The following is a 72,089-nucleotide window of genomic DNA, read 5'->3' on the forward strand; positions in this document are numbered from 1 at the left end:
ACATGAATGTAAATGGACAGAGGGTACATTTCCAAGGAGGGAGTAAAAGTAGAACATCTAACTTGACAGGCAGTCAGTCGGCAATCCTAAACAATTGTCATGTCCTTCACGGTGGACCTGATTGACACAGGTGTGGGCCAGCATAAGTTCCAGGAGTGTCAAGGTATTAGACAGTGGATGGCTGAGGCTGACCCCAGGGTCAGTATTATACAAAAGTAAGCTAGGGTGGCAGCTTCACTTTTTCTTTCACTTAAAGTTCATGTTGAGTAATGGAATAGAAACTCTTTTTATTCGCAGAGTTGAGTCTTTCATCCTTGTAGCCAGTTTTTATCCCCTTTCTCCCAAACATTTAACTTTAAGAAACCCAAGTAGCTAATCTTTTTTTTTGTCAGGGAACTGAAATATTTGAAAGTTTATTTAAGTCCAACTATGAGTTCCTCAAGACAAGAGATCATGTCAAACTTATGGCTCCAATGCCCAGCACGTTGCTGGATACATGTCAGGTGTTCGGTCAATATTTGCCAAATGCATATGGCAGCAGAACAAAGTCTCCATGAAAATAGAAACACATACTATTGGCTGGTAGAGTTCAGTACCCAGAGGATTGTATTCATGAGATCATATCAACATATGTTAGAATGAGCCAGGTATAGGACTATAACATGCAATTAGCCCCATTGCCATAGCATGTTTTGATTTAAGAAACTTCAACTCTCAGTCATATAATATCTCCCCCATGAGGCAAATCTGTTGGTTAATTACTTAATTACTAGCTTCAAATGGAATTACTTAGCTCTGTTTTGTAACCATCATAATTTGGCTAATATTATTCTTTTAAAAATGAAGAAAATGGGGCGCCTGGGTGGCGCAGTCGGTTAAGCGTCCGACTTCAGCCAGGTCACGATCTCGCGGTCCGGGAGTTCGAGCCCCGCGTCAGGCTTTGGGCTGATGGCTCAGAGCCTGGAGCCTGTTTCCGAATCTGTGTCTCCCTCTCTCTCTGCCCCTCCCCCGTTCATGCTCTGTCTCTCTCTGTCCCAAAAATAAATAAACGTTGAAAAAAAAAATTTAAAAATGAAGAAAATGGACTTTACTTTTTTGGAGAAATTTCTTCTCCATTTCAATTGCACAACGGCAGCAAGTGGTTATAATAAAATTGTGCCATGGCATTGCAGAGGGTACATAAGTCTTTTATATTTGAATGAATGGAATAAGATTTCAAAATTTTCTTCAGAATATTTTAATATCTTTTTGAATAAAAAAATTACATTGACCTACTGCTTTCAGATGGTAAGCTGATGTCTGGACACCTATGACCTTTGACTCAGTAGGAACTCTACCACTGGATTAATTCAAATGAGTCCATGCATGAACTTCAGACCATGTCCTTCCGTACTGTTTAGCATCCAAGAATCTAGAATATCTAGAAAACTATGACTTACCGGCACTGCGGAACTCATTTCCAGGAGGCAAAAGATCAGTATTAGGTCCTTCATTTTGAAAGTGGGATCTGAAACAGATGGGTTGGAGAATTAAATCAGATGAATTTTTATTTCAGAATGGTTAAAAGGCAATATTTCAAATGAGCCACATCTCTGTTCTTCCAAAACAATCAGTTTCAAGAAAACAAAAATAAAAATAAAACACAATTAAATATTTCTAAACTTATTTATGCATACTAGTTTTTGGAATGAATTGACAATCAATTAAAAAAATATCTAAGTGATTTTTTTTTATGGAGTTACAACCTAAATGAACATATAGGAACAACCTTTGTGCTGTGTTCTTTAACTGCTGTGTTTCATTTCATAAAATGAATTATGAATTTGAAAATCCGTTCCATTATGTGAAATTTTGGTCTGTTAAGTATCATTCACAGGATGTTATACTTTCTCTCCAGAGTACATTTTGAAATACATTTGAAATATAATACAATGATTATTTTATAGCAAACCTTTATTTGCAGATATATTAGAATGTATCACTCTATGTTTCAGTTATCCAGATAAACATAACAAAACTTATCTTTTAAAAAACAAGAATGAGGGATGCCTGGGTGGCTTAGTTGGTTGAGTGTCTGACTTCGGCTCAGGTCATGATCTTCCAGGTGAAGCCCGACATCAGGCTCACTGCTGTCAGTGAAGAGTCTGCTTCAGATCCTCTGTCCCCCTTTTTCTCTGCCCCTCCCCCACTTGTGCTCTCCCCCCAAATAAATAAATATTAAAAAAGTAAGAATGAACTGAATATTTTAAATGCCTTTGATATTAGTGGGAAATATGTCTCAAAACTGAGTTTTCCTTTTTCTAAAATGAATTATCTCTTTAAGTTTATTCTAGAAGTTGAAAAGCCTCTTTACTCTTATATGAACAGAAATCTGCCTACCCAAGAAATTTGCTTGTCTTCTAATGCCTTTCTAAATTAGGCGCTGTCACTAATAATCACAAATAGTAAAAAAAAAAAAAAAAAAAGAAAAAAAAAAGAAAGAAAAAAAGAAAAAGAAAAAAGTCTATAGATTAGTCTTTTTTCTTAGCTGGTAAGATATTAGGCATGTCTTCTCTGGAACATGCTAATGGTTTACAATAAACTATTATTCAGCTTCTGGTGACAAACAAAAATCCTCTGTATAAAAGCTACTTGGAGATAGGAAAAAAGAACTTATAGGAATCACATGGAAATCATAAAATCACATTTTACCTTCAATGTTGACATGCACTGTGTTCTCAGGGCCTGGTGATGCCAACCAAGACAGTTCTAAGAAAAGAAGATTAAAATTTTTTCTGGTCTGTGCCTAGGACTCGCTCTGTATCTCTCATTCAGGGAAGACCAGAAACCTTTATTTAAAGCGCCAATCCACCAATCAAAGTGAGGCAAAACAGGGAAAAAAACCAAACTCTGCTCCTGTAATTTAGCCCACACCCTTTTATTGCATGCAAGGACATTGGCCCAGTAGAGTCTCATTATTTTTAATTGTAAACCAACCCTTGTATTTATTCAGAGAACTCAGTTGCAGGGAGGACAGTAAAGGAATAATGGACATAAGCTCTGAAGACAATCATTTTGGTGAGCTGAAGGAAATATATGTAAAATAGGTGCAAAATTAACCATTATCTATTTTGTTCAGGTTTTTATCTGCAGATAAAGCTAGTGACCCAGTGCCAACATTCTCAAGATTTTCACCCTCATACTTGTTATAGTAAATGTATCTCCCTTACCCCAACACTCTAGAAGGAAACATAACATAATGTTCTGAGACGGAAAGAGAAAATGAAAATATTAGATGGATAATGAGTACATTATAATGTTTTCCTCAGAATTTCCTAGATAGTTTTTTATCTGAAGATAATAGACTAGAGTTAGCCAAGCTTTTGTTAAGAAATTTTAATTGGACCCTCTGAGAGAATCACTTCAGGTAAACGTTTGGTGCATGTTCTTTGGGGAAAGAGGGACATAAGTCAAAACATTCTCCGTGAACCAATCAGGTCAATGGGCACTAGTTTCATTTCACTCTTTATTTTATTTTATTTTTTTAAGATTAAAAAGATGCTTATTTATTTTTGAGAGAGAGAGAGGAGGAAGGGGAGAGAGAGAGAGAGAGATTGAGAGAGAGGAGCACAGGATCTGTACTCTGTACAGTGGACTCTGTACTGACAGCAGAGAGCCTGATGCAGGGGTCAAACTCATGAACTGTGAGATCATGACCTGAGCTGGAGTCAGATGCTTAGCAGATTGAGTCACTCAGGCACCCTTATCTCAATCTTTAGATAGACTTATTTTCAGGCATTCAGTACCAAGCCAGGTTAGTCATATCTGTGTCACTTAAAAGGCTAATGTCAACATGGATGAGTTTTTCTCCAGGAACAGATAAAGATGTCTTGGATGTGGATTGGACTTTAACTGCTTTTGTTATTTCTCTGCCCCTCCTTATCTTTCCAAAGGTGTGATTTCAGATGTGGTAGGGGTAAGAATTTAAGATTGGTTTCCTAAGAAGGGATGAGTCAGTATACTCTTTAGGGGAATAGGGATCTTACCAATTACAGGGAACACCGAGGAAGCTGGTATTTTGGAGAAAAGATGTCTTCATACATAAGTGTAGGCTTAACATCTTCAAATAATGATATCCAAGAAATTGTTCCTGATAAAACCCATTTCCTATTGATAACAGAATTATTTTTAGGATGTAAAGAAATAAGGAATGTAAATATGTTTTGTAAATAGTAAAATGTTTTTGCAAAAAAAGTATTATTTTTGACCCCACCTTTCCCATTTGTCTCTATTCCAGCTCTGGTGCTTGATCAAGTCCTCTAATCTCTCTGAGCCCTAGTTCCTTCCTTTGTTATATAAGGATGATCATTTACCACCATAGGTTTGTTTTGAAGATTTGGTGAGATGATAAAGATACAGCGGCTGCCATATAGTGGGTGTTCAGTAAGTGGGTGATTTGTTCTTTGAGTGGAAGAAGCTACATGAAACACCACAGAGACACTGTGTGTGTGTGTGTGTGTGTGTGTGTGTGTGTGTGTGTGTGTTAAAAAAGAGGAGCAGTGGCAGTTAGGTGTATGAGTTCCAAAGAGGGTAGAGAAGGGACTTGATGGAAGGCATTTCGTCTGCATAGAAATTGATGCTGAATCCATGGGACTAAGCTTCCTAGTTGACTGTTAACCAGGAAAATGGGATGTGTGTGAATATGTCTTTTACAGTTTATGAGCATGATCATGATAGGCTAATGATGATGTTTTCATAGAATTCATATATTCTGCTTTTCTCTTAAGCTAAATACTTAACATACTATAAATGATGTTGCTTCTACCCTTTAAAAATGACCTTCACACTCAGTCCTGGATTACTGTCTTCCAGATGTTTGCATTAGTTTCTTTCTCCTCCACTTTCCTGCATACCCACATCAATTTATCTTCCTAAAATATTGGTTTCAGCATTTCACAGCTCTACGCAAAAACTTTTTAAGGACCCCTAAAGCTATAATGTAAATTTCACCCTCTATAACTAGACAGTCAAATTAACATGTCCATTCACCTTTCCAATTTCATCTCCCATTTTATGCAAGACTGTACATTGGGATAGTAATCATGATTGTTGTAATCAGTTGAAGTAAACATTTTGCATCTGGTCAACAGCTTTTTAAAAAAATCTTTTAATGTTTATTTTTGAGAGAGAAGAGAGAGACAGAATGAGAGCGGAGGGGGCGGGCAGAGAGAGAGGGAATCAGAATCAGAAGCAGGCTCCAGGCTCTGAGCTGTCAGCACAGCTGACATGCAGGGCTCAAACTCATGGACCGCGAGATCATGACCTGAGCCAAAGTCGGACCCTTAACCGACAGAGTCACCCAGGCGCCCCAAGTCAACAGCTTTTTATTTTTGATTTATGTTACTGGGAAAGTTAGCAAACATAATCCTAATACATCCTAATTAAAAGGAATTTAATTACAAAGAAATCTGTAAATTAGCCTGAGCATATCAATGTGTAGCAGTGATGATAGACATTAAGGAAGTACTACAGCTGATGGCTACTATGTCATGTTGATCAAGACCATACCTTTACCTAAAAAAAATGAGAGTAACAAGTTAAAAAAAATGCTGTGTCCGGAGTATAGCAAAAATAAAAAAGCTCAGAATGGCAGAAGATCTGAGATACATGAGGGGACATGTACAGAAAAACTTATAAAGAAAAAGCTAGATAAAGAAGATCCTGTGGAAAATGTCAGTACAGTAGCTGGAGCACAGCTTTTGAAAACCCTTCCACGACATTAATCATGTGATACTGGGTGAGCCACTCAACTTGAATATATACAGTATTTTTGTATAATTATTTAATCTGTGAAATGTGGCCTACCATAGGATGGCATTAATTTAATTTAATTTATTTAAGTTAAGCATATTAATGAATATTAAGTGCTCAGCACACTATTTGGTATGCAGAAAATATTCAGTGATCATGAGTTATTGTTCTTGTTGAAATAAAGAAATCTATGGTGCATATCTACTTCATATTGGACTATGGGCCTTGGCTGTGACTATTCTAGCCACCAAAGGCAGTTATGTTAGTTATAACAATGAACTAAAATATATCATTCTTATGATTTTAATTGCTAATGAGCATGTTGATTGCATGGGACAAAACATGGACTTTGATTTTTGCTTTGTTCTCACACATGGTCCCTTTCAACCTTCTACTCCAGCCAGACTTGTTTACTCAGTCTCTCCAGAATGTGCCATGGTTTGTCTCTTCTTGAGGCTTTTATTGAACCTTTCTCTCTGCCTAAACTCTTTTCTTATCTCTTCACAGCTTGTTTTCAAAGTTCCAGTCCATTTTTACCTCTTTGGTGACTCTTTCCCCCACCATTCCACTCCACTGTGATGTTCTCTTCTCTGACTCCAAATATTTGTCAGTCATTCGACAACCATTCATACACTACATTGTGGCAAATTGCTTGTTATAGATCTTCACGTTTTACTTTGCACATGATCTTTTAATTTTTTGGATAGATTATCATATTTTTTCAAACACATAAAATATTCTTGCAGGAACAGAAATCACTCATTCCACTAAGTTGTATCCTTTGACGTTATATTCACATTATAATTGGTAATATTTGGATAGTATTTACTGTGGGCAGGCATTATTTTAGTGTTCTACATATATTAATTTATTTAATCCTCCAAATGACTTTTTGAAGAAGATACTATTCTCCCCTTTTTATACAAAGAGAAAACTGATCTACAGAGAGGTGAACTAAATTACCCAAAATGACAGTTAGTGAGCGGTGGGACCAGAATTTAGACACAGGCATCTTGCTCTTATGAACCATGCCAGAATGAATGAGTCATTCAATAGTAGATGACACTGATCAATCAATCATTGCTAGATACAAAGGAGTATAATACAGTACACCTACTTGTCAGAAATTTATCAGCAAATAACTCAAGAGAAATACACAAAAATAGTTAATGAGACAGATAGCAAACCAACAATAATTTAATTAAAAAGCCTATATAATATCAAAAAGGATGGTCCCACATGGATTAACTGCTAAAATAATAATGCTATAGAACAGTGATTCTCAATTAGGGATGATTTTGCCCCAACATGGAACATGTCTGGGGGACAAGAGGCTACTTCTGGTGGTTACAGTTTGCTGGCAGGAAGAGGGGGTGGAATTTGTTAGTGGCATCTAGTGAGTAGAGACCAGAGATGCTGCTAAACATCCTAAAATGTACAGGAAAGCCCCTCACAAAAACAAGTATCCAGCTTGAGATGTCAATAGTTGTGAGGTTGGGAAACTGCTAATAGAAGAATGCTCTAAACTTTTTGAGGTTGGAGAAATCCTTTGAGGCTTTGGTGTCAGGTATGAGGAGGATAGGTTCATGCTGAGCCTTGAGGGAAGGTTATTTGTCAAAATGCCCAATCAGTAGCTGATGACTGAATCAATTGATAAGTATTAAGTTTTCCAGGGAAAGAATCTGATGGAGTGTCATGCATTAAGCTGGAATGGAAGAAGAGTGGAGAGTATGGTCATGTGAAGGAAGGCCAAGTTTTAAAGTTGATTTTGTATGTTGGCATAATAAAAGGAATAATAAAATTTTCATAGATCTTACACTAATGTCTACTGTATATAATATTAATAGGTTATTTTATTGACCACTTAACATGTACCACATGCTGTGCTTTACTTTTTCTTAGTTCATCTTCACGATGCACTTCATTTTATCCTGAGATAAATACTGTGATGACTGGGATTTAGAAAGGATAGAATGTCCTTCGGGAGTCAATCTCCAAAGACCATATTCTTGACTGCTAGGCCACCGCATTGACTGTTATTATTTAGGGTTTTATAGAGCCCATTATCATGTTGGTTTGGGATAATGTTTATATCTGATTTTTTTAATTTAATTTTTTATTTTTTAAAATTTACATACAAATTAGTTAGCATATAGTGCAACAATGATTTCAGGAGTAGATTGCTTAGTGCTCATGACCCATTTAGCTCATATCCCTTCCCACAACCCCTCTCATAACTCTCAGTTTGTTCTCCATATTTATGAGTCTCTTCTGTTTTGTCCCCCTCCCTGTGTTTATATGATTTTTGTTTCCCTTCCCTTATGTTCATCTGTTTTGTCTCTTAAAATCCTCATATAAGTGAAGTCATATGATTTTTGTCTTTCTCTGACTGACTAATTTCACTTAGCATAATATCCTCCAGTTCCATCCATGTAGTTGCAAATGGCAAGATTTCATTCTTTTTGATTGCCACGTAATACTCCATTGTGTGTGTATATATGTGTATATATATATATATATATATATATATATATATGCCACATCTTCTTTATCCATTCATCCATCGATGGACATTTGGGCTCTTTCCATACTTTGGCTATTGTTGATGGTGCTGCTATAAACGTTGGGGTGCATGTGTCCCTTCAAAAGAGCACACCTGTATCCCTTGGATAAATGCCTAGTAGTGCAATTGCTGGGTCGTAGGGTAGTTCTATTTTTAGTTTTTTGAGGAACCTCCATACTGTTTTCCAGAGTGGCTGCACCAGCTTGCATTCCCAGGTCTGATTTTTAATCTTACAAAATATGGAAAATAAATTTTTGTGAAATCTATTAATACTTGTTACCATATAGTCTTATAGCATTGGAATCAAATTTGAATTATTTTCCCTCTAATAATATAGTGAAAGTTATTTTGAAAACTGCAGACAATATCAGAAATTAGTATTTTTATTGGCTTCTATTTGTTTCATAATCAAGAGCAATAACCAGAAAAATAACATGGTGATGGTAATAATTATATGAATATAAAAGAAAGACATATTAGATAGGATTTTACTACCTTATCAAATGATTTCATTTTTTTCTCTGACAGTACTTACACATGTTAGATTCTGATGATAGTGTAGGTATAATTTTATATTAGGCTTTAGGCTCTATGAATATTAATTAGCTACAGGGATAAATCTTATATTTTAAATTATGTGAGTAATAGCTCCTCAGACTGATGCTCAAGACTCCTTTTTATTTTTTTAATTTTTTTCCATGTAAACTTCATGCCTAGCACAGAACCCAGACATGAATTCATAACCCTGAGATCAATACCTGAGCTGAGATCAAGAGTCAGATGCTTAACCTACTAAGCCACCCAGGTGTCTCAAGACTCTTATTTTTTTTTTTTTAAGATTTTTAAAAAATGTTTATTTTTGAGAGACAGAGAGGGAGAGCGAGTAAGTATGAGCAGGGGAGGGGCAGAGAGAGGGAGACACAGAATCTGAAGCAGGCTCCAGGCTCTGAGCTGTCAGCACAGAGCCCCGTGTGGGGCTTGAACTCATGAACCACAAGATCATGACCTGAGCTGAAGTCACACGCTTAACTGACTGAGCCACCCAGGTGCTCCAAGACTCTAATTTTTTGATCTTTGATTGTTTCTAATTTTTCACCATAGATATTTTGGTTAGTAAATATTTAAAAAAACTATATTTTGGATTATTTTCTTAGTATAATTTACCATGAATATGATTCCTTGTTCAAAGCATGCATAATTGTATGACTTTTTTTAAATTTTATTTTTAATGTTTATTTTTGAGAGAGAGAGAGAGAGAGAGAGAGACAGCATGAGTAGGGGAGGCACAGAGAGAGGGAGACACAGAATCCGAAGCAGTCTCCAGGCTCTGAGCTGTCAACACAGAGCCTGATGCGGGGCTTGAAACCACAGAGATGTGAGATCATGACCTGAGCCGAAGTCTGCCGCTTAACTGACTGAGCCACCCAGGCACCCCTTGACTCTTGATAAGTATTGCTGAATTATCTAAGTTGATATGTTACCAGCAACGTATGTATAGCAATTCACTTGTCAGAATTTGTTCACCTAATTAATATTTTCCCATCATTTAATAGGTGTAATACAGTGTTTTGTGGTGGGTTTTGTTGTTGTTTTTGCTTTATATTTTTATTGATTGAAGTATAATTGACATGAGACATTATATTAGTTTCAGGTGTACAATGTAATGATTTGACATTTGCATATATTGCAAATGATCACCATGAGAAATTTAGTTAATATCTGTCACCATAGTTACATTTTTTTCTTGTGATGATAACTTGGTGCTTTCTTTTTTTTAACAAAGAAGCTGAATGTTTTATTATTAAACTATTTATCTTCCTGCAAGACTGTTGCTTCACCATATAAAAATAGCACCAGCAAGCACAGTATATTGCACAGTCAAGATAGTATCATTCTTTATCTGATACTATACAACTAACAAACCTTTCTCCACTGCCAGTTACTTCCAATGGACTGGTCATTTAAGTATTTTGACCCTAATCCAAGGTTTGATGTAAGCAAGTTATAATATTCCCTAAGGCTTAAAAGTCATCCTTGAATTACAAAATTTTTATTCTTTTTATTTTTTGAATTACATAATTTTTATAACTAGTTTTTGACCACAGGCAATTTCAGGATTCTGAATATTGTAACTGGAGCCTAGCCTAAAAATCATAGGGTGTTGCAAAAAAGATGCATATTGTGTTTATCTGCAATCATAAGTTAAGGGGTGTTTCCTTTCATTAGCATTGTTGCAAGTAGTTTCTTTTTCCACTGGTACTGCTAAAAATTGCTATTTTAAATCCTCTATGCACCACTGATTTAAAACAACTATGCTAGATTAAGTTGTTTGATACTAGTTTATTTAGGGGTTCCATTTTCACTACTCAATAGATTTTACATGTGTCTCACCAGTTCTGAAGGATTACTGAGTGTTATCTTGATCAGTCAGACATCTTGATAGCAAAATTTGTTGACAAGTGCTGGATTTTCCTCAAGAGCTTCATTAATTTCAGTTACTTCTCCTGATGGAGGAGAATAGAGTTCACTAGCAGCTTTCACACATTCCAATGCACCACACTCATCTTGTTCGTTCAGTGTGGTCCCAGCTTCAGGCAGGCTACAGTAAACAACCTCTCCCAAAGCTTCCTGTGCAAAATTGCTGATTCCCACTGTTCTGATACCATTTTTCTGTTGTTATCCATTCATGTCTGTCTGTCAATTTACGCGGGGAGAGCAGAGCTTGCAGCGTCCTCAGGAAGCGCAGACCCTCAGCCCCCAGGGCCAGGGCAAGAAGGGGTGTGGTGGTGCGGAGGCTGCGCCCTGGAGGCAGGCTTGGGCCTGCACGCCCAGCACCGCTCCCCCGGTTTGTAGAGGTGTTTTAATTTACATTTCTTTGATCACTATCAACTTTAAATATTTTCCTCACCTATTTATTTACCACCATATTTCCACTTTTTGTATTCATGTTTTTGCTTATTAGCCACAGGAAATTGATGTTCTTATTAACTTGTATTTCTATATATCAAGAAACATTTATTTCTTTAATTATTTTTTAAATTTTGTAACAATTTATCGTCAAATTGGCTTCCATACAACACCCAGTGCAAGGAGCATTTATTATGCAACACTTTATATAGCATACAGATTAATTTCTTGCCATGTTTGATGTAAATTCTTTTGATAGACATTAAAAAATATGTAAGTTAAGATGTCTTTCATATAAAGGCTTTATATTTCACAGTGATTTCTTGCTGTTATACTTTGTATACACGTAGAATCACGCTGAGCTCATTTTCTATCCCTTTTGCCTTCTCTGCATGGTGGATTCCAAAGTCACATACCTGGACTGACTGTGAATAAATTTGCATTGATCCTTTGCAAACATGGGAGTTTATAGCAGAAGTATGTGCAACAGATACAGCAGTTCTTGGCAGCTTGCCAAGTAACACCTGCTTGCTTTGTATATGAAAATGATGATTCATTTGTTTCTCTTCTGGATTATTACCTGCCAGGTGGTAGCCATTATAAACCCACTTCACAAGGACTTTTGGAAGAATGGGAGAGTTGACCACAAGTCAATACAGAATGACTTCAGGTCTTCACACATTGACCTTATGTAATGACATCAGAGTCAGTTTTACTGTAGAAATGGCAATTTTTCCCCCTGCTCAGAAGAAGTCTCTGATGTATATAATTAGAAAGCAAGTCAGGAAACATATCCCGTGCTAGTCAGTTGCTCAGTTTGTTGAAGAAGATTTATTAAAGGCTTACTGCAAACAGAATATCATATTAAATTTAATGACAATAAAGAGATACCCAAGCTCCTGTTCCTCAAAAATGTCATAGTCTAGTTAAAGACACCATACTTGACACTGATACATGAATTAGCCTTATTATGAAAAGGCTTATCATGTAAAAGAAGATAAGGTACAGAGTGCTTAATTGCTAACAACGTGGGCTCTGGGGTCAGCATGGTCAGGCTGGGATAGAGATTCGTAATTCTCTAGCTGTGTGTCTTGGGCAATTCCAATAAAGGAATCTACATAGGAGTAAATGAACAGTGTCTGGTACATTGCAAGCATGCAAATAATGCAAATTATTGATGTAGCATAAATGTTAAAGGGATGTCATATAAGGAGGTTATTAGAATGGGAGAGAATTATAGAAGCAGTCTTGCAGAAAGTGAGTTTTAAAACTAGGATTGCAGGTGTACCTGGGTGGCTCAGTCTGTAAAGCGTCTGACTCTGGGTTTCAGCTCAGGTCATGATCTCACAGTTCATGTGTTGGGGGCTCTGCACTGACGGTGGGGAGCCTGCTTGGGCTTCTCTGTCTTCTTCTCTCTCTGCCCCTCCCCCCCTCAAAAATAAATAAACATTAAAAAACCTCTAAGATTGCAGATAAAGAATACAGACTGACAGTAATAAGGTGAAAGACCTTTCCATATTGAAGGAATGACCAGTGAAAAGAAATGAACTGGTTGCATTGAAGGTGAGAGACAAGCAGATTGGCAGAAGTTAAGTGATACTTGGGAATCTAGTGAAAAATGTATCCAATTGATAGGATGTGATATGATCATGATGCCAAACATACTGAACCTTGGTTTTTCCTTTAAGAAAATGAATAAGGTAATAACTGCCTAGGAGAACAGTGAGGCAAATTAGCTCCTTTTCTTTTCTTTTTCTTTTTTCTTTCTTTCTTTCTTTTTTTTTTGTTTGCATATAAGTTACTTGTAGCCAAAGGCTGATACCATGAAAATGAAAACTTTTATCCTACCTTTTGAATCTTTTTTGTTCTCGAAGGTATAAAAATCCTATACTTGGATACATACGTTAAAAAACTAATGTATATGAGAAGAATAGATTGTATTTATTAAGTCTTTTCTATGTTCAAGGCCCTGGACGTTTATTTCGTTTTTACTTATAACAACTCCATAAGGCAGATACTATTATTGTCAACATTTTATAGATGAAGAAACTGAGTTCAGTGGGATTGAGTAATTTGCCCAAAGTCACACAGCTAGTAAGTGGCAATCTGGATTTAATGCTGATCTGTCTGAAGCTGGAGCCAAATTGTACCAAACATTTAACATTTCTCAATGAAAAGGAGCTGAACATAAAAAATGAATTATTATTAACTGGATGTTTGAATTTCATTGCAGCGTAAATGAGAGGTTGAAATTGCTCATGCATTCAACAATTGAGCATCTAATGTGTACCAGGCACTGTTCTAGGCACTGAGGTACCAAAGTGACCAAATCTGACAAAACCCCCTCATGGAGCTCACCTACTAGTGGGGGAGAGAGTCAGTAAACAAGGTGGATAGGTAACATGTGTAGTCTGGTAAGTGCCAAGGAGAAAGAATTAAGCAGGAAAGGGGCATAGAAATTGTTAGGAGTGTGTGTTGAAACTTTAGGTAGGGTGGCCATGGAAGGACTCATTGTGAAGAGACCACATGAGAAAGAAATGAGGGAGAAGTCCATTCTAGGCAGAGGAACAGCCTGTGCACAGACAGAATGTTCCAGATGTGTGTAAAGATTGGTGAATGAACCCAGTGAGGGCTGAATGACAGAGTTGTGAGAGATGAAATCAGGTAGGATCTCATAGGTCACGGTCAGGGCTTTGGCTTTTACTCCAAGTGAAGTAGGAAACCAGGGAGAGGTTTTGAGCAGAGGAGGGACGTGATCTGATCTTGTAATGGGACAATTCTGGCCAGGTTCAAGAGACTGAAAGGGGCCAAAGGCAGGAGCACAGAGACAAGTTAGGAGAGACTGCAGTAATCCAGGCAAGAGATGGTGGTGTCTTGGATCATAATAGTAGCAGTGAAAGCGGTGAAATATGGCTAGACTCTGGATATTTTTCGAGGTAAACCTTATAGAATTTACAGAGTAGATGTAGGATGTGAGAGAATTAAAGGGATCAAGCAAAGGGTAGCATAATATTTATCCAGTGGATTTATACCTCACTAGTTCAAGTGTCATTTATCTTTATTTATTTCTTAAAAACTTTTTTTTAGCGTTTATTTAATTTTGAGAGAGTGTGAGCAGGGGAGGGGCAGAGAGAGAGGGAGACACAGAATCTGAAGCAGACTCCAGGCTCTGAGCAGTCAGTGCAAGGCCCGATGTGGGGCTCCAACTCATGAGCCGTGATATCATGACCCGAGCTGAAGTCAGACGCTTAATCGCTTAACTGACTTAGCCACCCAGGCACCCTAAGTGTCATTATCTTTAAATGCAGCTATTTATAGCATATTCAAGAACTCAGAAATAAGCAAAAAATTCTTCAAAGCCACCCAGACAGCACATAGTGCTAAAGCTCATGTCCTTCCAAGAGATATTTTTAGTTCCTTTTTATTCTAATTTGAGTTACAGTTCAAATAAACATCATCATTTTATCATTTTTAGATCATAAGAAATTCAGAAGGAATGGAGAGATTATTTCCAGTTTTAGAAACCCTTATAGTGACCAGAAATAATAGCTGAGACCAAGAACAAAGATAAAATACAAACAAAGCCAAAACATAAAAAACGTAGCCTGAGGACACAGAATCTAATGTTTCATAATGCTTGAGAAGCCGCTGTTAAAATAGGAATGCACATTTGTAATGGTCATTGTACCGTTATAATTAGGTCAGGTAATGTTTTTATCTTTTCATCTAGAGAGGTCAAATTACAGATGTTTTGCCTCTAAAATAATGGAATGTGTTGGGGTTCTTTATCCTTATCACTTTCAAGGGCACGCACAGCAGTATTCTGGTAGATAAAAAGAGCTCTGGGTTTGAATTATGATCTCCTTTCCTTCCCTGCAGAGCTGGCTTAACAAACCAGAAGAAAATGATGAGGCCTTTTTTTACTCCCCCTTCCTTTAAAATTGGAACCTAGAGCAAGCATGTCGGCAAATTCCCTGTTTTCTTTGTTCTGAGTCCCTTACTGATACATTCTATTTTTTATTTTATTTTATTTTATTTTATTTTATTTTATTTTATTTTATTTCATTTATTTCATTTCATTTATTTTATTTTATTTTTATTTTTTTATTTTTTTAATTTGTTTTAGAGAGGAGAGTGAACACAAGCAGAGGAGAGGGCAGAAGGAGAGAGAGGGAGAGAGAGAACCTGAAGCAGGCTCCATGCTCGGCTCAGAGCCCGACGTTGGGCTTGATCTCATGACTCTGGGATCATGACCTGAGCCAAAATCAAGACCTGGGTGCTCAACTGAGTCACCCAGGTGTACTATCTTATTAGCTCATTCTAAAGGCTCACACGTGCCCCGGAGACTCCTAAGACCAAATTCTTTCAAATCTTTCAGTTTTAGGTCAATAACTATAGACTAATAAGCCACAAAAATTTCTAGCTCAAAAGCCTATCCACACTGCTTTGAATTTGAAAGGTGGAACTTTGCCCCTTCTTCACATTTCTCCATTTTCCAAAACTCATTTCTCAATTAGTTGAGGTGAGTAGAGCAGGAAGTGGATCCACCTGAAAATTCACTTGTGTGGAGGAGCTCATTCTCTGATAAGCCCAAGGAATGGAGCATTATGGGTTATATAATGGATATGAAGACTTATGGCGCACACAACTACTTATTTCAGATTTAATTTTAATTTGGGTTACAGAGAAGTAAATTTCTGAGAAGTGATTTCAACTGTTTCTAGGCAGATGTGGATTACAGCAGGAATTGAGGAATCTTACTGTGACACTGAGACACTGTGTTTCACAGGGTGTATGAGAATGTTGGGTCACATAATTAAAATTTTTTCAAAAGTTTCCTGACCATAGGAGTCTTCATAGGGATGAAGAGTTTGGAGAATTTTACTGAGTTTTAGATGGATCAAGGTAATGTTTGGTTGATGTTGGCCTCTAAACCGACTGATCTGCAAGTGTAAGAACGACTTTTTCCAGAAAGCAGCTAGGATTTCTTATTTAGACAAGACAAAGATCCTGTTGCTCTCCTTCTGTTGTCTCAGCATTTCTGGCTGAAACACAGAAGTGCAAAGAGATACATAACTGCAGGCAAAAATAATAGAGGAAGTACACATGATGAATCACAGGTTATTTGCTCCTCTAACCAGCAGGATGTATTTATCCTTGACTGGTTGTGCTGTGCTTTCCAGGATGTAATAAAATCTAGCACAGAATGAGGGGGGCAGGGGACAACTATCTATTAGATTCTACTTTTACTCTATGCCTTGTACTTTTCCATATTACTATATTTATTCTTTGCAAGAACCCCAGAAGGCAGGTATTGTTATGATCCCTGTTGTTTGGATATAGAAATAAGCATCAAGGAGCTCATGGCCATGCAGGTAAACTGTAGAATCGAATTTCCAGTTTAGTCTGGGTCCAAAACCCACAGCTCTCCCACTGTAGACATGTAGCTTGACTTAATAGGGTTTGCTTCAATATTTGTTAAAAAAATGACTTTTTGAATAAATGAACTAATATCCAGCCACTCTGGCCACTGCAGACAGATCTGTCTGAGATGAAGGGAAAGGATAGAGCTGCATTTACTCAAGGCATAGGGCAAAGATCCTTCGTCCTCAGTATTGTGTCTAAGTACATTCGAGTCACCTCTCCTTGTATCTTCTCATATCTATGTGAAACCAGATTGATCCTTCCATCCCCCTAGGAGAAGATGGGGTGGAAACAAGAAAGTAACATTTTATTAAATGTCTGCTAAACGATAGACAATGGACAGACACTTTTCTATGTTATTTCATGTAATACTCATATCAGCTTTATAAAGTAAGCATTATTGTCACCACCTTTAGAAATGATAACACAGGCTCGGAAAGGCTAAGGAACTTTCCAAAGATACATATCTGAAAAGCATGTCAGAATTTGAATCCAGGTCAGTCTGATTCCCAAATTCACACATGCTATTATCACACTGCTCCTCCACAGGAAATTAGGCCTAATGGGTTATATTAATACAACATTAGTTACTTTGACATTTTAATGTGCTTTGGATGTTGATTCATAATATTAATTCACAATATTAATTCATAGTAGTTGTTAAAACATAAGGAAGCCTAGACCCTTGCCTTAATTACTTTGATTTTGGTAATGGGTTCCTCTACAATTTTTTGAGAAAACAGAACAAAACAAGACAGTTTCTACTGCACTAAAGTGTGGAGTTGTAAGTATTGGTGTAAGTGTTCTGCACATGTGTGTGTTGTGTTGCCAAACTGCTTTTTTCAGTATGGTCTTCTCACTCATTTCTTAGCTGAACTTCATTATTTTTCCAATCCTTCAAGGCAACAAAACTTACTGATTTGTTTTGGAAGGGCTGGTTAGACTGGCAGTCTCTGATTAAAGACTCAGAGAAAATCACATTATGTTCAATCTACATTTATGTCTGATAGGCAATTTCTGAAGGTGTCTCTGGGGGTAATTACCCAGGGAAAATATAGGCTAGAAAAACCAAGAAATGGGTAGGCCATCTTTCCCCAAAAACCAAAGAAATGAGCATTAACAGAAAGTAAACCAGTAGAGTCAGCGTACCTTAAATTTTAGGGTTCTTGTGATTTAATTAAAACTGGCACTGTGTTTTAAAGAGCATGACCTAAAAATATTTGTTAGATAAATATATATTAAGGAATTAGAAAATGTAAAGTTGCCACGTGGTTTCATTTCTCCAGATGATGTCTGTGGAAGTTGACTGTTGATAATGATTATAAATGATATAAACCAATAATAATGAATATTAATGGGCTCTTGAGATGTGCTAGGTGGACATGCATTGTTGGAAGTTCTAGCAAATAGCATCTATCCTTCCAAATGATAACTGTGACCAAAACTGGGGTGCAACAGAGCAAGCATCTCCTTATCATCTATACCTGGCTGTCTTCCCTAGTGTATGTTACCTGCCTTGCTTGGGTAGGCCTTGTGGCCTTTGATGCCTGCTCTAACTCTTAAGAGCATTTCACTGTAGTGTGTTGGATAAGTGGCTGAATTGTCTTTCTGCTCTGTCCCAGAGCTTACTACAGTGTATAGTCTGTGGCTCTCACTGTCATAAACCATAAGAACGAAATATGCTTCTTAATCAATGAAAGCAAAAGAGGAACAGATGCATTTTCAGGGCTCATGGAGATGGGATGTCATCCTGTACCTTGTAATTGCGCTGGCATCTGCTGGCAGCTTCAGGACTTTTAGGGCACTCTAGCGCTCTCTTTTAGTGGCAGTCACCTGTAGGGAGACACAGCTATTGCCTGTGCTGCGCTGAATGATTCAGCTGTTACTAACTGCGTCTCCTAAGTGTCCAGGGTAGATTTCCTGGGAGGACCTGATTCAACTAGTCATCTCTGCATATAGGAGGTCTTCATTGGGCAGAGCTTTTGACTCAAGTCACTTTCATAGACTCTGGCCAGAAAAAAGAACCCACCCCTAGTCCAATAAGTGGTGTCCAGGGAAGGAAGCAAGGTGAAAGGAGTAAAGCATGATTAAGGAAGACTTTGGAAGGGGATATAGGCCTGGCAGGCATTTTGAAGCTCCCAGAAGGGGTTATTACTGTCAGAATAAACTTGTTCAGACATTTAGGATTATTTTTAACACTACAAAATTTAGTCCCACCAAAACTCTACAAAATACAATTCCTCTCATATTCAAATGAGGAGAAAAGCTTTCCAACCTGGCGATGGGCTTTATCCTTTTCTTTACCTCTCTTTTCTTTCAGATTTCTTTCAAAGAATTCCCTTGTAGAGAAAACTCCTGCTGAGGAAAGGATTGAAAACTAGACATGATATCTTGACAAAATGGTACTGTGAATCTGAAGATAAAATTCTGGGAAGCTCCATTCTAGGATTTCCTTTATGGCAGTCACCTTAATTGCATTCATTCTCATTCAGTTGTTTCCACATAATCTACAGTTAGTTACACCAGAATCCGTTCCATGGATTCAATTAAAGCATCATTTGGTCATTCACAAACGCTCACTGGATGGTTGCTGTGAACTAGTCAGTGTGTTCTGATGCTGAGATTATGAAGGTGGCTAATCACAGTCCCTTTCTGCAAGGAGCTAACGGTTTGTGAGAGAGTCAAACATAAAGAACTAATTTGGTTTTATAAGTGTTATAGCAGAGGGATATGCCAAGAGCTATGCTACCATGTACAGTTTAGAAGTTGGTTTATTTATTCTACCAGAATTTATTGAGTTCCAACTCTGTGCTAAATATAGTGCTAGGGGGGTGTAGGGCATGACAAATAATTTTGCCTTCTAGAAGCTAAGAGTCTAGTTGGAGAGAATAATGCACACATGTACACACACCAATGATCAGCAGTGGTGGTTCAAGACAGTGTGAGATTAAAATCCAACTATTTATAGTAAATAGAGCCATAGTATTTCAGAGAAGAGATCTTCACAGGCAAGAGAAGTTTCAAAACCGAATTTCAAATCCCCTTGAATGAGACCTGAAGGGCAGATGGGATCACAGGACAGAGAAGAGGGATAGGTGTCTAATAAGGGTCGGCAGTGGTGACCAGTGTAAACCTGTTGTTCTTTTCAGACCTGAAGCCCTCTTCTTATAACAAATATTTCCTTTTCTGAAATTAAATTCATTCCATAATGTACATGCACAAGCAATTTAAAAATGAAATTACTTTAAATATAAATATAATGTTCTTACCATAATTTAAAGGAGAAAGAAAGATATAATAAGCAGTGCATTTCAATACATAATCCTTCAGCACGACTACACAAGTAGCCAAAATGAAGTAGTCAGATGTTTAACCACTTGTAATAACTAAGATAGAAGTTTGAGGAAGTAAGATTAGAAGCCACGTTGAACAAGAAGTAGAGGAAAATGAAAGAGCAGAGGTACAGTGAACATAGAATAAAAACTAGTGCTAGGGTGAGTAATGGCAGACTAGACCTGTCTATATGTGATGAGAGAAGGAGGGAAATCACCTTAATTGCAGCACAGATAACATGGCAGACAAATTATAGATTGTTGATGTGAGAAAATGAGGAAGTATGGTATTCTTGCAAATGAGCTGGATCTTACCTATCAGTGTGTGTCAAGGTAATTCCCTGTGTTGCCTGGGATGGACGAGACAGAATATTGCAGTAAATAAATTCTATCTTGAAACCACAAGTTGAGGTGTACATTCTGTCTTGAATATCCACAGGGACTACAGAGACCATCTGCTTTGATGATCAACAGGAAATTAGAGATCTACTGAAGAAAAGAAATAGCAATTCAAGGGACAATACAGAAGTTTTGTGGCAAATCTCTGGGGGATGAAGGGTTGGATAGAAAGTGAGATTGAAGAATAGCAAGCAGTTTCAAGAAAAAGTTTCAAGTTTAATTTTCATAACATATGTAACAAGAAACCATTACACCACAAAATTAAAGTAATATGATTATTAATACAATGTGATGAGATGTTTACATTTCATGTATATCAATTAATATTAATATTTGTCTCAAATCTTCACTGTAAAATATTTGTAAGCACCAAATATTTGCAGCTACAAATGCAGATGGTACAAGTGTGGAACATGGGTTTGCATGCTTGCATTTCGAGACAAGATTTTCTACAATGGTTAGCAACTTTTGAAAAAATTTGAACAAAACCAAAGCATACTATTTTCTTTAAAGCATGATATTTTCATGATTAAGAGGAAGGTGCTGGCCTAAAATATTCTGTGTATATTAACATTGTGCAAAAAACACGTTGTGTTATATATCAAAAAGAGTTGAATCCTAGGCTCAGATATACAAATTATTTTATTTACTTCCATGAAAATCTGGTGGGATGTTTGGAAGTTATATAGGATGTGAGCCCAATCTTCCTTGTTTGGCACATGCTCATGTGTTGCACAACATTTAGCAGGACTGTCCCTTGACGCTACACATCAATAGCAGTTTCAATCATATGACAGTTAAAAATGCCTGAAAAAAATTGCCAAAATACCCCCATAGGGTTTTCCCATCTCCATTACAAGATTCTGTTACCATACAATGTTGCGACCGGGGCGACAATCACCGAGGTCAGGGTCCTGAGGGTAGGGGAATGCAAGAAAAAAAGAGAGAAGAGAAAGTTTGGGAACAGGAGGGTCCCCTGGGCTGATGGCCCAAGTGACGGCTTTATTGTTGCTGTACACAATCTTTTATAATATAAGACTCTTATGGATCAGGTCATTCTAAGAATAAACAGGTTTCACATGATCACTGCCAGCCAAAACATTTAGTTCTGTATACCTTACGAACTTTGTGAACGGGTCACAAGACCTTGTTGATAGATTGCTAGCAAAACACAGTTCCCATGTTTGTTTCTGACTCGGGGTAGAAAAAGGGAGGTAGCATTACTGCCAACACCTGCAGACCACAGGCTTCAGGAATTAACTTTCTCAGCCTTGACAAGGCTTTCGTATGCCCTTGAAAGTGGGGGAATGGGAGGGGGAACCACCGGGTTGGCTTGAGTCAACAGGGAACGTTGCTCGACCGGTTTCAGCCTGGCGCGGGCTGGGCCTCCCACATGAATGGGAGGGGGAACCACCGGGTTGGCTTGAGTCAACAGGGAACATTGCTCGACCCGGTCTCAGCCTGGCACCGGGGCCCGGCCCCCCACAATACAACAACAACAAAAAGGCTTAGGCCAAGTAAAGTTATACTTAAAACTAATGCAGTACAGTGGGTTTGAAGGAGAATGAGGCCTTCTGTTGGGCAGAACCAATTAGCAGAGACTTTAAAAAAAAATTATTTGTTTCTGGGAGAGAGCAAACTGGGGGTGGGCAGAGAGAGGAGGACAGAGGATTCTAAGCAGGCTCTGCACTGACACGCTAACAGCAGCGAGCCTGATGTGGGGCTCGAGTTCATGAACCATGAGATCATGACCTGAGCTGAAGTCAGATGCTCAGCTAACTGAGCCACCCAGGTGGCCTAGTAGAGACTTTTAAATCCAAGGCCAAAGATTTTATTCAAAAAGTTGTGACGGGGCGCCTGGGTGGCTCAGTCGGTTAAGCATCCGACTTCGGCTCAGGTCATGATCTCGCGGTCCATGAGTTTGAGCCCCGCGTCAGGCTCTGTGCTGACAGCTCAGAGCCTGGAGCCTGTTTCGGATTCTGTGTCTCCCTCTCTCTCTGACCCTCTCCCTTTCATGCTGTCTCTCCCTGTCTCAAAAATAAATAAACGTTAAAAAAAAAAAAAAGTCGTGACAAGTTATTGGAGTTTTTTAAAACTTTTTTTTGGTAATGTTTGTTTATTTTTCAGAGACAGAGAGAGACAGAGTGTGAGTGGGGCAAGGGCAGAGAGAGGGAGACACAGAATCCGAATCAGGCTCCAGGCCCTGAGCTGTCAGCACAGAGCCTGAGGCGGGGCTCGAACTCACGAGGTGTGAGATCATGACCTGAGCCGAAGTCAGAGGCTTAACCTACTGAGCCACCCAGGTGCCCCAGTTGGAGTTTTTTTTTTTTAAATAAAAACACCAGAAATTTAGTTCTCACAGTTCTGGAGGCTGGGAAATCTGAGATCATGGGGCCAGCATGGTTGCCTTTTCTGATAAGGGCCCTCTTCCTGGTTCACAGCTGGCATCTTCTCATTGTGTCCTCACAGGTGGGAGGGGTAGGGAACTCTCTGGGACCTTTTTTATAAGAGCACTCATCCCATTCATAAGAGCACTCATCTCTTTTATTTTTTTATTTTTAATTTATTTTATTTAAATCCAAGTTAGTTACATATAGTGTAATCATTGTTCCAGGAGTAGAATTTATTGAGTCATCACATATAACACCAAGTGCTCATTGTTATTGAAATGTTTTAATACCTTTAGTTAGTCTAAAATTCATTCATCTGTAGTTTTTCATGTTTTTGTAATTGTTATACTATCACAGCTCTAAAGGGTCAAACTCCTTGGATAAAAAACAATGAGTTTGCAACTTGTATTCACTCACTAGTAGGTGTTTAAGCAGAGTTTGCTGTGGGCATTTGTGGCTAAAATGTCAATTGTAAGGAATGTTCATTTCAGGAATGTGATTCCTGGAATATCATGTCTGTGCACCCCAAACTTCAAATCAGTAACTAGTGGTCATGTAATGAAGGGGGTACGAATTTTCATTTTGTGAAAGTTTTTAGTCTTGCAACGATGCAAATCTTTGTGTCTAAGTTAAGAAAAATAGAATGTACCCAAGTTTTTGGGACAACTGACCACTTTTTTACTCCAAACTTCAAATCGGTAACTAGTGGTCATGTAATGAAGGGGGTAAGAATTTTAGTTGTGTGAATTTTTTTAGTCTTGCAACGATGCAAATCTTTATGTCTAAGTTAAGAAAAAAAGAATGTACCCAAGTTTTTCTTGGGACAACCGGCCACATTTTACCCCAAACTTCTCATGGCTTTGTTTCACTTTTCTCCTCTAGTGTCTAGGTCTCTTACTTCATGCTGACTGCCATTATTTAGGGAAATTGAAGCATAAATATTTCAGTATCTTCTAGAGGGTATTGTGGAAGGATTTCCCTGATTTTCGCAAAGATGTAAGTTATTGTCATAGCCCAGCATGAATACATACCAATCATCTTTCTAGGCAGAGAGTGGATGCTTTTTCTTGAGCCTTGTCCAAGAAATCTGGGATTGGTAATTTCCTGAAGAAAAGTATAGGAGAATTTCAAGGACAGGTATAGTATCTTATTTCTTTGGTTTTTTCCAGTACCTAGCCAGTACATAATAGGCATTCAGTAAGTGTGCTTGGATTGAGTGAATGAGGGAGAAGTGCATTCAGAGGTTACTGCCCTTTTGTGATTTTCCAGGATTGTTCTCCATTCAGTCTTCTTCTCTGATACCATTTGGTCAGCAGAGGGAGTCCAAGATCCATGTCAGTATCGGAATAAACTAGGGAAATGAGAAAATTTCTAGCCATAGAAAAGCAATCATCAAAAAAAGGAAGCATGAGTTTGAAATCGTCGAGAAGGCTTAATTTAACTCTTTCAATAAACTGTTATTCTTAGAATGCTAAATAATCTTGATCTCATGTGGATAATATATTAAAGGGAAATGCCTATTTTTATCTGATTTGAAACATGAAGCTTCCAGAATGTTTAAAGGAGAAAAAGATTGTTTACAACTAATTTTTACTCACATTTCACTGTCTCTACTTTTATCTTTGTATACATAATACATAGAATGTAGGATTCTTTAGGAAAAGGATTTTTGTATTATTTACCAGATTATTCCAAGTACCTGCTATGGGGCACCTGGGTGGCTCAGTCAGTTAAGCATCTGGCTCTTGATTTTGGCTCAGGTCATGATCTCACAGTTCATGGGATGGAGCCCCCCCATCGGGGCTCTGTGCTGACAGTGCTGAGTCTGCTTGGGATTCTCTCTCTTCCTCTCTCTCTGTCCCTTCTGCCCTCACTCTTCCATTCCCTCTCTGTCTCAAAATAAATAAACAAACATTAAAAAAAAAACCCTTAATTAAAAAAAAAGAATAGCATCTGGCACATATAGGCATTAAATAATGAAGCTGTTGAATTAATCAATAATTAAAATTATACTACCATACAGTTTGTGTCATTTAGCATTATATTGTCTATCAATGGATGGATGAATAAAGAATATGTGAGCTACACACACATACACACACACACACACACACACACACACACACTGGACTATTATTCAGCCATGAGAAATAAAGAAATCCTTCTCTCCTTCCACTGGCAACATGGATGAACAGGAGGGCATTATGCTAAGTGAAATAAGTCAGACAGAGAAAGACAAATCCTGCATGGTATCACTTACATGTGGAGTTTAAAAAAAAGTCAAACTCATATAGAGAGTAGAAAAGTAGTTGCCAGGGCCTGGGGGTTAGGGAAAATAAGATCGTTTAGTAAAAGTGTTCTAATTTTCAGCTCTAAAGGTGGATAAGATCTGATCAACTAATGTAAAACATGGTGATTATAGTTAATAACACTATATTATATAGTTGAAATTTGCCAAGAGAGTAAAACTTAACCATTCTCAAGAAAGAAAGAAAGAAGGCAGTAAAGAAAGAAAGAAAGAAAAAGATAAACATGCGAGGTAATGGATGTAATTAACTAGATGGGGGGAATTTTTTCAAAATGTATATGTCTACTAAATTACCAGTATACACTCTAAATATCTTACAATTCTATAGGTTAATTAACCTCCATAAAGATGAAAAAAAATTCAGTATTATATTGTAAGCATTTTCTTACATTGTATTTTTAACACTTCCTTTTATATTTCATTATTTCATTAAATATCCACATAATCACAATTTTATCTGTTCAGTAAAATATTCATTTTCCTTTGAATGAAAATACTCACTACTAGGCCCCGCTCCCAGAGATGTTGATTTAATTAGTCTGGAATGGGATCTGGGCATAGATAGCTTGTAAAGTTCACCAAGAAATTTTAATATACAGCCAGGGCCAGCAAGCATTGGTGTAAGTTACATAGCCAGACTACTTTCCAAAACGGTTGCACTGATTTACAGCAGAATCAGTTACACGCAGCACCAGATATTTTCACCAATACTTATCATTATGGTTGCAGATTGCCTGAGTATTGGAAGTGTGGTCCCCAGCTTCAGCAACACTGGCATCACTTGGAGATAATAAGAAATGTAGCCTCTCTGACTCTTTTTGTGCCCTAGTGAATCAGGATCTAAGCTTTAACAAGATCTTCTGGTCATTTGAACACACATTAAAGCTTGAGATGCACTGATATAATGTCTTTTCTTAATCTGATAAGGCAAAAACAGTAGCTTGTTTTTATTTGAACCTGCTGAAGTTCAATTTTTGAGGTTAAACTTTCTCTTTCATGCATTTATTGTCTGTTTCTGGCTCATCTTTTTAAATTGTCCATTTTCATCCTTCACCTGTTTTAAAATTAGGGTGATTTTCTCAGATGTTTGGATATATGAAGAAGCTCTGATGGCTTAACAAGGGACATGAATGAATTATGAAGTAGAGATCTATTGGCATTGAAATTTAAATCTATCTAGAAGCAAAAGACACAAGAGAGAGATAGAGAAGAATGTCATGAACTAGGGAAGAATATTTAAACTGATTCTTATTTAAGGCCCTTAACATTTGTATCTCTCCTCTTAGCATTCATCAAATACCCAATCACCCATTCATTTAATGCATTTTTAGATTGTCTTTATACGGTATATGGTACTAGTGCTGTGAGTCTTTGTGACCATGTGGAAATCTATTTGCTCATCTTGGGGCCTTATAGTCTATTTGGTCTGGTTACACGTATGCAAAGTTAATTAATAATAAAACGTTTTGTTTGTTATGGCTGACTGAGTGCCAACTGGATGGCTAAGACATTGGAGTCATCTAGGAATTAAGCAATGGGTAGTGGAAGAGAAGGAACTCATATCCATTGAGTCTTATCCTGTATATGTTCTATCTTACTCAATTCTCATGATAACTCCATAACATGGTCAGGATATTTGGATCATAAACCATGTGAAAAGTTGAAGAATGATTGCTATTGGTGACATAGCAAATAAAGTTTATTTGGGGGAGAAAAGAATTATGTAAGAATTCCAATTAAAAAATGGAGAAGAAATGAGGGAAATAGAAATTCTCCATTAGAATCCCACAGTAATTGTTACTGTAGGAGAGATCCACAGATAAATGCTAAAATTAGTGGGTCAAACTTTTACAGAAAAAGATGATGTTTGGATAGCCTAAAATCATCTCCCCCCAATATTTGGTAAGGGAAAAATAGTATATTTATGGTGGAGAAACCTAACAGACACCAGTTCAACATTACATGAGACATACTAATTCCATTTACCCCCTGAAAGATGCACTGAGAAGGGCATATCACTTCTGTGGTATTCTTCCTCAAAATTATAACCTCAATCTGATTCCTTAAAAAGTTAAAAAATAGAATTACCATATGATCCAGTGATTTCAGTACTGTGTATTTACCCAAAGAATACAAAAACACTAATTTGAAAAGACACGCACCCCTATGTTTATTGCAGCATTATCTGCAATAGCCAAATTATGGAAGCAAACCAGGTATCCATCAATAGATGAATGGATAAAAAAGATGCGATATATATATCATATATATATATATATATGATATATATATATGAAATGTATATATATATGAAATATATATATATGAAATGTATATATATATATATGAAATGTGTATATATATATATATGAAATGTGTATATATATATGTGAATTGGAATATTATTCAGCCATAAAAAGAATGAAATCTTACCAATTGCAGCAATATGGATGAAGCTAGAAGGTGTAATGCCAAGTGAAATAAGTGATTCAGAGAAAGACAAATGCCATATGATTTCACTCGTGTGGAGTTTAAGAAACAAAATAAATGAACAAAGAAAAAAAAGGGGGCAAGCAGAACAACAGACTCTTAAATATAGAGGACAAACTGGCACCTACCAGAGGCAAAGTGGGTTGGGGGATGGGTAAAATAGGTGAAGGGGACTAAGAGTACATTTACAGTGATGAGCACTGACTGTATAGAAATTGTTGAATCACTGTATTGAATACCTAAAACTAATATAAAGCTGTACGTTAATTATACTGGAATTAAAAAATAAATTAAAACCTCAATCTAATCACAAGAAAACGTCAGAAAAAACCCAGTTGAGGGATAGTCTACAAAATACCTACCAATACACTTCAAAGGGTTATTAAAGACAAGGAGAGCCTAAGGAATTGCCCCTATAGGAAGAAGCTAAGGAAACATGACAACGAAATGAAATGTGGGATTTGAATTAGATCTTGGAACAGAAGAAGAACAGTAGTGGAAAAACTGATAAAACCCAAATAAAGTCTGTAGTTCAGTTAATAATATTGTAGTAATGTTAATTTCTTAGTTTTAAAATCATACCATAGGTGTGTAAGATGTTATATGAACCTGGTTGAAGAATATATGGAAACTCACTCTGTGATTCTTCTCTAAGTCTAAAATTTTTTCCAAAACATTTTAAAACATGAAAAAACCTGTTTATACTGAAAAAGAAAAAGTTTAATTCTTCCTCTTCATCATGATTCAGTTCTCAACATATGGCTGCAACCAAAACCTTCTTTACAAAAAAGAGGAAATGAAAAAAATAAATGTGATTAGGTTTTCCTTTTGTAAAGAGTGATCATTTCTACTATGGAACAGAGTTCTTGGCTGTTTATAGTCACTCCTTCATTGTCAGGTCTGCAAAGCATTGTTCCTGTGAAATGAAAATTGTGCAATATACTGAATCTCTCTTGGCATAAGCATTTCTGGAACATCTTTTCACAATCAAGACAGTTTCATCTTGGTCATCAGCTAGTCCAGCCTGCTTATTTTCATTTCATAGTTAGGATGGAAATAATACTATATGTTTATATGTTACTTTATACTTTTAAAAACAGTTTTAGGGGCGCCTGGGTGGCGCAGTCGGTTAAGCGTCCGACTTCAGCCAGGTCACGATCTCGCGGTCCGTGAGTTCGAGCCCCGCGTCGGCTCTGGGCTGATGGCTCAGAGCCTGGAGCCTGTTTCCGATTCTGTGTCTCCCTCTCTCTCTGCCCCTCCCCCGTTCATGCTCTGTCTCTCTCTGTCCCAAAAATAAATAAAAAAAAAAAAAACAGTTTTATATTTATATCTCACTTCATGCACACCAGCTGTGTTGATAGGGCAATCATAACTGGCATCCCTGTTTTATAGATTTCAAAATACAGGCTGTAGGATGTTCACCAAATTCTAAGGCCACAGTTAATTATTGGCTGGCACTCTTTTCCACCTTCCTGAAACTTTCCTATTCTCTCTGAAAGTGAAAGTGGACAGTCAAATTCTCTTTCCCTTGCAGGTCAGAAAACAGGGTAATCCTTATGTAATAATAATAATTAATAGTTAATAATAATATCCAGCCTTTATTGCATTCTTACAATATGCTAGAGGGTTTGCTGAATGTTTTTAAATAGATAATCTCATGCAATTTTCTTTATGATTTTACAAGCAGGTGGAAGCAGATGTGGAGGTGATTGGCATCTGATTGGATATGATTAGCAGGAGAAGAGGGAAACATAAAGGGTCATGATGGTTATAAGCTTTGGCGATATGGAATATGGTGGTACCATTAACAAAAACAGGGTGCAGAAAGAAGACTATGAAGTAAGATGACTTCTTTTTTTTGTATATGCCACGTGTATACTCTGAACTTACAGTGTGCCCCTTACTTGGCTTCTTTAAAGTACTTAGAATAATTTGTTATGATTTAAAAAATTTACATGTGCATGCTATTGTAATGGAACAGAGACTGAGATTTGATTAGACAAGAGAATGTAAACTCATAACTTTCAGCAGATCCATCTAATAGCCACTTGCCTGGAATGGTGTGAAATCTTCCCTAAGCATGTTTCTGAGGATTGCATTGGTGCAACTAGCTTCAATTAGCGTGGGGAGACATTCCTTTGAAAAGCAAATCAGACTGCAATTACAGTGTGTGGGGCAGACGGGGCGTGGAGGGGGTAAATGATTGATAATTAACTAGGAGAAGCTTGCTGACACAAAGTCTGATTTGAACAATGATAAAGAAACATGTCTATAGTTATTACAGAATATGAGTTTTCTCTCTCTGTAACCCCACAACTATATCGCTCAGAGTGGGAGAGGGTGGGGAGAGATAGTATGTTACTGAGCAATCTTACATCAGCTGATGAAGCACATACACAGTACCCACAAGAATGTACAGAACAGTCCTTCAGGTCAGAGTCAAGTCCTACAACAAGGGCCATGGGTACAGTCAACCCTGTCTGTTACTCACAGATAAGAGTCCCTCCATCTCTCATGGAAATAACCGTTTATGATTCCATATTGCTTTATACTAGGAGAAAAACCTATTTGGACTTAAATATATCCTATGGCCTTCAGGCTCCTTTAGTCTAGGGTTCCACCTTTTTTTTTGTTCTAAGTTTCCAGAGCCAGTTGTTAGTTCCACCTGATTCCCCGCTGGATGGGGCTAACTGAGGAGGGTTTCATCTCATGGTGAGGGTCTATGAGCCAGCTAGACCTTTCACACTGTCAAAAAGGACCACACCTTAGTCTTTCAGTTGACAATATTCCTAAAAACTCTCTCCTCTGTTTCCTTCCTTCTCTTACCACATCCCTCTTCTGTTACCCTTGGTATATATCATGTCACAGACATGGGGAGGGAGGAAGGAAAAAAAGGCCAAATATCATCCCACTGATACCAGTTTTCAGGTGGGGAGAAGGAGGAAAAGAAGGTCACAGTGATAGGGAATTCTATTTTCACTTTTTATAGTGGTAACAGAGATAATTAAAGATTTTCTTAAGGTGCAAAATCCCTTTAAGAATGTTAAAGGATTGATTACATAAGTTATGGTTAGTTGGTAAGGTGGAATACAATTTAGACATTAAAAATATGGAGTTTTTGGCAAAATAATGACAGGGAAATATTTATGATATATAGTTAAGGGGAAAAAGCATGTTATATCATACAATATGTTACTGTGGAGACAATTCAGCTTTGTGAAAAAAATACACAAAATATGCACAGAAAAAAGCGACTAGAAAATATTCATGAAAGTGTTAATGGTAGTATTACATAAATGGTAAAATCTGGGTGACTGATTTTCCTAGAATTTTCTGCATTTAGAAAATTTTCTGTTTGCTTCTTCTCTAAGATAAAGTCACAAGAATCAGCTGGTGACTGGCTGAAAGTCTCTTTATTGGAAAGTGCACAAGCTCCAAATTACAGTGGATATTTTGACAGTCCTGGCATAATTTTGTTTACTTTTAAAATGAAAACTAATGTACACATTCAAAGTACACAGAATAACTACTGTAATATTTAGAGTTCATTTTGTACATATACAAATTCACACACCCTCCTTATCAAAGTCTTGTTAGTTTTTTTCTGATTGAGGACCAGAAGGGACCATTAATGCTTAATATTTGAGATACCAGATGTATCATATTTCTAATGAATAATGACTTCTCATTTGATATTGGATGAGGTACCACGTGGAATTGTTCCCACTTGATCAGAATTAGCAACTGAGCCTCAGATTAGAAGAACAGGGGCTGAGCATTCACATTCTTTGTTTCAAGGAACCATCAGGTATCAGGACTAGCCGCTTCCTTGAACACTATACACCTTTTGATTGTTAGTAGATCTCCCTCCCTGCCCTCCCTGCCAAAGATACCGTGGAGTGGGTTAGGAATAAACACCAGAAATGGATTTCTGGTTTCCATAATGATAGATTAAGTCGTTTGGACAGATTCTGTCTGCTGGAGAAAACTGAACATGTGAATGATACATTGAAAAAAATTTAAACCATCAAAGAGTTAATGTCCTAGTGAGGAATTACTAGGCCAAGATCCAGAAGGGGAATGGAAATCTAGAGAGGAGAGTCCAACATTTGGAATCATTTTTGCCCTGGAGCTGGTGGCTAATCTGGAAGTGACCAACCTGCACGTTCAATAGGGCTGCTAGGTTTGAGGGGCAACAGTCAGAGTCTAGGGCCCACCAAAAGTGGGAGCCCTAGAGAGCTACCATCTGCTATTGTTAGGGCCCAGTAAGGGTGAGCCAGAAGGAAGTCAGTTCTGGAGAAATTGAAGCCCAACTTTCCATTATCTGAGTAGACCAGAAAAATCTCAAACTCTAAAATTGGGTTAAGATGATCCAAACTGACGTTCCCCTGGGCTCCTGGCAGAGGCAAACAAAAATGCTCTCTGACCTTAATTGTTTCTGCACAAATTTTTAGAAATAGCATCTGACGTGCTATCCAAGATAACTTGATTCAATAGGGGGCAAGATCTCATGAGTAAGAAAGAGAAGAAAAACCAAATAGGAGAGACCAAAGTTGAAACAAGATTACTAGGATTATACTTTGCTTTGAAAAAACCAAAGTTCAAAAAACTTATCAGGAAACAAGAAACTATAAGTATGGTATAGCAGATTTCAAAAAGAGCCAAACAGAAATTTGGAATTGAAAATGTCAGTCAACAAAATTATAAAACAATAGATGGGTTTAACTGCAGATTAGCTACAGCTGTAAAAAAACCACAACAATCTAAGAAGTGAAACGTAGGTCAGAAGGTTAGAATGTAGGGTGACAACGAAGAGTTTTAGAAATACATATTGACAGGGGCACCTGGGTGGCTCAGTTGATTAAGTGTCTGACTTCAGCTCAGGTCATGATCTCACGCCTCGTGAGTTCAAGCCCTGTGTCAGGCTCTGTGCTGACAGCTCAGAGCCTGGAGCCTGCTTCAGATTCTGTGTCTACCTCTCTTTCTGCCCCTCTCCCACTCACACTCGTGTGTGTGTGTGTGTGTGTGTGTGTGTGTGTGTGTGTGTCTGTAAAAAATAAATAAACTTCAAAAAAATTAAAAAAAAAAAGAAATACATATTGACATTCAGAGGTTACCCCCAGGGTATTGAGGATACAATTTGTAACATGAATGTGTCCACCCAAACCAGTGATGGCTATCCACCTTGAATAGTAGTGGGGAAGGAGCAGGATTATCTGTGCAGAAGGTGATGTGTGTTAGCGCACAGAAAGTGTGCTAACTTCCTTCCATGATTGCCTTCTATGACTTTTCACATTGTTCTATTCTCAGATGCACAAGGACACTAAAATAGACTGGTAGGCTCTTTGGGTTCTAAAAATGTTTACTAAGATTCTGGAAAGGACATAAGTATACTACTTGTTGAGATGTTCTTATATGTGATGTTTTCTTGTGGCTATAAATTTAAGGGAAGTTTAATTCAAACTAGTTGTTCTTTTCTTTCTTTTTAAAGTTAAAAAAATTTTTTTAAAGTTTTTATTTAAATTCCAGTTATTTACCATGCAGGTAATAATAACTAGTGTACAAAATAGTGATCAACCCTTCCATATAACACCCAGTGCTCATTACAAGTGCACTCCTTCATCCTTATCGCCTATTTAACCGTGCGCCCACCTACCTCCCCTCTGGTAACCATTAGTTTGTTCTCTATAGTTAAGGGTCTGTTTCTTGGTTTGCTTCTCTCAAATTTTACTCTGAAATGAATACTTCTTGCAATTATTTGTCCTATGTGTTGGTCTAAAATCTGTCACACAGTCGTTTCATGCTAGGTATGTGATTTTAGTTTTACAAATTTAAAGTTTTAATTATGTTAATAATAATAAAAGTTCAACTTCTGTTTCCTTAGTTCCATTGAGTTTCTTGAATGTGGCTCCTAATGTCTTAGGTTAGATGTTTACTGGTGAGGTCTGTCAATATCTCACTGGGAGAATGAGCCTGCATTTTTACAGCTCTTTTAGGATGATTTCTTTTCCTGACCCGCAGAGGTCTTCCTACCCAAGGGATACTTAGTTGGAGGAGTTATGGAATATTGTTTCCTCCTTTCCAAATCACTCCCATTGTAGAAGGCATCAATCACTTATTTATTTTGCTCATATGTTCTCTGATTTTCCTTAAGTGTTGTCCTTCCTCAACCTTCTTCCTGAGTTCATGGGTTCTAACTTGGATTTTATGAATAGCTATCAGATTTGAGACTAAATTTATTTCTAAAAGTGCCCTGTTCCCCTGAAACAGCTATCGCTCTCTTTTCCTTAGCTTGAGTTGGTTCACTACACTTAACTAGTTTTTCTGTCTCTGGACCACCAGGGGGAGGTATTTTCTATCCCTTGGCCTGATAATTTCTAGCAAATCATATCAATTGCAAATATTGTGGGCTAATAATTTTTTATTTTTTATTTTTTTGAGAGAGATGGAAAGAGTGAGAGTGGGGCAGAGAGGCAGAGGGAGAGAATCTTAAGCAGACTCCACGCCCAGTGCAAAGCCTTACATGGGGCTTGATTTCATGACCCTGGGATCATGACCTAAGGCGAAATCAAGAGTCAGAAGCTTAACTTAGTGAACTACCCAGGTACCCCTGGGCTAATATTTTAAAATACCAACAAATGTTTAGGAATCTTTAAAAAAATTGATAGACCCTTAAAAAAAAGGTCTTAGGTTTAAAGAAAAATTGAACAGAAAGTAAGGAAATTTCCCCTTTGTCCTCTTTCCCACCCCAACCATTGATCTCATTACTAATATCTTACATTGCTGTGGTGCATTTGTTACAATTGATCCAATACTGATACATTTTTATTAACAGTTTTCCATAGTTTACATTAGGGTTCACTTTTTATGTTGTAGATTCCATGAGTTTTGATGAACAAATGTCTAATGACATGTTATCTATCATCTCAGTATGATACAGGATAGTTTCATTGACCCTCTGTGCTCCACCCAGTAATCCCTCCCTCCCTCTGAACCTCTGGCCACCCTGATCTTTTTACTATCTCATGGTTTTGCCTATTTCAAAATGCCATCTGGCAGGAATCATATAGTATGTATTATGCACAGATAGGCTTCTTTCACTTTGCAATACGCACTTAAGTTTCCTTCAAAAGGTGGATTTTTCATGGCTTGATAGCTGAATAATACTTCACTGTTTGGATGTCCCATAGTTTGTTAATCAGTCTTCTACTGAAGGACATCTTGGTTGCTTCCAAATTTAGCAATAATGAATAAAACTGCTAAACATTTGTATGACGATTCTTCAGTTTTCAACTCATTTAGGTAAATACCAAGAAGTGCAATTGCTGGATCATTTATTTAAGAGTATGTTAAGTTTTGGAAGAAACCACAAACCTGTCTTCCAAAGTTGGCGATACCATTTTGCACTCCCACAAGCAACAAATAAGAGTTCCTGTTGCTTCACATACTCCCCAGCATTTGGTATTATCAGTGTTGTGGATTTTAGCCTTTCTAATAGGCATGTAGAGGTATTTAGTTTTTTCTTAAATTTGTAATTTCATGCATATGATGTTGAACTTTTTATCTTTTTCATATATTTATTTGCCATCTATATATCTTCTTTGGTGAGATGTCTGTTCATAGTTTTGTCCATGAAAAAAAATTGTATTGTTGTCTTATTGTTGAATTATATAAGTAGTTTGTATATTTGGATAATAATGCTTTATCAATTTTGCTACTATTTTCTCCCAGTCTGTGGCTTCTTTTTTTCATTTTTCTAATATTATCTTTGCAGAGCAGAAATTTTTAATTTTAATTTTAATTAAAAAATTGTTAATGTTTATTTATTTTTGAGAGGGAGAGAGGGAACAGGGGGCAGAGAGAGAGTGAGACATAGAATCTGAAGGAGGTTTCAGGCTCTGAGCTGTCAGCATAGAGCCTGATGCAGGGCTTGAACCCATGAACCATGAGATCATGTCCTGAGTTGAAGTCAGATGCTTAACCAACTGAACCACCCAGGGACCCCTTTAATTTTAAATTTAATTTTAATTTTAATTTTAATGGACTTTGGGTTTTCTTCTTCTTCTTCTTTTTTTTTTTTTTTTTTTTTTTTTTTTTTTTTTTGGTGTTGTATCTAAAAAATCATCCCTATACCCAAGGTCACCTAGATTTTATGCTCTGTTATATTCTGGGTAAATTTAGGTATATAAGTCATTTTGAGTTAACTTTTGTGAAAGTTGTAAGATCAGGGTCTAGATTTGTTTTCCTTTTCTTTTCTATTTTGTTTTATTTATTTATTTTTTGCATATGAATGTCTAGTTTTTCCAGCACCATTTGTTGAGAGGATCATCCTTACTTATTTCTGACATTTTTTGTATCTTATATGACAATGATTTTATAGTATCTTTTTTTTAATGTATAGAGAATAAAAAGATAGAAAAGAATAGAAAGATGATTTGGTCTTTCCTGTAGCATTATTGATAAAATTTTATCTTTGGAAATTTAAAAAAGTTTCTTCCAACTTTATAACTTATGCAAACCCAAGTTCAAATGCTAGGTTCTCTGTGACCTTGGACATGTGACTTATACTAAGCTTTAGATTTCCCATAGGTTAAAAGGAATTTTACTTTAAAACCTGTGGCTCTTCTTAAATCTAGACTTGCACTGCCCAGTGTGGTAGCTACTCATCACCTGAGGCTATTGAGCCCTTGAAGTGTAACTAGTTTAAATTGAGATGTAAATGGAAATTCTCATTTGATTCCCAAGATTTAGAAACCAAAAAAAAAAAAAAAAAAAAACAAACCCAAAAAACCAAAACCAAAACCAAAACCAAAATCAAACCAAACCAAACCAAACCAAACCAAAGCAAACCAAAAGCAAAAACAAAAACAAAACCGAAGAGATTTTTGTTTGTGTCTAAAATAGACTATTAATTTTTTATGTTGCATATATGTCAAAATATGCTATTACATATATATGTTGTGTTAAATAAAATGCATTATCAAAAATTTTTTAAATTTTTAAGTTTTAAATTTTTTAATGTTTTATTTATTTTTGAGAGAGAGAGAGAGAGAGAGAGAGACAGAGAGACAAAGCATGAGCAGGGGAGGGGCGAGAGACAGGGAGACACCGAATCAGAAGCAGACTCCAGGCTCTGAGCTGTCAGTGCAGAGCCCAACAGGGGGCTCAAACTCACAAACCCTGAAATCATGACCTGAGCTGAAGTCAGGTGCTTAACCGACTGAGCCATCCAGGTGCCCCAAAATGCATTATCAAAATTAATTTTACCTACTTCTTTTTACCTCTTTTATGTAGTTACTAGAAAATTCAAAGTGACCTATATGGCTCATTTTATATTTTTATTGGATGGCATTTCTTTAGACTTTGGTATCCATTATGATGTCAAGAGTAAATTAGAATTCAGTTTTCTAAAAATATTCTGTTTTGTACTTCCTAAATAGAATGCCCTAAGTATATATTATTTCCCTCTTCTTTGGGCTCCAAGAAGAATTTGTCATCTAAAAAAAATTTTTTTTGACGTTTATTGATTTTTGAGACAGAGAGAGACAGAGCATGAACAGGGGAAGGTCAGAGAGAGAGAGAGAGAGAGAGGGAGACACAGAATTTGAAACAGGATCCAGGCTCTCAGCTGTCAGCACAGAGCCCGCTGCGTGGCTCCAACCCACAAACCGCGAGATCATGACCTGAGCCGAAGTCGGAAGCTTAATGACCGAGCCACCCAGGCACCCCTTGTCATTTAGAATGAAGTAGATATTATTACATTTTGCCTTTTAATGAGGACATAAAAAGGATTAATGTAAACATAACACAAAGTGCAGGGAAAAGAGGGCAAAGCACATGTCTAGATCTAGGAGACAGAGGTGGGTTTATAATGAAGCTAATGAAGTTCAAGTTCACGCTGCAGTGCTCTTCACTTGTATGGGTTCCTTCCTAGCCCCCGAGAGGAGAGGAGGCTAATAATGTGCTCACAGAGTCTTATGTTTTGCAGCTCTTGAAATAGATATTTTAACCACAACCAGTGAAAACATTTGACTCTCTCACCTTGACTTTCCTTTCATCTTACTCTATCTTGTGTCAAATAGCATTGGGGTGATCACAGGGATTTTGGGGACGGGCCTGAGGAAGGTTGATTTAGGGACATATTGAATTTGGTGGGGTATATTTATATGGATTGTGAATAATTAAGTTGCTCTGGTTGTTTCATTTCGCACATGGCTCTTGGGAATACTCCTAACTGTCCTCCCCACCTCTGCCCCAGCGACTCAACCCACCAAATTTTGGGACACCAAAGTGAAGGCAGTATGAACTTGTCTTGTGGTGCTTGGAAGCAGAAGTACGTGGTAAGGGAAGAAAAAAAAAGTTCTGTATGATGTTTAAAGACAGAGACTGGTCTGCGGAAAATTTTACCAATCAGACTGTAAAGTTGACAGCAGGTTTCAGCTTTCACTGGTGCTTTGTTGAATGGGAAGATCTCAATTGCCAAGAATAGATTTAATACTGCAGCACATACAATTACATATTTACTATAGTTTTTTTTCTTCTTTGGTGGGAATTGAATGAAATTGATTGTATCAAAACTACTGTGTTTGTAGAATAAGAATGAGAAGATCTGTGTGTGAAGTCACACACCTGTGATAGGTCACCATATATTTTCAATATAATTCCAGGGAGAAGATTAAAAAAGAATGGATGCTACAATGCTCAAAGTTGTTCTCAAAGTTTGGTGATGATCCTTGGGGGTCCCTGGTATCCTTTTGGTACATCAGTGAGTTAAAATAGTGTAGTGATACACAGATTATATTTTTGTAGTGATACTACTATTCTTTTGTAGTGATACACAGATTATATTTTGCCTTTCCATTCTCATTTTCTCAAGAGTATTCAGTGGAATTTTGAGCAGTTATGTATGTGATATTACGACAGATACATACAGATTGAATGCAGAAGTAGGTATGAGAATCCTATCTTTTTTTTTTTTTTTAAGTAGGCTCCACACCCAGCATGGGACTTGAACTCACAACCCCTGGAATCAAGAGTCAGATTCTTTACCGACTGGGCCAGCCAGATGCTCCGAGAATTGTATCTTTTGTTAAGTCAGACATGAGAGAAATTTCAAAGATAAATCCACTCTTCTCACTACATTTTCTTAATTAAATAAGGCTTTCTCATTAATAAAACAGTATTTTCATTGTTTTTATTTTTTTAAGTTTATTTATTTATTTTGAGAGAGAGAGAGAAAGAGAGAGGGAGAGGCAGAGAGATGGGGGGAGAGAGAGAATCCCATCCTCACTGTCAGTGCAGGGCCTGATGTGGGGCTCAGACTCACGAACTGTGAGATCATGACTTGAACCAAAGTCAGATGATTTGGGCACCCCAAAAACAGTATTTTTCATGTAAAAATATGTTATTTGTACTAACATGTAATTTATTTATTATTGATGTCTTTAAGTGAATGGATAACTAAACATTTTTAATTTCATATATTCTTAATCTCTACTGTCAGGAGCACACTGTATACACTGTATGTTAGCCAACTTGACAATAAATTATATTTAAAAAAATAAAAAAGAAAAAAAAGAAAAGATGTAGAGAAATATTGGTAGAAGTACATCCACATGGCCATTTTAGAGAATAATTTGCCAATATCTATCAAAATTTTAAACATTAAAAAGCATATCCTTTTATCCAGTAATTCACTTTGAGGAATCCATCCTCTAGAAACTCTGGCTCTGGGGTGCCTGGGTGGCTCAGTTGGTTAAGCATCTGATTCTTGATTTCGGCTCAGGTCACAAACTCAGTTTGTGAGTTTGAGCCCCACGTTGGGCTCTGTGGGGACAGGGTGGAGCCTGCTTGGGATTCTTTCTCTCTCCCTCTCTCTCTGCCTTTCCCCTGCTTGTGCACTCTCTGTCTCTGTCTCAAAATAAATAAACTTAAAAAAAAAGTTTTCAATGATCAATTAGATGATAATTCCATTAGGTCCTCATTTAGTTTTGTTGAAAGCTAAGAACAAGAAACTACTGAGTTGCAAAAGGTTATTTTCATTGTCAACATCAGCACCAATATTTGAAATTCTTTGTTACATATCTTGGAGGTGTTCTATGACAGAGCAATTTCCCACAGTGAGATTGGTGGTAGGTAAGACATAGTCCTTTTTTGGGTAATGTTGGGAAAGAGACTATGTAAGGAGAGAAGGAGAGAAGGAAGAGGAGACGTGTTCTCGATCAAGGTCAGTCTTTGCAAAACACACATGTGGGGGTTAAGAATGGAGATGTCACCCTCAGAACCATCTGTTTGTAGCCCTTGGAAAGTCTTCATGTTCCTGCAGGAGTAGCATGCTCCAGGAAGACACCCGGTCTAGATTGTCTAACTGGTAATCATACAACTAAGCTGATAATTAAAGCTCAGAGAGGAAGGATAGGGACAAAGGGTGGATCTCAAAGGACAGATAATTTCTATTGGTTACAAGGCTACTAAAAGTTTATAGTGGTGTGGAGTTCGCAGAGCACTTTTATGCACTATCTACTTGTGTAAACCTTGTGGGACATTTATAGCAGGGTTTTTTGCTCCCATTTTACAGATGAGAAAAATGAGGCTAAGAGAGAATGTGTTCTTTTTTTTTTTTTGATAATGGGTCATCCAGGAAACCATTTGATGGCTCTTTTAATTAGTATCACATGGCACTAATGGAAAAATAGTTTTGGAAAATTCAGTCTTGATTTACTCAATTTGGCTATGAAAACTTTGACAGTTTGTAAGTATATTATTCATACTCTGCAAATCTGAAACATTGTGGCTAATAAATGGTCAGCCATTAGTAAATCTTTAACCACCTGAAAAGCTTATCATGGCATATATATTTGGATTTGTTCCATACTGATGGGGCTGAGTCAAACATAGTGAGAGATGTTATGAAACCTATCCATGTTTTCCCTTTGTGGGGCTCTATTGTGGTTTCTGTGAATCCTTTCCATTCCTTCCCACTCTGAATGAACTGTGGTGGTCTGAGTTATAAACTCATTCAGACTAAATTCTACCTTTTAGATGTGTGGAGCAAGAGAATCACTTTTAGTGATTACTTCATGTCATTTCTCACTTTTAGATATACCAAAATAAAGCACTAAATGCCAAAATCCCTAACTCTGTATTTAAGCAACTTGAGGACAGGCAGTGTGATTTACAATTCTTTGTTTCCAGTTAATATTTTGGGAGTGCTTGTAGAAAATTAAAGCTGTGGCTCTTATGGGAGAGAGTGGGTAATAAGTTGGTTGTGAGGAAATTAGAAATTATCTTTACATTGCTCAATATCCACTCCGTGACTGCAGTGCCTCCTACTCCAAAGAAAGCCCTCCATCTGGAACATCATCTAAGTCCTGATGTAATGCAGTTTCTGAAAGGGTCCCATTTTCTTCTCTCCCCAAAGAAGAAAAAAATTCAGTTTCAAAATACATTTAATACGTATACTTTCCAAGTCCAAGGTGGCATAATGTTACATTTCAAAGACAAATTTATCCATTTGTTTTCAGAAGTCATTATTCTCCAGGAAGAATATATTTTCTGAAATTTCAAGAAAGTTAGGTAAACTAAGAGTTTCTTCTGATACTCTCTAGTGTGTCTCCATCTATTCCATGATATGACCAGTGAAAAAGATTTGCATTTGAGGCGGCTTAGTTGAAAAAAAATTGAAACAGCTTACTGATTTCCTGGAAGAAAACAAAACACTTTTTAAATGTAGGTAAAAGCATATTGGATTGAAACATTTTTACTTGAGATCAAAATTTCTTTTCTAGGAGTATCCATCTCAAATCATTCTTTTGTTCTTTCCAAGGACATTTGGTTCCAGAGATCTGTACATGTTAAATGATTATTTCTGCTTGTTGGTACTTAAAGAGCTTAGTTTTGCAACATTTCTTAAGTCCCATCTCAAGATAATGGCACATATGTTCACCTACTGTGCTAAATCCTATCTATTACTATGACTATTACTATAGACAGGAAGTATTATTGCTTCCAACACTAGGTTAAGAAGGTTCTGTGTCTCATCCATGATGGGTGAGTGGACAAAAGTATCATGATTGATTAACTGTGTCTGCTGGGGGCCTGCGTGTGTTTGGGAGTCAGAGGGAGGTGAGAAAGGGAAAGGACAGTCTGTTTCCAAATACTCCCAGATCAGACCTAAGATAGAAAGTATGTTATGCCAGCAACTAAATGTCTCCTTTCTGGGTTGATACAATAGAATTGGTGGCCCAATAAAAATACTCCCTCACAGTACTGGAATCAACTGTGAGTGTTAGGTATAGGGGATCCCTGGTTTTATTAGGATCTGTATTTGTTGAGGCAAGACAACTCTGCTCCCACCCTGCAGATGACTTTCACAAGGCATTTTCCTGGCTCAGAGTATTTACCATTTGGCGGCCCTGTGGTGGTTTCCTGGGTAGTGTGCATGCCCCTTCGGATGCCTGCAGGGGCCGTCACTTCAAAGTCATCATCTGTGTCACTAGGAGTTGGAGAGAAGCCTTCTGAGGTTCCCTGGATGGCAGGATTCATTCCTGCTTGCCCTGCAGGAAGGATTCCATTCTGGGCATCTGGATTAGCTTGACTGTTGGGCAGGATGGATCCTGGGAACAGGGGCTGGAAAATGAGGCCTGTGAAGATTTGTGGGGCCATTGGCTGGAATGAGGAAGGGAAAATGCAAACAAAGTCAAAAGACACATTTTAATGCTGGTCAACCAGCCTTTTCTCCTTTGAGGTTAGCAAGTTGAGGTAGGAAATGCAGGACCAGAAGGGTAGAGTAAGGCAAGATAATCAGGATTGGGCATTCCTTAGAGGAAATGCTTCCTTCTTTTGAGCAAGGCTGATGCTGGTTTTGTGACTACAATTCCATGTTGTATCAGAAAGGAGACGTCAGAATCAAGCCAGTCATGGGAAAAGGAATAATGAAAAATTTGCTCATCTCAGGTGTATGTGGAGATAGAACTAAGGCAGAAAATCCATACTATTATGCTGGGCTTTCTCTCTGCTCTTAACCTAAATTATAGTCTCTCTTTTGCCCAAAAGTTTTTAAAGTAATTTAAGATACTAAACGTTAATGGAAAAATTAATCCAAGTAGTCAATCAATCCTCATCTCATGGTTGGCATCTCTTCAGGTTTCTTTTGATTTATTTTTCAAAGGCATTGGAATATTCAGTTAGAAATATTTCTCTTGTCATTTCAACCACTTCTTTATTCCTTGAGGTTACTCAACGGAATTCCTCTGGATAGGTCTGTCAATGATTTGCACACTGAAAATAAATGTTGGTGCCTGCATTTATTTTTTTTCCCCCGGAAAAAATTACTGTAAGAAATTCCTCCTAAGAAAAAATAATTCAGTATAAACTGGATTTGGAGAGAATTCAGGCGGGACTTGTTCTCTGAAACCCCTTAGCTCTGATAATGTTGACATTGAGTAAGAAGGGTTGAGGGCAAATAATTAAGATACAGATCATTTTCTTTGAGCATAGTTCTTAATTGTAAGTTTGTATAAGAATGGCCTGAGGGGGTGCCTGGGTGGCTCAGTCGGTTAAGCATTTGACTTCAGCTCAGGTCATGATCTCACAATTCATGAGTTTGAGCCCTGCGTCAGGCTATGGGCTGACAGCTTAGAGCCTGGAGCCTGCTTTGGATTCTCTGTCTCCCTCTATCTCTGCCCCTCCCCCACTCACATTCTGTCTCTCTCCCTCTCAAAAATAAACAAACATTAAAAAAAAAAAAAAAGAATGGCCTGAGAAGTTTATTTAAAAGGTAATTCCTAGGCTCTATTGTTAGAGAGATTCTGATTGAGCTATTTTAGGGGAGAATCCAGAAGTCTGCATTTTTTTTTTATCAACACCCTGGGTTGTTTGATTTGCGAGCCAACACTAAAGTTTTTGAAAACACTGTCTTAGATTTACCAGGTACTGAAACCAGAATTAGACTTACGGCAGATGAGAGACAGGAATAGAACACAGATGTTTTCAAGCTGGGGGTCATGGCCTCCATAGATTTGAAATAAAGAAGGCAGTAATGCCCATCATTAAAAAACAAGATAAAAAGAATAGACTATAAATTACCAAGTGCATTCTCTACAGTAAGGGTAAATACTATTTCATGAAGTGTGTCTGTGTGTGTGCATGTGTGTATGTGTGTGTGTTAGCTGCATGAAAAATATAGCTGTTACCATGAGTTTTACTGAAAAGAAGTTTGAAAACCACTGGTATAATGGATCGAAAAATGGCTTTTGATCCGAATATACTGTTTCTTGACCTTGGGACCTAAGGTGCTTGTGTTCTCTGAGCCTCAGTATTGTTACCTATAAAGTTGGGTTACAACTCTGTTCTTTGTGTTCTTGTGGACTGGCTGGCTCAGTCCGTAGAGCATGCAACTCTTGATCTTGGGGTTGTGAGTTCAAGCCCCACTTTGGGCATAGTTTACTTAAAAATCTGTATTTTGTCACTTGGTGAGAATTAAAGGCAATGTATGTAAAAGATCTACCAAGTTACCTGTTAAACAGAATTGGCTTAATGACTGGTAGATGTGGATGTTCATATACCATTGTTGCAGAAAAGCCCCATTACTTGATTTTATTTGTGAACAATCTAGCAAATCTCTACCTTTTTCATAATAGAAAGATTTCAAAGAAAGCTGTCTTCCAAGATACTGCCTCAACTCTTAACTTCAGTGTCATGTTTAGATACTGCATTAATGCAAGTCATTTTTTTTCTGACATGACTTAAGGGGAAATGTATAGAAGTGTCTAATAATGGCAAGATGAGTTTCATTTAGGTCAGCCCTCTAGTTATTTCTGTGTGTAGGGAAGAGTTCATCCATCACTATAAGATGTTAGAAAAAACATATTTTCATAAAATTAAAAATTTAAGCCAAGAAAATGAATCTTTCTTTCAATAAATATCAATATGTATATTATTATACATTGTATGACTTTTGATAATTTAGAATCCTAGATTTTAATCTATGCATTTTAAAAATATGCATTGGATTTCTGGATAGAATTGAATTTGATATCAACATAGAGAAAACAAAAGCTAAGTCAAATGAATGGAAAAGTATCTGGAGAAGGATAGTGAAATCTTCAGCTAGACAAAGGATAACTTAATACAAGGACCTATAAAAATGTTCGGTTTATAGAAGCATGCACAAGGGTTAGCGGGTGTGGTCAAAAGAGATTGTGTGGGGACAGAAGGAAGGATTGTGATAGCAGGGAAAAGAATTTGAAATGCTAGTAATTTTATATATATATATATATATATATTTTTTTATATACATTTTATATAATTATATATATGTGTGTGTGTATATATATATATATGTATATATTTTACCAATTCTTCTGAGCTTAGGATGGTACCCTAAAAGGACAATAATAACACAAGTTATTAGACAAATTTTAATATATTTGAAGCAAGATATGTATAACATAACTTAAAAACTTAAGATACTTATAAAATTTGTAAAGAGACATTTAAAAAATTTCAACAATATTTTAACTGCCTCTGTGACTTGTGTCATATAATTCAAGCTGGCATATGATATTGGACTGCTAACACTTATTATCTGAATGATGTGAAGTCTTCTGCATTTAAAAAATTATAAATGTTTCTATTATTAAGTAATACATGCACATTGGAGGAAACTTGGAAAATGTAGAAAGCAACAAAGAAAAAAAGTATAATGCCATTGTACAGAGTTGGATGGATTTTCTTCCAGATGTTTTTCACACATGTCTTTTTTCCATAATAGAAGTTATGTTATTTATATAATTTGGGTCTTACTTTTTCTTTTAATACTACATCAATAATCATTTAACCTTACTAGTGACAAAATCGAATAAATAAATATCCTTTTTGGATGGTCACAAAGTATTTGCTCTATGTTGTACCATTTACTCAAACATTTCCTTTTTGTTTAAATTTAAATTGCATCCAATGTTTTTCTCCACTACAAATATTATTATTTTGATGGATATGTTTGTAAATAAACTTTTGCCATATTTCAGATTATTTCATTTGAATGTGTTCCTAGATGTGGAATTAAGAATTGATATGAACCAGGGGCTTGGTTAAGCATCTATCATCTCATGTCATGATCTCGTGGTTCACGGGTTCAAGCCCTGCATTGGGTTCTGTGCTGACAGCTCAGAGCCTGGAGCCTGCTTTGGGTTCTGTGTCTCCCTCTCTCTCCCTGCCCCTCCCCTGCTCCTGCTCTGCCTGTCTCTCTCTCTCTCTCAAAAAAAAATATTGTCGTTAAAAGAATGTTTTGAATACTGAGATAGTATATAACAAATAACCAGATGCCTAGAACAGTGCCTGGTGTGTAGTAAATGCTCAATAAGTGTTAGCTCATTACTATCAGTGTTCATACAGTGCAAAGTAAACAGGAAACTTGGCAACTATCTGGTGAATTGAGGCAGGATGACATATTTCACACTAAACTGATTTAAAGTAAAGATCACATTGCAAAACAGTCTTACCTGGGCTCCAAGGTGTGCTACAATAACTGGCAACATCTGAAAAAAGAGTGAAAAATTCAATAAAAAATATGCTCAAAGCAGATGATATAAATATAGGGACTTTCTTAAGAGTATACAATATGCCTTGAACAAATATTTGTTACCAATGTATCAGCTAATCATAGAGGCCCATCGAGTTGGATGGGAACTGAAACTCATCTGATGTGTAAAAAGCAGATTCAACCCAGAGGGATTTGGAAACTAGTCCAAGGCAGCACATTAAGGAGGTAGAAGTTACTAAATTGGATGAGCAAAAACTAACTTTGGTCTCAAGCTATCTCCAAACTGAAAGTTATTACAAGTAATCATGAGGATAAAATGCATGTATTTCTTTTATATGGCACCTCAGAAGATACACTAAAAAACAGATTTCTAAAATACAAAGATTTATTGAAGCAAATATATTTAGTCTCATGATGGTTACCTGGATATTTTGCTGTTAAAATAGAGCACTGGTAGAAAATGATGGATGATGTTGTTCTATAATCTTGATACTGGCAGTTCTTAGAACTGAGTGAGAAATACTTTACTGGTCACTGATAATCACACGAATGTTATTGATATGGAGAACAAAGGCAAAAGAAATGCAGATAAAATTAAATTTCCACATAACCTGCAGCCCACTGACAAATACTTGAGGCTGGCAGAGTATGACATTCCTATAGGAACTCCCAATCTTAATGTTAATGCTTTGCTAGAGGAAAAAACAACCTTAGCTTGACAATAGCTAGGCCTCCAGGATCCTATAAGTCTTCTTTAACATATGAAAACCTTTTTCGAACTTTTCTTTTTCTCTGCCCCTCCCAACTTAAAACTATATAAACCAACAGCTTCTTACAATCCCCAGGACAGCCCTTTCTGCCTCAGTCCTGTGTCCCGGTGCTTTAAATACAACCACTTTTTTGCACCAAAAACGTCTCAAGAATTCTTTCTTGGCCATTCACTCTCAGACCCCCACTTCAAATCACATCATTATGAAGTTTTAGTTGAAAAGATTTTGGTGAGGGGGTTGGCATTCTCTAGTACTCTAAGAGTTAACCTAGAGTTGTCCAAGAGAACTAGGCTTTTAAAGTTTATTTTAATCTCTATAGAAATTCACATAGTGTCACGAAAGTTATCAAAATGGGGATTTTAATACTAACCACACCAAAGATACAAAAGACATAAGTCTTATGAAATGGACTCTTAACTTTGTAATTTCCCAAGATAGTTTGCACAGTAATACTCATAATGCCAAAAGGTACATGCATTTAAGTATATACATTTAGAAAAAGTTTTACTGTCAATCAGATTCTTGATTACTGACAAAACAACCGAGTAATCTTCAGAATGGCAATGGGAAAGTGGGTTGAAGGGAAGGGGTGCTCAGGATTTGGAAAAAAAGCATAATTAAATTTCTTCTTTGAAGGCCAATTTGAAGGAACGAAAAGATACAAACAGGAAACCACAGATGTGTAAATAAAAAGTTTAACAAAAAAATAACTTAGTTATTAACCAGTGTAACAATAAGGAGAAAAAATTTTTATAAGTTTTTTGGTAGAGAAATTGTTTGAAATAAAAATAGCTAACACTTCTGAGTGTTTACTGTGTGGTACGCACTGTTCTAAGTGTTTTATGTTTATTTGCTCATTTAATTCTTATAATAGCCCTAGGGGTAGGTTCAACTTTAATTCCTATTTTAAATCATGAGGAAAGTGCACCACAGGGTGGTGAAGTAACTTGACCATACATGTAGTGACTAGGGAGCTGGGATTTGACCAAAGTTTTATGGTTCAGGAGTTCACTCTTTTTTTTTTTTAATGTTTACTTATTTATTTTGAAAGAAAGAGTGTGCATGCAAGCAGGGGAGGGAAAGAGAGAATCCCAAGTAAGTTCTGTGCTGCCAGCATGAAGCCTGATATCAGGTTAGAACCCATGAACCCTGAGATTATGACCTGAGCCGAAATCAAGAGTCAGATGTTTAACTGACTAAGCCACCCAGGCACCCCTAGCATTCTTAACCATGTTGGCTTTGGGTTGATAAATGAGAGCTGTGGACATGTGCCCAGGTTTCTGGCAGAGGATATAAGCTACTCTGCATAGGGAGAGGCAGGCTCCAAGGAGCTGGGGCAGCACAGGAAGTCAGGTATGGGGACCCTTGGTGGTGGCATATCCTGGAGACACTGAAGAATCCCTACTGAGAATGGGGATTGATTTATATTATTGCATGTTGGGAGCATGCAGTGTCAAACCCAGTCTACTGAATCTTTAGTAACTTCTGTGGTGCCTACTAATGCTTTTGACTCCAGTGGATGTTTGTTGGTGAATTTGAAGATGTACGAAATTTGACTTCAAGGTTGAAGCAGGGTGACAATTGAAACTGAAGCTGGGGAGTTAGCATATGGATTATATCAGGGGCATGTGTTAAGGAGATTCTCATTTTATTTGCCTGTCTCTAGTCTTTTTAGTCTTTCTCTAATATGTATGTAAGAAATAAGCACTGACTGGTAGACAAGATACATCTCAATATTAAAAAAGAAATGTAAAAATTAGTTATGTCACAGAATTTCACAAATATGAATAAATGAAGCAGTATAGAGTTTCCTGTGTTATTTTGGATAAATGAAAGTACAGAGAAAGTACTTAGTTGCATATGACATAAAACTTAAGTTGAGCAGCTTAAAATTATTTTGTCAGTTAAACTCAGCTTTGATTATAATTACTAATTAATTTAAGCTCACTCTTATTAAGACCTGGAGGTGTCCATAGTGATAGGAAGATTTTAGAATATATTGGTCCATTGTTGTATTCATGTTTCATAATTTGGGAATGTGTATTAAAAGTCTTACATATTTGTATGTCTTTGGATCCCAAAATTCTGTTCCTAAGAACTGGCATAAGAAAATAATCATTGACATGATCAAAGACTTAGTTAAAGGATATTCACTGTAATATTGTTTATAGAAGCACACATTTGGGTGAAAAAAACCCCACAATTTTTACAATATGATGGAATGCTAAGCAATCATTAAAAACCATTTTATTAGTGAATATTTCAAAATACAAAGACTATTAAAAATATATTAAGTGAAGGGGGCCTAGGTGGCTAATTGGTTAAGTGTCTGACTTGATTTTGGCTCAGGTCATGATCTCATGGGTTTGTGGGATCGAGCCCCCTGTTGGGCTCTGCACTGGGCATGGAGCCTGCTTAAGATTCTCTCTGTCCCTCTCCGCCACCCCCTCTCAGAATGGATGAATAAACTTAAAAAAAAAGAATTCTATCATATATGCATATATATATGTATATGTGTGTATATATATATATATATGCATTTTCTTTGAAAAATGTACAATAATCATATTTTCTTAAAAAAATGTACTTACATGTGTAGAATAAGGACTGGAAGGTCATACCCTAGAATGCTGACAGTGTTTAGTTCTGGCTGATAGGATTATGAGTGAATGTTCTTTTTCTTTTTGCTTTCTATATTTTCATAATTCTATATAACTTACATCAACTATATATGTAATACATAAAAAAGCTTCTACAAAAATGAGACCATTATGTGGGAATGATAAGGGCTGAGTTCATGTGTTTATCTATGAACAACTTAGTCTAGCTGTAAAGGGATCATTGTGTTTTTCTCCAGAGTCACTAAGCTTATTTAGAGAAGTTTTAAGAAGGTAAAACTTGGACTTTGTCTGTAGGTAAAATGCAACACTTTTGACAGGAGTGATGCCCCATGTATGTCATTTATATCTTAGTGGGGGAGGGTTTTTCAGGGTTTTTCCTGAAAGCAAGTAATGATGGGAGGGGAAAAGGAACTAGAGAGTCATTGAGCACTTGAGAGGAGGCATGAAAAAAGGGCATAAACAGGAGACTGGATTTGCTGGGAATAAACTTTATCCATCTCTTGATTTCTCTTCGGGATGATTGTGGTCACCCAGGAAGTCCTCTATGGAAAACAGCAAGCAAGAAAAGAATCCTGCTACCTCTCAGTTTCTCCCCTTATACTCTTGACTTTTCAGTCTTCTACAGCTCTTCACATTTCCCTGTTACCCGCTACAAATGTATTCTAGAGAGGGTATGGGGTTGCGTGCTTGGCTTTCCTTGTGTGTTTTCATCAAGAACCAAATTGCCAAAGATGTTCTATGTTCAATTGGACATTCCTCTGTAAATTTCTGGGTGAAATTTTTGAGAACCTTAAAAAAAATTCTTTCCTCCCCTTTAGGGTTCCACCTGATAGAAAATGCTCCCTCTTGTTGAACTGAACTGTTTTGAACTTACTTGGGCTTGCAGTGGCTGTTGTGTATTCAATCCCCCCAGGGTCAGTGGGAGGGTCTGGGTACCAGGCGCCAGCCCTGTAGGAGGATTTAGCTGTAGGGCAATGAAAAAGATTGTTATTGTGTTGTTTCAGGTTGGCCATTCAAGAAACCAAAATGTATTTACCAAAGTTAAAATATGTTTAAAGGATGGGTTTGCTATGCAAATATATGTGTTTAGTATGCAGACCTGAAAAATAGTATGCAATATACTATTGCCTTAGGAATTAGGTATAGAGATGAAGTTCAAAGACTTACTTAGTGTACCAGTACGGCCATAAGGTCCAGGACTAACATTTCCCATATTAAGTTTTCCTTTGGCATTTAACCCATTTTCTTGAGGATTACTTAGGTGATTTTATCCTCACTTTCCCCTTTTGGCCGTAACAATGGTTCCTGGGATTTTTTGATAGCTTTCTTATAAAGAAATTAATTCCTTTATAGGTATCCCCATAAAAATTGTGAAGGTCACAGTGAAATATCTAGTCTGAATGTGGTTTAATACTATGTTTCAATCTTAACAATCAAAAAAGGAATTTATTATGTTTTCTCTCCCAGAGTAAACCATACAGATAATCCATGAGAAGAGTGAGGATCTTTCTACCCCTTCTAGTTTTCTCTTGTCTCTAGTTTTCTCTTGTCTAGTGGTCATAGCGTTTGTGTGGGTGTGTGAACACTGTAGGGTGCAGTGAGGAAAATACGTTGGAGGAATGTGTAGAGGAGCTTGAAGGAGAGATAAAAAGAACAAAAGCAGCAAAGACACGAAAATTTGATTAATTCTTTTAGAAACCCTCTTGCTAAGTAAAACTTTGAATGATGTACTGAAGAGCATCCAATGCTCCTATTTTTTTGTGTTCTCTTTCAACTAATCTACAATGAATGCGTGTGTGCGTGTATTTGTGGGAACACACACATGGACATTAAACACTACGTATTGCATTTAACAACGGATATTAAAATGATATAAAAGAGTCTTACCAGCTGCAGATCTGCGCCCAGTGTGATCATCTGTGTCAGCGGTATTAGACTTAAAGAGGGGAAGACCTGCAGGGCATGGAAACTGATGTGAGACCAGAGCTTGTCTGTTGCCACCATGCTGTCCATGCTGGATATCCTCAAGTACCTATACTCCCATTACAGGTGGATTTAGGTAGATTTAGGATGAAGATAAATGGAGGTGAAGCTTGACTCCTTCCATGGCCCTCAGAGGTGCCCTAGCAATGTGTTGAGTTTAAAAGTGTGTCAGTGCACCTGGGTGGCACAGTTGGTTAAGCACCCAACTCTTGATTTTCTGGATAAAGCCCTGTCTCAGGCTTTGTGCTGTCAGTGTCGAGCCTGCTCGGCATTCTCTCTCTCTCTGCCTCTTCTTGCTCTCGCACTCTCTTTCTCAAAATAAATAAATATTAAAAAATATGTAACTTACTCTCATTTCTTATCTCATAGTAAATTATACACTTTAGTACTTAATTTCACATAGCTAATTTTGTCTTCTTTTGCTTAAACAGCATCCCCAAATTGTATAAGCTTCAGGTTCCTTAGGGAGTGAGACGGCTCCTGACTTGAGTGTTCTCTAACGTCCATAGACTAAAAAGAGAACTTTGGACTTTGTTGTTATAGTACTATTTCACAACATTTAGAGGTAGGTAAGGAGGGATCCTTTAGAGCAGAACCAGGGTTGGATTGAGAAGGTGGAAGCCAAGAGACAATGCAGTTTTCAAAAATATTTAAATATGTTTTAAAGAAACAGATTTTACAGTGATATAAGCTTATCAGTAACAATGGAACTTAAGAAAACTATAAGGAAATATGCAGTTATTTTTATAGATTACCTCTTAATCCCTGCTAGCTCTGGCAGATATCACATACGACTATGTCACAGTATTTCAAGGACATTGATGACCACGCTTTGTCAATAGGTGTAGCTATTGCTTTACAGAGTTTACTACTGGTTGCTAAACAATAAGACAAAAGAAAAAGAATGAAGATATTTTGCTTTTCTTGATCAAAAACTTCAAAAAGTATATTAGTCCTTTTTGTTTTTTCTTCCCAAAAGGAAGCCTTTCTCTCTTGTTCGGGCATAAGACTATGTAAATCTTGATTTTAAATTCCCCAGTCTTAACATGTTTCCTTTGTTGGCTGCAAATGTTCTGCATTGTAGGACTCTTACCTGATTTAGCTGCTGTTGGTTTAGAAGAGTTGCCTGATCTAGAGCCAGTTTTGTTGGAAGTCCCAAAGCAGGGTTGAGCTGTGTCTGCAATTAACAAATATTAGATGAGGCGGGAATGTGTCTGAGATTTTGTATCCATTTATTTCCAGGATGTTACAAGTTGTCCCAAATGCACAAATGTCTCTGGAGAAGTTTTAGTTTCCTGGAACGTTTGGTGTGTGACAGGGGATGGAATTGTAGAGTCGAAAAATGTGAGACCAGAGAGGTGTGGTGGGGAAGGGTCTACTGTGGGGTCGGGCACATAAGTTTCTTATGGTAGTTCCTAGGCTTCCTTTTCTGTAACTGCCTTCCTCCTTTTTTCAGGACATGAAATACATAGTCTGCACCTTAACTCTGTAACATTTGCTTTTTCCCAATGTGTGAAGGTAAGCTGCCATAACTTCTACTCTGTTTTCATGAAGCTTCCTGCTTCTGTCTTGTGCCTGACAAATCATTTCATGTAATGGAGATTCAATCTCCTTCTTGGCCTCCTAGTGTATTAAGAATAACCATCTTGCGGCACCTGGATGGCTCAGTAGGTTGGGCTTCCGGCTCTTGGTTTTGGCTCAGGTCATGATCTCATGGTTCAGGGGTTTGAGCTCCTCATCAGGCTTCATGCTGATAGTGGCGAACCTGCTTGGAATTCTCTCTGTCTCCCTCTCTCTGCCACTGTTCTGTTCTCTCTTTCTCTCAAAAATAAATAAACCATAAAAAAATAGCCAACGTGTAGGGGTGAAATGTCCTTGACATCCACATCATCTGGTTGTATGGTTTTGTTCTATAGACAAGAAAACTGAGGTCCACAGAAGCAAAGTTACCTGCCCAAGGTGATACGGTGAACGGCAGAGCCATCCACCAGGATCCCTGCAAGTTCTCTTAGTCCTTGAAGAAATAAATGCTTTTTCATTAGCTTCTCTGCATTCAGGTAGAAGCTCCCTGGCCAGGTTGACTCCAGTTTGCCTATGCTCCCTGCTGCATCCCAGAGGGCAGCGTGGTATGGCCCTCCAGCGCTGCATCAGCCATTGGGTAACTTAACTATATCTTGAAGTTTCTACTGACTGGTTTCACTCTGGACTTACCCCCTCAGTTGTAAGAAGTAAGATTGTCCTTAGAGGTCCCCTTAAGCTGTAAGATTATGTAAGTGTGTTTTTCATCCCCTACAATCTATTGTCAGCATGGCAGCCAGAGTGGTTCTTTGAAAACAATAGTCTGGTTCTTTCACTTCTCTGGTCAAACTCTGCATTGACTTCTATTTTCACTCAGAGTAAAAATCAGAGACCCTACAATGATCTGAAAGTCCTCATGCCCTGGGCCTCCAGTGTCTCTCTGAACTTTCCATCCCACCCCATTTCCTTCTGCTCACTCTGCTGCTGTCTTTGGGACAGATGTTTGCTGTCTTTGGGACAGATAAGGCTCATTCTTGTCCTAAAACCTCACCTCTGCCTGTTCCTTCTCTCTGCAATGTTCTTACCCCGGACATTGGCTCACTCCCTCACCTGCTTCAAGTCAGTGCTTGAGTGCACTGTTTTATTGGTCAGGGTCACTTACCCTGGCCTTTCTCCTAAATATGCAACTTGTCCCATCACCAATGTGTACCCTATTCCCAAGCTTTGGATCTACTGAAAACAATCACTAGGCAGTTTGAAATGTCCACATTTAAAAATTGATTCATTTTTATGGCTTTATGATAATTTAATAAATTCATCTACAAATAATAAAAAATACTTTGTCTATGTGTCATGATTTTTCATTTGGTAAATATCACTACTATACCTTATAGACATGTCAGTGTCACACCCCACATCCCCTGTACCACTCACACTGCTCTCACGTCATTGGCTGTTAGCAATCTGCATTAACCTGCATGCCACTCCTGAGTCAACCTTGCATGATAGCTGTGCTCCTGGAAAGTTTTATTTATCTTGAGTTTTTACAAGTAGTATGGTAATTTAAATGCTCCATAGACACCCTATCTAGAAAAACTTTTTGGTAAATTTGTTTAAAGTGAAAAATCCATGTTTTGTAAAAGAATTACTAATTTACCTTGTTTCAAATTATTTTTTTTGTGGACAGCTTCTTTAAAGAGGGATGTAGGTATATTTGGAGTGAAATAAGGAGATTGGTTCTATCCTCTACCCATAAATTCACCCTGTTCATCTTCTTCATAGAAGTAATCATAGTTATAATTTATAATTTAACATTTCTTTAAAAAATATTTAATATCTACAATCCTTGTGAACACCGTGAAGGGTCATGTCTTCCCCTCTGCCCTCCACTATTGTGTCTTCAACAGCTAGCACAGGATTGGGTACATAGAGAGTTTTAACTAAGTATTTGTTGATATTATAGATGATTATAGATGTGTCCAGTGAGTTCAACTATAAATGGGTTTTTTCGATTCTTCTATTTCACAGAAAATTCCTTCTAATTTTTTCTCAGTGTACATGCTCAAGCAGCTCAAATGGTCAAAGGGAAGTCCATTGAGAGATCCAAACCACCCACATGTACGTCTATAAAATATTGGAGGACAATTGAAGTATGTGTTAGAACACTGGTGCTCCTTCCTTTCAAAAACTTGTTAAATGTGAACGTATTTTTCGGTGAAATGTTCTAAGTAAAAAATGTTAGCCACTTTGTAATATTCCCTTGCTGTTGTGCAATTTGATAACCTTTTTAGAGTTTATATACTTGCATAATTTGGTAGCCTTTTCAGAGTTTATATAGTCTACATGCTTCGTGCTTCCAATTAAGAAAGTCAGAAAGTACAGTCTACCTCTTTAGTCATGAGAAAATAATTGATCGCGAAGAAAGTCTTAAATTAATTTTGGAAAGTAAAATAATTATCTACTTTGAGTAGGTATAATTTAAGCATTCCTCCCCCCTCCCCCCGGTTTCTACCCTATTGTTCTGCCAAAGTAATTAAAGTTCTATGTTAGAGTGGATGCATTTTTAAAATCTAAGAATTTGAAGTATGCACTAAACCGTATTAGTTTATCATTTTTCACTTTGGAAAATAAAAACAGAAAACGAAGGGAATGGGTTACAGGACAGAGCAGTTTTGATGGAATGCAGGAAGAAAGGTCTACAAGCAGAGGGTGCTGCTGAGGCTGGTTGGTAATAAAATAAACATATTGCACTTACTGGTAATGACTGAGTTGATCCTAGAAGATAAAGCAGTAGAATCATAGTCTTCATGTTTCAAAATGCTGCCTATAATAACAAAATGATGTCACTCTTTCACTCTATTTTTTCCCCCTTTTCAGAGAAGATTTAAAAAAAAAAGTTCTATTTGAAATATCATCAGTTGATGTTACCTTTCTCTCCACTCAGGAAAATGTACAGGTGAAACAATATCCAAAGTCCAGTTGATTTCTCCAGTTTCTGTGTTGAATAATTTTACCCTTGGATGAGTTGTAAGTTTGTAGAAGGAATTTAAACTCAATTCCAGGAGGCTGGCAACTGAGACACCAATCAGGACTTAGCTGTCCGTGAAATCATTTGGTTTCTCTCATTTCCCAACACTTCATTAAGTGAGTTATTAGCTGCAGACATCATATTACCCAATGTCTACCATTTGAATAGAGGGTATTTCAGGAAGACATACCTTGTGCAATTAAAAAAAAGTGCAGACAATAAAAAAAAATTACAATCCTCTTTCACTTTCATCTCCCTCCCAAATGACTTTCCAGATGTATGTTTTGTCATGTTTGTAATGTTATGTGAACATATAAATCAAACATCAGAATGTACAGCTTTGTATACAGTTAGAAAGTGAGGCCTATTATATATTGCTTTGCAACTTTATTACTTAAATAATGGACGACTTCAGGTGTCAATACATTTAGATTTATTTCATTTATTTAATGGTTATGTTATATTATGTAACATTTCTTTTTGATGGACATTTAATCTACTTCCATTGCATTTTGTAATTATAAAAGTGGTACAATGAATATCTTTATAAAACTTGTCTCACACATTTGGGAGTATTTCTGTAGGTTTTAATCTCAGAAGTGCTAAATTAAAAGATATCTATGTTTTAAATGTTAATAGATATGGCCAAATTGTCATCCAGAAATGTTCAATTGCCTGCTTTATTTTAAATGAGGAGAAAGATACTGAAACTTAAGCAAAAACACAGGTGTCCACTGAGGTTTGTTTAACAAAAAAAGAAATAAATAAGTGCTCATCATAGGTTTTCAGGGTTCCAGGCTACACTGGGAGTTTTTTGAGATGTGCCACCTCTTTAACAATATTTTTATGGAAGTTGGTTGGGTCTACTCAACAACTTCCTTTTTTTTTTAAAGTTTTTTTTAAGCTTATTCATTTTTGAGAGACAGAGAGACTGAGTGTGAACAGGGGAGGGACAGAGAGTGGGAGACACAGATTCCGAAGCAGGGTCCAGTCTCTGAGCTGTCAGCACAGAGCCTGATGTGGGGCTCAAACTCACGAGCAGTGAGATCATGTCCTGAGTCAAAGTTGGATGCTTAACTGACTGAGCCACCCAGGTGCCAGGTGCAAATCAGTGATGAATCTGTGTTTGCTAAGATTTCACATGGGAGGCCATCTTAGATTTGGTTTGTTTTAGGGTCCAAGTGTCTGTTAATGGAAAATTGTCTGAGGCAATGAGGCATTCCAAAGAAATTTTCTGTAGCTATTCAATTCATTACACAACTAATTTTTATTATTGTCAGATAGGGATAGGAATACTGTCTGGGAGGGAAGCACAAAGGTTAGCAGTTGTATGTATGGTAAGTGCAATAATAGGAACAATCACATGTATGAAGGACAGCAAGGTTAATTTTGTTGGGGACAGAAAAGAAGAACAAGCTTAATAAGGAGGTGACTCTCAGCTCAGCTGGGTTTTGAAGGATAAAAAAAAAATTCATTAAGAACGCAAGCAGAACAGCTAGGCAGACCAAGTGTCCAGATATGGAGGAATGATGTTATTGTTTCCTAGCACTGGAACAAAATGGAGTGAGGGTAGCAGTGGAAGACAAGGTTGGATAGACGCCTAATTGTAATCTTCTGTAGCATTTTGTTTGCTTCTATTACTCATTTTGGCCCTTGGTTAGACATTATCTTATTGGGCTCCTTCATTATTTCCCAGTTATATGTTTCTCTTGAATTGGATGGAGAGTCTTAGGATCTTATCTTACATTTGTTTAGTGTCTTCTATGTTAATGACATTGCAAAGCACCAGATGGTCACCACATGTCAATGAATAAATGGTAGATGTATAGGTCTTTGGAACAAAGTTGAGGTGAAAGAAAACTTCAGGGAAGAGATGGGGTTTTAAATGGATTTGAAGAATAAATATAATTGGTGAGACAGAGAATAGTCTGGAAAGGGGGTGAGATTGAGAGGAGCAATGGAATAACAGTGCTGACAGATGTGAAAGGGAGGCAACTTTATTTATGTTCTCACAGGCTTTCATAGATACAGTCAACTCATTCCGTTGTCCAGTCAACTCATTCTCCCAACTCATAATTCAGCCTGTATTTTCTCTGTGTTTTGCTAGCATCATTTCAGAAATAAAAGTGAATGCAAGGGACAAAAATCCCTGCCCTCATGTAGCTTACATTTTGGTGGGGGAAAACATTAAATATTCAAGCACCCTTATTGTATGGGAGGGAGCCCACAACATTAGGGAAGCTACTTTCCCTGGACACTATTTTCTTTTCTTTTTTCATTTTTTTAAATGTTTATTTATTTTTGAGAGAGAGAGAGAGAGAGAGAGAGAGAGAGAGAGAGAGAGAGAATGTGAGCAGGGGAGGGGCAGAGAGAAGGAGACACAGAATCTGAATGAAGCAGGCTCCAGGCTTCCAGCTGTCAGCATAGAGCCTGACATGGGGCTCAAACCCACCAACTGTGAGATCATGACCTTAGCTGAAGCCAGACACTTAACTGACTGAGCCACCCAGGCACCCCTTCCTGGGCACTATTTTCAATGAATGTGTTGGAAGTGAGACTTCCTTATTATTATTATTATTATTATTATTATTATTTTTCTTTTTGGTGAAGGCAGAGTTGAATTCTATGGTCCTGTTGTTTTCTGGGCTTAAGTGAGGAGGCTAGTGCTTTACCCCTGGCCTAGAGTATAGTGCTAGCAAACAGCTTGTTGGAACTGAATCACTGTGACTGTCTGGACATTGGGTGATTCAGGGGACTGACAGTGCATCCAATGTCTCCTGCAGACATGCCTCCAACCCCAAGTGGGAATGAGACACACCTTAGCTCGAAAACTGAGCAGTCAGTGAGATTTGACCAAAATAAACAAGGGAAACTCAGAAGGCTGAGTAATTTTCTTAGACGAGAAATTTTAAGTCTGAAAGCAGATAACTTATAATAATATAATTATGGATTTAAGTGGCAAGAAATATGTACTATAAAAGGAAATAAATTCCTAAATCATTATAAAACTGAGAGACATCAGCAAAAACAGTGAGGTAATTTATTTTTCTGAAATGACTTAGGCTATCAGGATTCATTAAACTAAAGATGACACCTTTTAGACGTGTAGGTCTAGACATTTCTTTATCTTTCTAATTGGTTTTACTTTTGTGTCTTTGAGTTATGCACCTCTTTGAGAATCTGATAGAATCTATACACCATCTTCTAAGAAAAAGGGCACATTTGCTCATGAATACTATGTGTATCAGAAAGCTTTAGAGGTTTTGTGGGTCTCCTGATAGCCCAGATTAAGAGTGTCTGCTTTAGAAGAATCTTTGTGGACACCTCTAATAATTATGTGATCCTTGAGCTTTCTGGGCTTTCTCAAGTCAAGTAATCCAGTGGATGTGGGGAGATCTGGAATTACCCATACCCAAGGTTCTCTTTGTGAATCCTGGTCTAAGAAGACCCTGTTTGTCAATGAAAGGATAAGGCAAATTGGAAACCTTCTCTATCTCCTCCCACCACTTGATAATTCAACCACAGTGTTAAAAGAATTTGAGACACATGATGGCTATTAACTATATCAATAGCTTGACTGAATAAATCAAATAAATGAATAATTGGAAACTGCAGTTACTATTCCATGATGCAAGGTAATTCCAATGACACCTATTAAACATAAACCTAAATTAAAAAAAAACAAACAAAAAAAAACTAAATTGAGCTGGGCCAGGCATTGTACTTGATGTTAGGACACAAGAGTAAGTAAGACAGAATCTCTGCTTGAATTCTTGTGGGAAATACTGCAAGTATTTGCTCATGGTCTAACATGCAGGTAAAATGGTAGTGTGTAGTAGAGGTGAGAAGACAGCCTTAGAACATTTTCGTCTTATTTCTCTACCTTTGTTCTTGGTATTCCCTCTGCCTGGGGTCTCACTTTTCATCTCTGCTCTCAATGTTCTCTTCATCCTTGAAGATCCTTCTTTATGCTACAATCTCCATTAAGTTTTTCTTTTTTCCCCCCTAATTTGGAGTCAGCCTTTTCCTTTCCTCACAACTTTTGGGAATTTGTAGCTTTCTTATTTATTTTATTCTACTTTGGCTGATGCTATTGCTGTTTATGCTTATGTTTTGAGATATTAGATTTCAAGGAAGATCCTGTGTCTTGCTTACTGTAGCATGCACCAAAGTATCTTACATGTGGTAGAATAATTAATATGACTTGAATTGAATTAACACTTGCCTGACTTTGTAAATTTACAAAACTCTTTGAAACTCTTGACCAGTTTGTACTATCCCAGTGGAATGTAGGACATATACTTGGAAATTTGCAGCAGAACCACTTTTTTATGGAATATTTTGGTGAATGTCAGAACAGCCACTAGATTAAATATACCTAAAATTCTACTAAATAGAATATAACGATACAAGTTTTTACAAATCTTTTGAAGTTCTGTTTGGATTAGGCATCAGAAAATATGTCCAGACTTCTTGGCAGAGTGGATTGTCCCTTGTCAGAGGTAATATAGTATATAGTGTCATTAGAAATGTTGGATATGTTATATAAATGTCTATATACTATAAGGTTGAACTCAATAGATTGTGTTAACATTGTACTCTGTTTATGTAGAAAAATTTCTTTCTTTTTTTTTTAATGTTTATTTTTGAGAGAGACACACACACAGAGTGCACGTGGGGGAGGGGCAGAGAGAGAGAGAGGGAGACATTGAATCCAAAACAGGCTCCAGGCTCTGAGCTGTCAGCACAGAGCCCAATGTGGGGCTCGAACTTGTGATCTGCGAGATCATGACCTGAGCCAAAGTTGGACGTTTAACCAACTGAGCCACCCAGGCACCCTGAAAAATTTCAACTCAACATTAAAAGTACACACTTGCGAATTAAAAAAAAGTTAGGATGATTGTAGATGATTTTCTAAAATGGATAAGAATGTTCTGCAAATGGCAACAAATGAGAATGCTGAGGGGAGGGATAAGAGATGCAGTACTAGTGTAATGGATGAATTTATAATTTCAGCGTTTGGACTATGGCAAAATGGCTTAGATAAGGTTCTGGGATGGTATTGAGAATTTATATAGTTTCAGAGTCTGTACAATACTGCCAGTGGGGTAGTTACTTTCAGTTTTGTGGAAGTAATCAGGAAAATACATAGTTTCAAAGTCAGATGGAAAGTTAGTATATGATTCTATGGTGCCAAATGGAGACTCCAAAGTTAGATTCAGAGTCAGTGTAAGATGGGGTGCCATCATAGGGAGATGCTTTTGTTTCCAAGTAATTGTTGTAGGTTTCAACTTCTGGGCTATTGTAGGTTGGGGTGGTTTGCTTTGTGGTTATAGCAGATGTTAGTGTGGAAATTATAGTTTGAGCTGAGTTGCACATGTGGTGGTGATAGTGGAAGTTGCTCCAGAAGTAGTGATAGCAGGGGCAATGAAAGTTATAGTAGTGGTTTTTGTTTGGGGGTGAGAGCTTGAAAATGAAAATATTAGATCTGGATGTGGGATTGGTTAGAGGATCACAGAAGGGAAAATTTCGTTTTGATAAGGTTGAGTTTGTCCAAGTCTCTTGTTGATTTGTGGATTTGGACAGAGTTTGGTGAGATCAGATATTTCTTAAGATGGCCTTCGATAAGATTAAGATTTATGAGGGGTTTTTTTGGTGCAAATAATAAATTTTCAAAAATATTTTGATAGATGAGATTTTGATTGACTACAAGGCTTTGTAAGAGTTTTTGCAGAACAAGCAACTGACTAAATAGCTGGTATAAGAAAAACTTTGGACAACACAATTCTCTGCTTAATAGCTGTTTTGGATGACAATATGGAAAGGCTACACCTGATGAAGCAACTGCTTTTGGATGCATTTTAGATGGGTTGGCTCTTTGCTTATTAATTATTTTTCAGTGGATTTGTGTACATCCAGGTCTTAACAGCTGTTTTTGGATCAGCTGTGGATGAGGAAATGTTCTTCTGATAAGTTAGTTTTAGATGAATTTTGTTAGAATCTGTTTTTTTTCAATTAAAAAAAATTTTAATGTTTATTTATTTTTGAGAGAGAGGGGTGGGCAGGGGCAGAGAGAGAGAGAGAGGGAGACACACAGAATACGAAGCAGGTTCCAGGCTCTGAGCTGTCAGCACAGAACCTGATGCAGGGCTCGAATTTACAAGCTGTGAGATCATGACCTGAGCTGAAGTTGGACACTTAACTGACTGAGCCACACAGGTGCCCCTAAGAGGCAGCTGTTTCTGGATGAGTTTTTGATGGTATAGCTCTTTGTATATTAACTTGTTTCAAATAAGTTTGTTTGAAGTGGCTCCTTGCTGAATAACTTCCTTGGACAAGAGAATTCTTTGTAGGTCAGCCTTTCTTTTATGAATTTATGTTTAGTCAGGTCTGGGGTAAGGAGCTGCCTTTGGATGAGCTTTGGACAGGAAACTCTTTTCTGGGAAATTGATTTCAGATGAGTTTGTGTAGAACTAGGTCTTGAATGAATAGCCATTTGGGGATGACTTTTGGCTGGGGTGGTTCTCTGTATCCAAATTTGTATAGAGCCAAGTCTTGGCTGACCAACTATTTCTGAATGAGTTTAGGATGGAGCTATTTTCTTCTCATCAGCTATTTGGGAAAAATGAATTTGATCAGACTTGCATTGAGATGAAGGTGGACTGAATGCAGGTGATTCAGACTATGCTCTTTGGTTCTACCTTTCCTTTGCTATTGTCATGGGATTGATCAGAGAGAAGGGTAAGGCTAAAAAACTATCACTAAATTTTAGGGAAAAAAAAAGTATGCAAATGATGGCAATGTTTTTTTATTTGACCTTTATTTTACTGGGAGGTCTAAGCTAGCTCTCATGTGTGTATATAATTTAGTTCTATGACTTTTTCTCTTTAAAAATATTTTTTTCTTTATTTTTCCCCCTTTTATTTATTTATTTATTTATTTATTTATTTATTTATTTATTTTAATTTATATCCAAGTTAGTTAGCATATACTGCAACAATGATTTCAGGACTAGATTCCTTAATGCCCCTTACCAATTTAGCCCATCTCTCCTCCTACCACCCCTCCAGTAACCCTCAGTTTGTTCTCCATATTTATGAGTCTCTTCTGTTTTGTTCCCTTCCCTGTTTTTATATTATTTTTGCTTCCCTTCCCTTATGTTCATCTGTTTTGTCTCTTAAAGACCTCATATGAGTGAAGTCATATGATTTTTGTCTTTCTCTGACTGACTAATTTTGCTTAGCATAATACCCTCTAGTTCCATCTACATAGTTGCAAATGGCAAGATTTCATTATTTTTGATTGCCATGTAATACTCCATTGTATATATATACCACCTCTTCTTTATCCATTCATCCATTGATGGACATTTGGGCTCTTTCCATACTTTGGCTATTGTTGATAGTGCTACTATAAACATGGGGGTGCATGTGTCCCTTTGAAACAGCACACCTGTATCCCTTGGATAAGTGCCTACTAGTGCAATTGCTGGGTCGTAGGGTAGTTCTATTTTTAGTTTTTTGAGGAACTTCCATACTCCTTTCCAGAGTGGCTGCACCAGCTTGCATTCCCACCAACAATTCAAAAGAGACCTTCTTTCTCTGCATCCTCGCCAACATCTGTTGTTGCCTGAGTTGTTAATGTTAGACATTCTGACAGGTGTAAGGTGGTATCTCATTGTGGTTTTGATTTGTATTTCCCTGATGATGAGTGATGTTGAGCATTTTTTGATGTGTCTATTGGCCATCTGGATGTCTTCTTTGGAGAAGTGTCTATTCATGTCTTTTGCCCGTTTCTTCACTGGATTTTTTTTTCTGGGTGTTGAGTTTAATAAGTTCTTTACAGATTTTGGATGATAACCTTTATCTGATATGTCATTTGCAAATATCTTCTCTCATTCCATTGGTTCTCTTTTAGTTTGCTGATTGTTTCCTTCACTGTGCAGAAGCTTTTTATTTTGATGAGGTCCAAATAATTCATTTTTGCTTTTGTTTCCCTTGCCTCTGGAGACGTGTTGAGTAAGAAGTTGCTGCAGCCAAGGTCAAAGAGTTTTTTGCCTGCTTTCCCCTCAGGATTTTGATGGCTTCTTGTCTTACATTGACGTCTTTAATCCACTTTGAGTTTATTTTTGTGTATGGTGTAAGAAAGTGGTCCAGGTTCATTGTTCTGCATGTCGCTGTCCAGTTTTCCCAGCACCACTTGCTAAAGAGTCTGTCTTTATGGCCACACGTTTGTGGGTCCAGTTCTGGGTTCTCTATTCTGTTCCATTGATCTGAGTGTCTGAGTTTGCGCTCATACCATACTGTCTTGATGATTACAGCTTTGTAATATAGCTTGAAGTCTGGGATTGTGATGCCTCCTGCTTTGGTTTTCTTTTTCAAGATTGCTTTGGCTATTTGGGGTCTTTTCTGGTTCCATACAAATTTTAGGATTATTTGTTCTAGCTCTGTGAAGAATGCTGGTGTTATTTTGATAGGGATTCCATTGAATATGTAGATTGTTTTGGGTAGTATTGACATTTTAACAATATTTGTTCTTCCTATCCTGGAGCGTGGAATCTTTTTCCATTTCTTTGTGTCTTCTTCAGTTTCCTTCATCAGCTTTCTATAGTTTTCAGTGTATAGATTTTTCACCTCTTTGGTTAGATTTATTCCTAGGTATTTTATGGTTTTTTTTGTGCAATTGTAAATGGGATTGCTTCCTTGATTTCTCTTTCTGTTGCTTCATTGTTGGTGTATAGGAATGCAACCAATTTCTGTGCATTGATTTTATATCCTGCGACTTTGCTGAATTCATGGATCAGTTCTAGCAGTTTTTTTGTTGAATCTTTTGGGTTTTCCATAGAGTATCATGTCATCTGCAAAGAGTGAGAGTTTGACCTCCTCCTGGCCAATTTGGATGCCTTTTATTTCTTTGTGTTGTCTGATTGCAGAGGATAAGACTTCCAATATTATGTTGAATAACAGTGGTGAGAGTGGATATCCCTGTCTTGTTCCTGACCTTAGGGGAAAAGCTCTCAGTTTTTCCCCATTGAGGACGATATTAGCGTTGGGTCGTTCATATATGGCTTTTAAGATCTCGAGGTATGATCCTTCTATCACTACTTTCTTGAGGGTTTTTATCAAGAAAGAATGCTGTATTTCGTCAAATGCTTTCTCTGCATCTATTGAGAGGATCATATGGTTCTTGTCCTTTCTTTAATTGATGTGATGAATCATGTTAATTGTTTTTCAGATATTGAACCAGCCCTGTATCCCAGGTATAAATCCCACTCTGTTGTGGTGAATAATTTTTTTCATGTATTGTTGGAGTGGGTTGGCTAATATCTTGTTGAGGATTTTTGCATCCATGTTCATCAGGGAAATTGGTCTATTGTTCTCCTTTTTGGTGGGGTCTCTGTCTGGTTTTGGAATCAAGGTAATACTGGCTTCACAGAAAGAGTTTGGAAGTTTTCCTACCATTTCTATTTTTTGGAACAGCTTCAAGAGAATTAGTGTTAACTCTTCCTTAAATGTTTGGTAAAATTGCCCTGGAAAGCCATCTGCCCTGGAGTCTTGTTTTTTGGGAGATTTTTGATTACTAATTTGATTTCTTACTGGTTATGTGTCTGTTCAAATTTTCTATTTCTTCCTGTTTCAGTTTTGGTAGTTTATATGTTTCTAGGAATTTGTCCATTTCTTCCAGATTTCCCATTTTATTGGCATATGATTGCTCATAATATTCCTTTATTATTGTTTGTATTTCTGCTGTTTTGGTTGTGATCTCTCCTCTTTCATTCTTGATTTTATTATTGGGGTCCTTTCCTTTTTCTTTTTGATCAAACTAGTTAGGGATTTATCAATTTTGTTAATTCTTTCAAAGACCCAGCTTCTATTTTCATTGATCTGTTCTACTGTTTTTTTTTTTTGTTTGTTTGTTTGTTTTGGTTTTGATAGCATTGATTTCTGCTCTAATCTTTATTATTTCCTGTCTTTTGCTGTTTTTGGGTTTTATTTACTGTTATTTTTCCAGCAAATTACGTTAGGTTGTGTAGCTGAGACCTTTCTTATTTCTTTACAAAGGCCTGGATTGCTATATACTTCCTTCTTTTGACCGCCTTGTGCATCCCAGAGTTTTGGGGCTGTGGTGTTATCATTTTCATTGGCTTCCATCTTCTTTTTAATTTCCTTTTTAACTTCTTGGTCAGCTCATTCATTCTTTTCTAAGTATTATCTTTCCAAATTTTTTCTGTGGTTGATTTCAAGTTTCATAGCATTGTGGTCTGAAAATATGCACAGTATGATCTCAATCTTTTTATACTTGTGGAGGGCTGATTTGTATCCCAGTATGTGATTTATTCTGGAGAATATTCCGTGTGCACTGGAGAAGAATGTGTATTCTGCTGCTTTAGGATGAAATGTCTGAATATATCTGTTAAGTCCTTCTGGTCCAGTGTGTCATTCAAAGCCGTTGTTTCCTTGTTGATTTTCTGTTTAGATGATCTGTCCTTTGCTGTAAGTGGGGTTTTGAAGTCCCCTGCTATTATGGTATTATTATCAATGAGTTTCTTTATGTTTGTGATTAATCGATTTATATATTTGGGTGATCCACATTTGGCACACAAATGTTTACAATGTTATGTCTTCTTGGGGGCTAGACCCCTTAATTATGATAGAATGCCCTTCTTCATCTCTTGTTAGTCTTTATTTTAAAGTCTAGATTGTCTGATATAAGTATGGCTACTCTGGCTTTCTTTTGGCAACTATTAGCATGATAGATGGTTTTACATCCCCTTACTTTCAATCTGAAGGTGTCTTTAGGTCTAAAGTGGGTCTCTTGTAAACAGCATATAGATGGATCTTGTTTTCTTATCTGTTTTATTACCTTATGTCTTTTGATTGAGCATTTAGTCCATTGATGTTTAGAGTGAGTGCTGAAAGATATGAATTTATTGCTATTTTGTTGCCTGTAGAGTTGGAGTTTCTGGTGGTGTTCTCTGGTCCTTTCTAGTCTTTGTTGCTTTTGGTCCTTTTTTTCCCCATTTTTTCTCCCCTCAGAGAGTCCCCCTAAAATTTTTTTTGCAGGTTGATTTAGTAGTCACGAACTCCTTAATTTTTGTCTGGGAAACTTTAAAAAAATAATTTTTTTAAATGTTTATTTATTTTTGAGACCGAGAGAAACATAGCATGAACGGGGGAGGGTCAGAGAGAGAGGGAGACACAGAATCTGAAACAGGCTCCAGGCTCTGAGTTATCAGCACAGAGCCTGATGCAGGGCTCGAACTCACGGACCACAAGATCATGACCTGAGCCGCAGTCAGACACTTAACTGACTGAGCCACCCAGGCACCCCTCTGGGAAACTTTTGATATCTCCTTCTATTTTGAATGACAGCTTTGCTGTATAAAGAATTATTGGCTGCATATTTTTTCTGATTCAGCACCTTGAATATATCCTTTCTGGATATAAGCCACTCCTTTCTGGCTTGCCAAGTTTCTGTGGATAGATCTGCTGCAAATCTGAGATGTCTTCCCTTGTAGGTTAAGGACTTTTTTCCCTTGCTGCTTTCATGATTCTTTCTTTGCCTGTATATTTTTTGAATTTGACTATGATATGCCTTGTCGATGGTCCATTTTTGTTGAATCTAATGGGTGTTCTCTGTGCTTCCTGGATTTTGATGTCCTGTGTCTTTCCCCAGGTTAAGAAAGTTTTCTGCTATGATTTGCTCACAGAACCCTTCTACCCCTTTTTCTCTCTCTTCATCTTCTGGGACCCCTATTGTTCTGATGTCGTTCCTTTTTAATGAGTCCCTGATTCCTCTAATTCTTAAATTAGGCTCTTATGCCTTAGTCTCCCTATTTTTTCCTGCTTCATTATTCTCCATAAATGTGTCCTCTATATCACTGTTTCGCTGCTCTGCCTCACCCATCCTTGATGCCGTGGCAGTGATTTGAGATTGCAGCTCAGTTATAGCATTTTTTATTTCATCCTGACTAGCGTTTACTTCTTTTATCTCTGCAGAAAGCGATTCTAATCTATTTTCAACTGAAGCTAGTATTCTTATTATGGTGATTCTAAATTCTGGTTAAGACATCTTGCTTATATATGTGTTGATTAAGTCCCTGGCTGTCATTTCTTCCTGCTCTCTCTTTTGAGATGAATTCCTTCATTTTGTCATTTTGAAGGAAGAAAAGGAAATAATAAGCTAAAAAAATTAAAATTAAAAAATTAAAAAAAAAAATCAAATAAATGATTCTACATCCAAGTTGTATTTTGGTCTGGTTATTGAAAAGAGCTTTATAGATTGGAGAAAAAAGAGAAAGATAAGGAAAGAAATGAAAAAAAAAAAGAAAAAGAAAAAAAAACCGTTTGAAATTTGAAAAAATTAATACAATGAAATAGAACAAAATGAAATGATGGAAGTAAAATAGAATTTGAAAAATATACAAAAAAGTAAAACATACAGTAGAAAAAATTAAAGAAAAATATTTTTAATAAAAATTGAAAAGAAAAATAATTTTTTCTCTCTGTATTCAAGAAAAAGAAAATAAAACTGAATAGATGGACCAGCAAACAGACTGAAATATGATTCAAATTATATTGTTTTCCCCTAGAAGTCAAACTTTGAAGCACTGTATAGTCTGTAAAGTAAACAGGCTGAGAGTGTTGGCCCAGTTGGGCTGGTCTTAGTGTAATGGCTCTGTTCTCCACTAGATGGCACTGCTTAGTTTACTGGGGTGGATTGTTGTTGTGCCTGTAGGTGTGTATGTGCATGCGCAGGAGGGGTGAAAATGGCATCACCCAACTACTCAGTCTCTAGTATTGGAACTCTGTTCTTCCTGATCAGCAATTGTACACCCGTCCTTTGTCTCTGGCTTGCATCCACTCCCCACTTTTACGTTGTCCGTGTCCAAGCTGTGAGGTTGCCAGGCGGCACCTCCCTCCTGAGTTTTATCTCAGGTGCTGCTGTATTTCCCAACCCCTCACTTTTGAGGAACTACGGCTTTGACCCATTCAGATCTTCTGGGGGAGAGTCTCACCGAGAAATGGCCAGGTGCCAGCTGCACCCAGGAATGTTTGCGGGACCGTGCTGTTGCTGATGCCCAGAGACTGCGTCTGGGTGCCAGCCTACCCCAGAAAAAGCTCATGTGATTGTGTAGCAGCAGCATTTCAGGGATATGGAAAATCACAACATACATCTGGCACTAGGCTTCACCCTTAACATCCTTCTTCCAACACCAGGGAGAGTGGTTGTCCTCCAGGGTTTCCTGGGATCCTTGCCTGTTGGGGGGGTCACACAGCCTCTACCAAATGTCCTCCCAGTAGGGGAACTGACTCTCCCCATGTTGCCTTTGGACCCCTTGGACCTCACTCTCTGCTCCTGGGTATTCGCCCTTCGCACCAAAGCACTGCCAGGTATCAGGATGCAGAGTTTCAGACTCTGCACTCCCCCTCTTTATAGAGTCTTACTGGAATTTAAACCCTTTACTTTCTCCTTTCTCCCTTTTTTGTTTAGTCCCTGGGGCTGTTTCCAATTTTCCACTTTCTCTCCAGCTGCTGTTGGTGGGGGTGCTTTTCCTGCGCTCTCCCCTTGTCTCTGTTCTCTCTCCACAAGCAAAAACAGTTCTCAGCCCTCCACAGCTTCTCTCTCCCCCAGTTCACCTCTCCATGCCACATACCTGCTCAGTTCTGTGGTTCAGGTTGTGCAGATTGTTGTGTTAATCCTCAAATCAGTTTTCTAGGTGTGCAAGATGGTTTAGTGTTGATCTGGCTGTCTTTCATGGATGCAAGACACAAAAAAGATTTCCATGCTATTCTGCCATATTGGCCCCTGGTTTTTTCTTTAAAGATATAAAAGTTGAAATGAAAACCCCCCAAAATGTATTTCTTAATGTTTATTCATTTTTGAGAGAGAGAGAGAGACAGAGACAGAGAGCAAGCAGGGGAGGAGCAGCGAGAGCACACATGGAGGGACTGGTCTTTGACTAGGTCATTATAACAGAAATAAAGGAGAAGAAGATGGGAACAGATATAGGTTGATTTGTAGATATGAGGGCAGTAAATTAAGGGAATCAAATTGATGGATTTTTTTGCACTGTGAAATAGTAGGCTAGTTCATTTACTAAGAGTTTAGGGAGAAGGGAAGAGACTGAGATTTTAGGCCAGAGGATACATAACATAATCTTCTGGATTGTGAGTGAGCATGATGACAAGAGACTAGTGGTCTGGGGCAGGCATTTCCAAGAATTCCTATTGTTCTGCTGTGTGATCATTTCCAGTAACTCTCAGCATCTTGGTTACAGTGGAGAGATTCAGAGGGTTGTTTCCAGTGGGGTGCCTGTATTACTGTGGGCACTTAACCTTCGTGCTGAGGACCGTCATAGCTTCAGGGCACATATGGAACTAGCTAGGGATCCTCACTTGGTATTCTCTCAGTTGGGATCTTTTCCTTTTCCCCACTCTTTCCGAATGACAACCTTACCTTCCTTAACTGAAACAACATGAAGAAAATAAAAGCCATTTTCAGAGAACTCTCTTATCTTCTCAACACAGTTGCTCCTGGACTCATTTTCTTCTTGTTATGATGGAAGAAGTATTCATATTCCTACAAATAGACAACTTGTCTACTTTTGTTCTGGATTCCATTCTGTTTTTACTTTCTTAAAGACTTCCTTTTCCAGTTATCTTGCCATCTCTTTTTCTTGGATGATTTCTATCAGTGTACCAACATGGTCCACATTAGGAAACAACAAACTTCTCTTGACTCTACGTCTTCATCCAGTACCTGCCTTATTTCTTGACTGTCTTTCATGGGAGTTGTTTGCATTATCTCTGTTTCTTCACCTCCCATTTACACATATCACAATGGCTTCTGCCCCACACTCCACTGAAACTGCTCTCTCTTCAGGCCTCTAGTGACCTCCATGATGCCAGTGCTAAGGTACAGTATTTGGTCTTCATCTTATTCAGCCTTTGGGTAGTGTTTGTATCCTTAACCACTGACTCTTTCTCGAAGCACTTTCCTCTACTCTCTTGGCTTTCATGATACCACTCTCCTGGTGTTGCTGTTACCTCCCTGATGGTTCCTTCTGGTTTTCTTTATTATCTTTAGAAAAGTCTGAGCCCCTTAAGGTTTAGTGATAAGTGTTCTTCCCTTGCCTTCTCTTTCACTGTCTTCCCTTCTCTTTCTTTTCATCTCTTCTTCCACCTTTCTCTTCATGTGATCTCACTCAATTCCATGTCTTTGAATACATTTAAAATGCTGACAACTATCAATTTTATATTTGTGCCTAGATTTTAACTATGAGTTCAAATCCCTGTACCTAGTGGCCTACTTGAGATCTGTATCTGGATATCTAATAGTTATCTTGAATACAATGTGTTTCAAACTGACTACTTGAGTGTGCTCTTTATTCCTTTATTACTTTTTTCCCCTCAAACTGTCATTATCTTGGTAAATGGCACCATAACCTACCCAGTTTTCCAAGTGAAACACCTAGGATTCATACTTTATTTAACCCACTTTTTCATTTACTGTCAGTACTACTTCTAAAATACATCCCAAACCTCTCTATTTTTCTCCAATTCTGTTCTCCCCACCAAATCTCATCTAGTTCTAGGTTTTTCAACCTTGGCATTGGCATCATGGATTAGATAATTCTTTTTTTTCAGGGAGATAATCCTGTACATTATAGGATGTTTAGCAGCATTCTTGGCCTCTACCCACTAGATGTCAGTAGCATCCTTCCAGTTGTGAAACAAAAAATGTTTCTAGATGTTACTAAGTGCTTCTTTGTGTGGGGCATGATTTTACCCAGTTATGAACTACCAATCTAGTCTAAGATACCATTATTACTAACATGAATTGCTGTGGTAAACTGGAAACTAATCTCTTGACTCTTACTCCTGCCTCCTGGTCTCAGATGCAATTATCTATGCAGACTACTACTGGCTGCTTCCAGTGTGATCCCCCTACAGTTGTCTCTCCATGCAGCTACTATAGAACATGTTTGATTTTTTTTTTATTGTTTACTATAGATTTAA

General features: G+C 37.3%; 1 protein-coding gene across 1 annotated transcript; it reads right to left on the reverse strand.

The window, feature by feature from the left end:
* Positions 1–10,780: 10,780 nt before the first annotated feature.
* On the reverse strand, positions 10,781–55,848 carry AMTN (amelotin). The gene is made up of 9 exons (XM_030314492.1): positions 55,795–55,848; positions 52,615–52,698; positions 51,426–51,491; positions 50,413–50,502; positions 46,107–46,142; positions 44,959–44,985; positions 42,006–42,270; positions 11,677–11,879; positions 10,781–10,981 (listed from the first exon to the last, which is right to left on the reverse strand). The coding sequence occupies exons 1-9, from the start codon at positions 55,846–55,848 to the stop codon at positions 10,781–10,783; spliced, it is 1,026 nt and encodes a 341-aa protein (XP_030170352.1).
* Between the last annotated feature and the right edge of the window lie 16,241 nt (positions 55,849–72,089).

The sequence above is a fragment of the Lynx canadensis genome, chromosome B1, assembly GCF_007474595.2.
Source record: "Lynx canadensis isolate LIC74 chromosome B1, mLynCan4.pri.v2, whole genome shotgun sequence".
Lineage (NCBI taxonomy): Eukaryota > Metazoa > Chordata > Mammalia > Carnivora > Felidae > Lynx > Lynx canadensis.

Excerpts from the sequence above, each read along its gene's own strand:
- AMTN (XM_030314492.1), bottom strand. The coding sequence starts at position 55,848 with ATGAAGACTATGATTCTACTGCTTTATCTTCTAGGATCAACTCAGTCA. Across the intron at positions 52,699-55,794 it reads GATCAACTCAGTCATTACCA|ACACAGCTCAACCCTGCTTT; the intron begins GTAAGTGCAATA and ends TGTTAATTGCAG. Across the intron at positions 46,143-50,412 it reads AACAGCCACTGCAAGCCCAA|ATGTTGCCAGTTATTGTAGC; the intron begins GTAAGTTCAAAA and ends CTCTTTTTTCAG.